The 60948-nt window shown below is 38.9% G+C and overlaps 2 protein-coding genes across 2 annotated transcripts; one reads left to right on the top strand and one right to left on the bottom strand.

Moving 5' to 3' along the window:
* Positions 1–363: 363 nt before the first annotated feature.
* Positions 364–37788, top strand: LOC149801647 (uncharacterized). Its single transcript, XM_089955919.1, has 3 exons — positions 364–1103; positions 34819–34965; positions 36906–37788. The coding sequence occupies exons 1-3, from the start codon at positions 893–895 to the stop codon at positions 37070–37072; spliced, it is 525 nt and encodes a 174-aa protein (XP_089812045.1). The 5' UTR covers positions 364–892; the 3' UTR covers positions 37073–37788.
* A 3408-nt stretch (positions 37789–41196) lies between these two features.
* On the bottom strand, positions 41197–43443 carry LOC149801646 (cysteinyl leukotriene receptor 2-like). The gene has a single exon (XM_089955918.1). The coding sequence runs from the start codon at positions 42409–42411 to the stop codon at positions 41293–41295; it is 1119 nt and encodes a 372-aa protein (XP_089812044.1). The 5' UTR covers positions 42412–43443; the 3' UTR covers positions 41197–41292.
* Positions 43444–60948: the final 17505 nt, after the last annotated feature.

Genomic DNA, 60948 nt, shown 5'->3' with positions numbered 1-60948 from the left:
TTGGTTGTTGAGTTTGGTTTTATTGTTTTTGTGTTTGTTCCTTTTTTTTCTACTTTTTTGTATTTGTTTCTTTGGTTCATTTGGAGGTGGAGTCGAGGGGTTCCTGCTTTTCACAGACCTACTCGCATATTTCATAAAGGTTGCAGTTGTAGATCTGAAGAGTGTGATTAAAGTCCATGAAATATGACGTATTCCGATATGTAATTTGACGGTAGATCTGCGAATGTCAAACTTACCGCTAACTTCGTATGCGTACATACAGTAGACCAGTTTTCCAGATGACTCATGTATGAGGCGTAACTAGTTAAAGGAAAAGAAATTTAATTTAGTGGTTAGAAATATATTGATCCCAATACTGTGGGTTAATATTACGATATGTGGTTCAAGTTCGACACACTGAAAGGGTTACTCTTCAACTTAATTTATGCAGCAACACAGTAACATTGACCGTATTCTTAAAGAACTCATAAAAGAGGGTTTATTATGTTATATGTTCAGTTATCCGTGACAAACAGTTTACAGTCTTATACAGACGATATTCCCAATCGTGAGCATTCCTGATTACTGGTTGGAAAAACTTATTAAGTCGGTTGTCAGGTTTCTTCGCAATTCAATGTAATTTGACCTGGGCGATTTAGCGTCTGGTAACGTATTAAAAAAGTGCTTGGAATGAAGAACCATTTATAGAGTACATAAATAAGGGTACAGTTATATAAAGTAGTTTGTACGTTCACAAAAAGTGAAACTTGAATGCAACTTTGAGAATCTCATTCTCTTTTGGTTTTAAGGTTTGTTTTAGCACACTCCAGGTCTAATGTAATAGAAATTTAGGGGAAGTTTGAAGATAATAGACTGGGCTTATTCAAAGGAACCTCGAGGGTTGCTTTGAAACATGGGCTGCTGTGGAGATGCTTCCAGCTGGGCGAAGTTTGCCCTTATTGTCGTGTCAATAGCCATGGTGCTGGACATAGTGGGTGTTGCTACGACTTCTTGGATGGTGTACAGGATTTCCAGTAGTTATATCAGGGTGGGACTGTGGAGAATGAGTGCCTGCACGGGAACAGCGTGCACGGAGAACGACGTCGCTGAAGCTCTAAAAAGCGGTTAGACCTTTTATATTTATGTTTTGAGAGAGAGAGAGAGAGAGAGAGAGAGAGAGAGAGAGAATCCCAACAAATCTTTGGAGTAATTTCAGTTCAAAATTCACTATACATTTATGTTTCCATCCTTTCTTTTTTTCATCTATACTTGCAGTTTTACATAATTACTCACTCAAGGTATGAGCAAGTGACACTCCTCTTCATGACTGGTTTTATGATCAGAATCTATCAAGCAACGTCGGTTAATATGACGGAAATATAATTTCCGCTGTTTTTATTGATTGATTCATTTCTCGCAACCATGGCCCTTTTAAGTTCTATGTTCGTTTAATGTTTACCCCAAGGAGGGGCATGTTATGACTTTGCCATATTTTCTAACCTTTTCTTTCTTTCTTGGCATCATGAATTAATTAAATTCGGCATTATCGTGTCAATCTTCATTTTTATATTTCAAACATCAATAGAAAGCCCGTGTTTTTTTTTTTCTTCTTTTTCTTTCTTCTTATTAATGAAGGACTAAAGTTAAATACATTCTAATCAGGACAAGCGCAATATCAGGCAGTTGCAGATTGTATTTATTTGAATAAAAGAATAATTTCGTATTCACCTACCATTAGGTATAAAAATTTGACTTATGGATTCATTTTGAATGGAAATTACAAAGTATTAGCGTCGAAGCAGTACTGGGTCTTCGATTTCAATTATAGGTGTAATCGAAAGCTTATTTAACTCTCATTATTTCAATTGAAATGTAATCTACCTCACATGGCGGTGCAGTTTACATTGAAGCAGGTATAATGAAGCCTTCTTATCTTAAGAGTTATCAAAAGGTTCCCTGTCCATATTAAAAACTGCATGGCTTCACATGAAGCTGTATTTTATATTAATACAATTGTGTTCAGATGTAGCAGCCCCGATGGTTCAGTGGATCTGTTTGACAACGTGTTGTTCGACATTTTCTTAGCGGTGAAATTAAACCAAGAATCTTTTGTATTTATCATCACTTTTATGTTATTGTCAACGCCTTTTTTTATGGAAAAGTAGGTGAAATAAAAGTATCGGAAGAAATAACGCCCATCACCTGTCTTCCTCTGTAAACCTGTACGATAATGAAACGAACAGATTTGGAAAGACTAAGTTTTCACTGTCAATATACTATTCGGCTTTTTCTATAAAAATTTGTAGGGAAATAATCAAATAATAAACAGCCGATTCAGGGATTGGGGTATAAGCTAAACAAGCTACAGCTTAGGACCTCACAGTCTGAGGGGACCTATCAAAATTTAAGATTTTGTAAAAAAAAATTGTTACAGTTTTATTATATTCTATATTTAAGTAATAATTCAACCCGTGATTTTTTGCATAATATGTTCACTATTATTATCTACGCAGTATATTTTACACTGTAATAATGAGCAAAAAATTGCCAAGTCCAGTTGTTACACAGTCTTATTCTCTGTTAACACATACCAGATAGGGCCTCTACAGCTTCCCATAGCTTATGGCCTCACCAATTGAGGCCCTGAGCCAACTGTTATTCATACAGAAATAACAAAAGAATAAAAAGCGAATTCCAGGAGAGAGGGGAGTCAGTCTTAGTTATGGTTGTCTATATGTAATGAGGCGTGTTAGATGGTTGGAATATCCATAACCTGACCTTGAATAAGAAGTGGATTTTAATCAGAGATATACTTTCTATTTTAATGACATACCGGAAGCTTTATGGCCACACATGTAAGGATTTGTTTACTGACTACACAAACTTTTTGCTTTTGCGACCTGAACATACCACATATTTTCCATCAGAACCACTGAATATAAATTATAACGTATACAATTAAATATATTTAAAACTATCAAATAGATTTTTCACAATATACAGAAACGGTACGAATATATGTATAAGCATTAAATGTAAAACGTTGATGGGTTCATCTTGAATGGAAAATGCCTTGTATTAGTTTCGAAGCGGTACTTCGATTCAGTATTAAATGTCAACGAAATCTAGTTTAGCTTCAATATTTAACTTACGATAAAAGTTATGTATTCTGACTGGGCAAGTTACTTTAACAAGCCTGCCAAAACTTTTTGATCAGAAATCCTGATATTTTTATTTAGCAACCGTATATATTTAGTAGGCCTCTAAGGTGGCGATTTTTAGCTTCGTATTTTGCAAGGGTTAGACTATTAAAGAGGAATAATTTCACCGTGGTTTCCTCGCTGGTTATACTGGCTATTTAAAAAAGACCTTGTATATCTTAGGTATTGTTCACAGAACTTTTAATTCCCTTTATTTTGGTGTATGATTCACGGGTGCAATATGGGTTATAGAGAATGCAGCTTGGCCTTACTCCAGATGTGCATCTTTCAAAAACTGCTAGCTCCGCTTGGTCATTTTCACTTCTTGAACTTCAGAGGTAAATTGTATTTTTTCAAAAAGAGCCGATAACATTTTTTTACATTTTATATATGTAGTAATTCATCCATTGCACTTTCAGAAGCTGGTATCGTCTAGTTTGACAAAATTCATTTTCCCTATTTTAATAGGTGCTAAAGATAGTGTACTTAAGACTAATTCAGGCTGATTTTTTTAGCATAAGGGAGAAGTCATTTTAGTTACCAGTGTGCTTAGATCATGTACGATTTCCATAAGTACAATATCCAAAGAAATGTTAGCCTCAACACATCAAAGTAACATAGAGGTATGCCAACATTCTCTCCGCTGTGCATGTTTCAAATGAAAACAACTACTTCTTCCATACGTCACTCTCTCAAAAGTACATAATAACTGGTGAGCGCCCCCTAAAGTTATTTGTAAGAAGGAATTGCCGATAAATCAATCATAATTTTTTGTTGTCTTGATTGTTAGTAATCAAATAATGGCCAATTGAGTCTACAGGAAATTCCAAATCGCCTCCCAACATATATCATGGGCATTAATTGGTTGATGAAAATACGTGATTCCAGTCAAATTTATTGTCATAAATACACGCTCTGTTTTGTTTCCCTATTTTCGGCTAAGCGATCACAAACTCGATAACCAGACTAATGTGTAAATTACACCAGAGTCATTATTCACAATTTGGGAACCTTAACTTCCGCGATTTTTATACAAATCCGAATATTCTGAGATGGTGCTAAAAAGCCTGAGAATCCGGCGTTTTTTTTTTCCGGAGATTTTGTAGGCCTGCTTTACGCAGGTATAATGGAGTATTCTGTCTCAGATTTACCAAAACGTAAGTCTTCCTCCTTTAATATATAGGTTACAGTCATTTGCATTACCTTCATATAATGGTGGATGGTATATTGATAACAGCCGTGTCCAAATGATCTGCAAAAAATATGTTCCACATTTTTGTGACAAATTTTTTTCTTCATAATCTTCAGATTTCTTCATGATAACTTTCAGAAACCGTATCAATTGGATAATCAAGAGTGTTGTTCAACTATTTCCTATTGATGAACTGTAACCAATCATAGCAAATTTTCTTTATCTTTTCTGATTTTATTTTCTGTCGAAAGGGTGCAGGTTTGAATCCTACCGTCGGATGAGCCCGGGCAGGGATACTTACAAGAAAGAACTCGCCAATGGTTCGAAAGTGATTGAAACAGTTTAGTGTAGACATGGTTTCCTCTTTCTTTTAATTTGGTTTGTATTGTTCCGATGGATGGATGGATAGATGTCTGGGTGGATGGACATAGTGACGGACGGACGGACAGCTGGATGGATGGATGGATGGATAACAAGTCAAAAATCAACTTTTGAATACCACCATGAGAAACCGTGTAGCACGTATCTGACTTAATCCCGACGACACAGCTCTGTTTTATAATGAACCATGCCTTAAAGCGGCACTACTGAGTAGAATTTTAGCAACATTTTGGGATGGGAAAAACAGCGGCGTCACTATGGAGGTACAGGGGGTGCGGACTGCACTGGGTGACACCATCAGAAAGGATGACACCAAAATGACTGTCTATAGCATTTTTGAATTTATGTGTAGGAAGGAAGTCCATGGTGGTGACACCATGAGTTACCGCACGTGACTGTCTATACAATATTTTTTTAATTTTGTGCAGGAAGCAGATCCATGGGGGTGACATCAGGAATTACCACACCGGGTGACACCAACCCTATGGACGCCACTGGGGCAAAAATATCTTTTTAATAAAGTTACACCCATTTAAAGCCAGAGTGTGTTGCGCACAATAAAAAGGAACCCAGTTAGTCAATCGGTCTTCTTCTTGATAATATTTAAACAAACAGCTGTTCTTCGCATACCCATCCTGGCTTTACCATATAAAGGTGTTCAATTTCAATTTCACGTGTTCCAAAATGTCTGTATAAAGCAAGTACTAAATGTAACGTACTTCTCTTTTTAAAACAATTAATAAAGCTGTTGGTACATATCATTCATCAGTTCATTTAGCTAAGCAACAATCTGATTCCTTGAGAGCGCATTAGCGAGAGCCTTTACGTAACTGATCACGGTCGCAAGTCTGATTAGGCTCTAGGGTAATTGTTTACGTTTCTCCATGTCTATATTTATGTAGCCTGTGAGCGAAACATTAGATTGTGAAATAAACAATGTGGTGATCAGACGTGATTATCTTGACAAGAAAACAAGAATAACAAAGACAGGACTAAATATTCTAACATCATGCAGGAAACACTTAAAGATATTATTTATAATGACTTAGAGTAGAAACCGTTTGCAAAGGGAAAAAAATACAGGAATTTTAATTTTTATTAAATTCTTAAATTTTATTATGAAACTCCAGTGTACTATTCTGACCTTTTGATAATTGACGTCACTTATTATAAGATTTTAACAAAAATATTGCTAATTTAACCAATCCGCCCCATCCGATCCCTTTTCAATGCAATAATCGGTTCTTTTTTACAGCCGCTTTATTAATGTGGTGCGCTTTGAGCGATAGTTTCACAAGCATACATCTTTAATAATAATAATAATAATAATAATAATAATAATAATAATAATAAAAATTAATAATAATACAAATGATAATTCGTTTACGCCTAATCTATATTTCACATCAGCTAATCGATTGAAAAATATAATACTGCAAACTGAGGCACCGAAAAATACATCGTACTGATCTGTATAACGATCTTTGTCAAAGTCCAGCTTGTGCATGACGTTTCCATAATGATTCTTGTAACGGTCTAAGTTGTGCCTGTGGTCTGCATAATGATCCTTGTCCTAGTGCACCTTGTACCTGTGGTGTGCATAATGATCCTTGTCCTAGTCCACCTTGTGTCTGCGGTCTGCATAATGATCCTTTTCCTAGTCCACCTTGTGCCTGCGGTCTGCATAATGATCCTTGTCAGTAGTGAATGGGGTCACCCTACGTACAATGGGAATTAGCATTACAGGGACCCCTGGGTCACTCTACGTACAATGGAAATTTAACATGGCGAAAAATCGTGGGTCACTCTACGTACAAGGGAAATTTAACATGGCGAAAAATCGTGGGTCACTCTACGTACAAGGGAAATTTAACATGGCGAAAAATCGTGGGTCACTCTACGTACAAGGGGAATTTAACATGGGATTTTTTTTTTAAATTTTAAAAAAAATTTTTTTTAAAAAAGGGGTAGGCAATTCAAAGACTATCTCTTTTCGAGAAATATGGGGGCCCTGAAAAGGGCCTTTGGGTTTTATGTTAATGTATTCATTAACATAAATGGCACCGCATTGGTCTTCTTCTTGTCCTTAGGCTGCGTCTTACTGTTGGTCCGTACATCAGCACTCTTTTCAGGCATCCTTGTCTTTCGACGTAGATCCTACGTATCCACAGGCTGGTGTTTGTCCTGTGGACAACGGTCCACTTCGATCGGACATACATGAGCAAGTCTGTCCGAAACATCATGGAAGACACAAGGGTGGATGACTCAACTGTAGTCCACATCTTGAAGCGACGAGAACAGGTGAATCAATGCATTGAACGGCGCTTATTTATAGGCGGAGGAAGGATTGAAACGGATTGAGTTCATTTACCAATCCGAACACGCGTTACAGAATTCAGTCAGCTCGCATCCAATCCGAAGAGAGCAGTCTGTGACGTCACGTAGTCAATATAGATTCGCTAGCGCTTGTGTGCAGTCAATCTATGCGACAGTGATTCAACATGACGGAAACTCAGAAAACGATCCAGTGGGGTGCACCAGCAGGGGAGACTGCCCAAGGGAACCCGGACTTACTTTCAGAAGAGGTGAATTGGGATTTTGTGGATTTTCTCTCCTCGCAAGAATTTGTTCCGGAACCTTCGTTACTTTCTTCATTACCGCAAGTGGAGAATTTTAGACAGAGACAGAAAGAAGAATTGGAGAAATTTATACAACGACAAAAGGAAGCGGAACAGACTTTTCTCCTACAGCAACAGCAACAAGAAGAAGAGGTAAGAAAAAAACAACAGCAACAACAGCAAGAAGAAGTAGCAGCAAAGAAACAAGAGGGTGAAAATCAAACGGTCACGGTACTGTTGGACATTTTAGCGGAGTTAAGAAGTCTGAAACAAATGTATCAGACTTCTTTATCACGACCGAAGAGAATACGACCTTCCCGAGCCAAACATGTCAACCCTGTGACTAAGCCTACCGTACCACCCTTAGTGATTTCAACCCAATCATCATCATCAACATTACGCAGTCCAGAAGTAGGCCTTGGCCGTGGCAAAGGCTTAAGGCAGTTAAAATTGATTGCTTAAACTCACCCCTACACCATGAAGAAAAAAGGCCCTTTTCAGGGCCACCCACATTTCTCGAAAAGAAATACAATTTCAATTTGCCAATAACTCAAAAAAAAAACTCACCCATGTTACCCTTTTAATACGTGTCTGTGTATGAGTGCGTGAGTGTAGCTTCTTATTTTAAAATCACAACTCAAAGACACTTACCTTATATCATTCATTTATTCTTTTCTCCATTTTTTACAATCCAATTCACAATTTATAACCCAACACTTTAATTAAAAGTTCATTAATTTCTTCTTTTCTCCTTGTTTAGTCTCTCCGTTTTTTGAATTTCTTCACCGTCACACTCTTTTCCTCTTCTTCCTCCTCGCTTTCTTCCCTTCTTCTTTTTTTCTCCTGTTTCTTTTTCTTCACCTGTCTTCTTTCTTCCTCAGAAGAATCCCTCTCTTCCTCAGAAGAATCCCTCTCTTCCTCTGAAGAATCCCTCTCTTCTTCTGAAGAATTCCTCTTTTCTTCTGACTCCTCTTGTTTCTTTTTTGGGCAATCTGGAGACCAATGTCCTTTTTCTTTACAATAATAACAGGTATCTTGACTTTTGTCTCTTTTATCCCCTGTTTTTTTTTTTTCTTTTTTGACGGTCTGGACACTCTGAAGACCAATGCCCTTTCTTCTGACAGATATAGCAAGTATCTTGACTTTTATCTCTAAAGGAAGGAGAGTAGTCCGTAGGCTGGTCTGAAGAGAATTTTCTAATGACCCCTCGCAAAGCTCTGACGAAACGTTCCATCTGGTCAGTCTCTTCCATCGTTGTGCTCGGCTCGAGAGTGAAATGAATAGTGAAAGGACAAGACACACACCCTTTTATATACGCTGGTCTGCTATGACTATAAAGTAGTTTATGGTGTTTGAACTTGAGTCATTTGACTTTTTGCTTTCAAGATGAAACGATCCCATTCATTCGAGAAGAAAGAAGAAGAAAGTAAGAGGCAGAAACGTGATCTATCGCCTCGTACCAGGGCTGAGATCTTGGCACAAATTCATGCCAGTGATTTTGAAGAGGACATGAGTGAACCAGAATTTGAAACCTCTAAACCAAGTTCACCACCCTTAGTCAACCCTGAAAAATACTATTCCATTCGAGAGACGGAAAAGCGCTCCTCTAGAAAATTTAGAACCACGGCTTACAAATACACGGTGAAGTTTAAAGATTTCAAGTCCGAAGTACCGTTAGAGAAAGCAGAAGGGTTCATCACCGGAGTGTGGGATTCTCTGCTCACTGCACTCAAGCGACAATGTCAACCCAAAGAAGACGACCGCTTGAGACTTTCCATACAACACGACGGTTTGAAATCCCCTGTTTGGATCGAGTTTAGCACCCCTGCAGAATTGACCGCTTCCAAAGTCATGGACAAGATTCAACACGTGCAACAATCTAATGACCAGTTTGACATCACCGATGGAAAAGCCACATTGGACATGACCCACGTCTCTCCTCCTCAAGGGACCGGACGCAAAAAGATGTTATTGGTGGACGACCTTCGCAACACCAAAACGAGTCTCGTCCGAATTAACAACCCTCATGACCAGATGTGTTTAGCCCGTGCCATCGTGGTGGGACGAACCTATGCCAACAAGAACGACACGGTAGAATGGAAAAGAACCTGGAACACTATTCAACGTTCCGACCGAGCCAAACAACGAAACGAAGCAGAACTCCTGTTACAACAAGCCGGACTGCCCAAAGACACACCCTGTGGCATTCCCGAGATGCAAAAATTGCAAGATGTCCTAGCTCCACGATACACCTTGAAAGTGCACCCTCAAGAAATGCGCGGGCCTCTATTGTTTCGAGGCCAAGATTTTAAGGACGGAAAATACATTCACCTTTATCATCACGATGACCATTTCGATACCATTACCAGTATCACTGGATTCCTGAGATATGTTTATTATTGTGAGAAATGTGACTATGGTTATAATAATCGAGAGCAACACAAACATTGTGGATGGAAATGCTCAGGATGTTTGGCCTCTCCACCCTGTCTGAGCGAAGAACCAGTGCCTTGTTCCACTTGTCTGCGCACGTTTGTCAGCCCTACCTGTTACCAACAACATTTGAAGACGCAAGGTTCACAGAAGAAATGCGCTTGTCAACTGCTGAGATTGTGCCCCGCGTGTGGACAAGGCATACGTACCAATAGTGTCAAGGCACACGTATGTTCAGGAAAGAAAAAATGTCACATTTGTCACCACATCGTGGACTTGGAACACCAATGTTACGTGCAAAAATACCAACCCCCACCAGAGAAAGAGGACGGTCACAAGAAGAAAGGCAATTTCATCTTTTTCGATTTCGAATGCATGCAAGAGACCGGCATTCACATTCCTAATTTTTGCGTGGCTCATCGAGCGTGCGAGAAGTGCATTCAAGAACCTATCTTCAGTCATTGCCCTCACTGCAGCAAGATTCCTGGAGGACGTGAAAAAATCTTTCGGGGACCGAACACGTTAGCCGATTTTGCACAATGGGTCTTAGACCCCATCGACAAGACGTGGAGCCAAGAGGACATCGAACGTTACGGAGATTGTCATCGTCATGCCACGGTGATGGCTCACAATTTCTCCGGATACGATGGACAGTTTCTTTTGAGGTACTATACGGAACAAGGCACCGAGCGTCCTAAAGTGACTTTGAACGGAGCCAAAATCATTTTCATGCAAGTGGGACAAGTACAGTTTAAAGATTCGATGAGCTATTTGGCCATGCCTTTGAGTCGAATGCCTAAAACGTTTGGAATGACAGAAATGGCTAAAGGGTACTTTCCACACTTTTTCAATACGGAAGCCAATCAACACGCCGTTCTACCCCATTTACCTGAGGCTCACTATTACGACCCCGACAACATGCGTACCGAACAACGAGAAGCTTTCTACGCTTGGTACCAGGCTCACGCTTCGGACCCTTTCGACTTTCAGGAAGAAATGCTAAAGTATTGTCGTTCCGACGTGGACATTTTACGGCGTTGCTGTGGAAAATTTCGAGAACTGTTCATGGAACACGGAGGGGTCGATCCTTTGAAAGAAGCTTGCACCATTGCCAAAGCGTGTTCCTTAGTGTATCGACAACGATTCATGCCTGAAAACACCGTGGCTGTCATCAGTCCTCAAACGACCCACTTTGTCAAACGTCAATACTCGGTCAAAGCCCTACGTTGGTTACATTACTTGTGCGACAAGGAAGACAAGTGGATTCAGCATGCCCGCAACGGAGGGGGCGAAAAGACCATCGGAACATATTCGGTCGATGGCTGGGACTTAGAAAACCCCAAGATCGTGTACGAGTTTAACGGTTGCTTATTTCACGGATGTCCCGTCTGCTACCCTGACCGTGGTACTAAAAATCAGTTTTTGCAACGAACCATGGAAGACTTGTACCAGGACACTTGTCAGCGACGCCTAAAGTTAGAACAGGAAGGATACCAAGTGGTGGAAATGTGGGAACACGAGTACGATCACCGTATGAAAACCGATCCCGAGTTTAAACGTCTCGTGGAAAGTTACCAGTTCATGGACCCGCTGAACCCGAGGGATAGTTTGTACGGAGGAAGGACCAATGCCACCTGTTTGCTGTACCAAGCCGACGAAGAGAAAGGAGAAGAAATCAAATACTTGGACGTGTGTTCGCTGTATCCCTACGTGTGCAAATATTGTCGCTTTCCTGTAGGGCACCCGCAATTGCTGACGAAACACATCGACCTGGTCAACATTCGACAATACGAAGGCTTGATCAAGTGCAAAGTTTTGCCTCCCACGAACCTATACCATCCCGTCTTACCTCACCATTGTCAAGGCAAACTGATGTTTCCCTTGTGCCGTACTTGTGCCGAAACGTGCAACCAAGACCAGCCTTGTCAGCACAGCCAGGAAGAACGGGCCTTGACGGGAACCTGGGTCAGCGTAGAATTGTTCAAAGCTCTGGACATGGGATACCAACTGTTAGAAGTGTACGAAATTTGCCACTTTCCCAAGACACAACAGTACCGCAAGGGTGACCCCACGCAGAAAGGCATTTTCGCAGACTACGTGGATGCCTTTTTGAAACTGAAGCAAGAAGCTAGCGGCTATCCTTCCTGGTGTCACACTCCCGAAGACCAAATACAATTCAAAGAGAAATATTACGCACAAGAAGGTATCACTTTAGACCACATCGAGAAAAACGAAGGCAGGCGATCGTTTGCCAAAGTGATGTTAAATTGCTTGTGGGGTAAAATGGCACAACGACCGTGTTTACCCAAGACGGAATATTTGACAGAACCTTCCCGCTACTTCCAGATGATTCACGACAAAACCAAATACATGAAACACGTGGACGTCGTTCGAGAGAATTTGATCTTGGTCAATTACGAAGAAGATCTGGACTTTGTACAAGACGACCCTTTTGGAAATGTCATCATTGCGGCTTACGTGACAGCTCATGCTCGCTTAAAATTGTACGAAGCTTTAGAACTGTTAGAAGAACGCGTCCTGTACTTTGACACGGACAGTTGCATTTACATCCATCACCCGATTCAACATCACCCTAACATCGAAGGAGACCGTTTAGGAGCCTGGACAGACGAGCATCCCGACGACAAGATTCTAAGTTTCGTCAGTGGCGGTCCCAAAAATTACGGCTACGAATACCGGGACAAACAAGGAGAAGTGCACACGACGTGCAAAGTGAAAGGACTGACTCTGAATTATCGTACCAGTCGAGTGGTCAATTTTGGGGTATTGAAAGAAGCCTTGCAATCGGGAGAGGATGGAAACTTTAAAGTGACCACCTATCAACCGAACAAGATTGTACGTTTACCCACTCACCACATCGTCAGTCGGCCCTTGGAAAAAGTCTATCAAATCGTGTACCAGAAGCGAGTTCGACTTCCCAATCATTTCACCTTACCGTATGGACACGTTGGTATAAAACATTGGTTGTAAGAGGATAGTTACCCCACCAGAAAGATGACTTCGTCACAGCAAGAATCGAGTGAGAAACCCGATGAGAACTCCAAGTTCAAACCCTACCATTTTCCAGTCTTCTTACCTGACTATTGTGATTGTGCCCGTCGATTGGACACGTTTCAGAAATGGCCTACGGATAAGGAAGGATTACCTTTTTCGCATGTTTTAGCTAGAACAGGATTTGTCTACTTGGGACCTGAGTCAGGATTGGGATACGAGGTACAGTGTTTCGCTTGCGGACTGAAGTTACGAATGGATCTATGTATCTATAAAGATTCAGCTATTCTGGAGCATACTCGATGGTCTCCGAATTGCCCTTACCTTTCTATGGCCTTTCCACCCATCACACTACGGTACAATGTTGACGGTACCTTAGAGACGGTACCTTCCAGAACAGGACATAAAAAACGTAAAAAAGGAAAGATGTACAAGTTGGAGACTGCATTGAGACTAGTATAAAAAAGGGGCTATGGTCAAGATCGATAGTTCATTGTGACTACCAAGACCGAGCGAACAAGATGAATACTTTGAAAAAGACATCGTTTCAGTTTGGGGATTGTAAAAAAGTTGTATCTTCCTCTAGTGTGACTAATACTGGATGGATAAGACCCATGCATTGCGACGGAAAATGTCCGGAAGGAAACTGCGATTGTCCATGTGGTTACCATTGTAATTGCGTAACGGAGTTTGCAGACGAGTGCGATTGTGAGCCTTGCGATGGGACCGATGCTGTACCTTGTGACCTGAGCGATGCCGTAAAGCATCATGGGAACTTTAGTACCCCTACCCCTATGATGGAAAGTGATGCTGTGCGTGTCAGACCTGTGGGATGCGAAAGTGATGCTGCTCGTCCTCTTGGACATTTTACTGGGTTTCGTTTTAAAGGGGAATGTCCACCTTCACGTCTACCCCCTTACGGATGTCATCCAGCCCTGAGTAAACTCCTACCCATGTCACTCAACCCTCATCGAAACGAACCTGTGAAAGACGAATATTCGTTTCCTGTGCGTTTGTCGGAATACTGCGACTTTGAAAATCGTCTTCAATCGTTCAAAGGAAAATGGCCAAAGTATCTGGGAGGACCGACCCCCGAAGAATTAGCCAGAGCCGGATTTTTCTACTTGGGCGAAGGAGATAAAGTCAAGTGCTTCAGTTGCGGTGTGTCACTTCACCACTGGGAACCGCAAGATTCGGCCTACGTAGAACATGCTCGATGGTCACCGAATTGTCATTACTTACCCTTAGTGGGACCGAGACATTGAAGTAACTTCTTACCATAATCATCTGTTCATGGATACTTTACAAGAGAACATTCGTGCTTTGCCTGTGGAGTTGAGAGAACGCATTTATCGAGAACTGGTCAAAATACAAGTGAAACGTAAAGAACAATTGCATCCGATACGTCACCGGTGTTTGAACCACTGGTACCTTCAGGCTATACAAGGACTGATTCAATTGAAAGTGTTCCATTGGACAGACATTGATCAACGACCTCCTGGTTATAAAAAGGAATGGTTTGGTATTGACGATTCTATCTACTACATTGTAAACGTACTGCATCGAATTCCAGAGGAAGAGTTAACGAATTACCAACATCTTTCACGCAATGTCAACTTGGTGAAAGAGGAAACTTCTGAACGAATTGTCATGTGTAGATTAGTGACTCAACGATTTAAATTCGACACTGAAGTGAAACCATGTTTGTGCAAAGAGTACATTTCTTGTGTCAGACCAAAGAGGATTTAGTATGACCTATTCATGGATACTTTGCTAGAGAACATTCGTGCTTTGCCTGTGGAGTTGAGAGAACGCATTTACCGAGAGCTGGTGAAAATACAAGTGAAACGTAAAGAACAATTGCATCCGTTACGTCACCAGATCTTTAACCACTGGTACCTGAATGGTATAAGAGAACTGATTCGTCAGAAATTCTTTCAATGGTCAGACATTGTTCAACACTTTGAGGTCGCTAATGATCGACATGTTCATAATTATGGTTACTTCGAGATTCACCTAGTGCAACGCATTGAGGAAGACAAGTTAAAGGATTACAAACATATTTTACGTGGAATCTACTTAGAGGAAGAGGAAACACCTAAACGAACTCTGACGTTTCGGTTACAGTATGCAAGATTTAGATTCCCTACTGGAGAACGAAGATCTCTGGCTAGAAAGTACGTCTATTGCATCCGAAAAAAAGAGAATATAAAAACAGGCTGCCATGCCACGGTTTATGTCACATGTCATCCAACAGATTCCGTGGAAGGAACTCAATGACCATATTCAAACCGTGGATCATTACCATCAATTATTACAACAACTATATCCATTCAATTTTGGACGACAAGTGGTGTGTGTCTTAGTGACTTGTTTTTTGGGATTTCGTTTACCAGCCGATTCTTTGTGGACTCTTTACGATCAGTACTTACCACCTCCATGGCCTTAAATGGTCACGAAAAACTCCTTTTGTTCAAAGCCTTGCGTTTTCATCTGGATACTTCTCGACCTCAACAGGAAAAAAAGATTCGTCAACTTTTAGCAACCCAAGACGTGTATGACGATGTGTGTGTAGCTTGTGACTTACACCCTCATTGGACAGATGTTCGTGATTGGAAAAAGGGGGGTTTTGAGGCTTGGACCCAAGAAGTGGCCCAGTATGCACAAGAGTTGTTCAAGGAAAAAAGTTACTTTTCAACCCGTGTTAGTGACGGTGCCAGAAGAACCCGTCACCGAGAACAACCACTCGCTTCAGGACAGGACTGTCATGGACATGCCTGAAAGGTCATTCCGGGAGGACACTTGTGTGACAATACCTCATGTAGAGACTGTAAGAACATTACACACTGTCCCTAGGACATCTTGGTTAACCAAAACATGTTGTACAGACACTTGTTTATATTCCACTTTGATCGCTTTGCTGTGTTTTATATTCCTGTACATCACTATTTGGGTTGTATGTATTTTTGTCTTTCGTGTTCATATTTGAAACATTCAATAAACGTGTTCTGAAAAAGTATATAAACTCTTGTCTTGTTTGTTTTTTCGTGTCACAAGTGACATTTCTCACACCATGGCTACCTCTGCTGTCTCTGCTCCCTCTTCCTCTACTGTCAAAGTCATCGACGAACACTTAGATCGTGCCAGTTGGGAGGCTTTGTATCTTCGCCATCCCTTTAACATGCTCATTGCTGGACCTAGCGGTTCAGGCAAAACCGAATTCGTCAAACGTTTGATCGAACATAAACATCATTTGATCGATCGGCCCCCTCAACGGATCGTGTGGTGTTACAAAGAGTGGCAATCGGCGTACAACCTCTTGCGAGAAAGTCAAGGCGATTCCATCGTGTTTGTGGAAGGCATTCCTAAAGAAGACGATGGCATCGTCTCTGACTCCCGTCTAACCCATTTGGTCATTTTCGACGACATGTTAGGAGAAGAGAAAGAAGAAATTAAACTGTGGTTCACGCGCAAAGGACATCACCGTAATGCCAGTGTCATTTACATCACCCAAAATTTGTTTCAACAAAGTAAAGCCCATCGCACCATCAGTCTCAATGCGCATTACGTGGTCTTGTTTAAAAGCCCTCGAGATAAATCGCAAGTGCAAGTTTTAGCCAAACAGTTAGGAACGCCTTGGCTGACTCAGGCGTACGACGATGCCACTCAAACGCCACACGCCTATTTACTCGTCGATTTGAAACCTACGAATCCCGAGGATTTGCGATTTCGTACCCACTTGTTTCACCACTGGTGCCAAGACGGAGGGCCTGTCCTGTACACGTCTCCGTCCTCGACTTCATTTCACTCCCCATAAAAAAATCTATAAAAACCTCAGACCCTTTTTCGTCTGTCTCACACAGTGTGAACATGACGTCCCTTCAGTCACATCTTCCCGTCAAATTGATTCGTGCCTTGTATGGCATCAGTCGAGAAAAAGATCCACAAACACGAGCTCGTGTCTTAGAAGCTAGTCTCAAAGAAGTCTTACGATGGTTCACGGTGACGGCACGTCAATTACTCCAAGGAATCATTCAGATTCCTCATCAAACCCAACGCTTTTTCGATCGAAACAAAGTCGCTTTGGTCCAACTGGCCGATCCCCGCATCGACACTCAAACCAAAAAACAAATCATTTTGAAACCTGGAGGGAGCGGTACTCTAGGAGGGGTCATCATTCGCTCACTCTTAAGATGGGATCCTAATGCCCCCAAAGTTATCCCCAAGACAAAAGTCCAACGAAGCCCCAAGAAGAAAAAGAAAAAGACCAGGTCCCCAAGAAGAATAACTTCTCCAGTGGCAGGACCCTCCTCTTACCAGACACCACCACCATCACCCCGGAAAAAGAAAAGAAGCCCCCAGAAAAAGAAACAGAGAAAAAGTCCCCAGAAAAAGAAAAGTCCACAGAAGAAGAAGAAAACTAGTCGCAAGAGAGGCACTTCGGCCAGGACGCAACCTTACACTCGCAAGCCACGACCTGCCACAGCGTCTCCGGCAGCCTCACGTTTGTCCACTTCTCCGTTGATGTCACCAGGAACTGAAGAGTACTTGGAGACGTTGATCACACCAAGAACTTCTCCGTTGATGACCCCCAAAAGAACTTCCCCAGTGGCAGGACCTTCCAATTTAGCGGCAGTGGCTGCTGCTCACAAAGTACCTTCTCCCAAAATCAAAGTCCATGAAAGATCGGGCATGTTACAAAGTTTACTGGATTTGTCCAAGCAAGAACTGGCTCGATTTAGTCCGTTACGTACCCCTGCACGACGTGTCATGCCTGTCCTCAAACTGATAAAACGTAAAGACAATCAGTGGCGACGAGTTCCAGTATAAAAAGACCTGTGACCAAGTCGGGGGTATCAGTGAACTTGTAAAAGATGTCACCTCCAAGAAGCCACAAAAGAAAGAGACAAAGGCAGACGCGTCATCCGACAAAGCGCTTAGCCAAGCATCGACGTTACCCTAAAAAAAGACACAGTCGTTCCAAGAAAAAGAGGCGTCAACAAAGGGGAGGATTCCTTGGCGATTTTCGGAAAAACATTGTCACCTTTATGACAAAGCGATAGTCCCAGAAAAAAAAGATAAAAGGGTGTGCGTTAAGTCATCGACGTTAGTGTCTGTTCGGTGAATGTCCCGGAACCCACAAGCAAAAATGTCACCCTCCAGAAAACCCCAAGGAAAAAAAAGGAAAGGACTGCCACCACGTTTAGCCAAACATGGGGACCTGTTATCTGTCCTGTCCAAAGCTTCTCCACCCCTACGAAAAAAACTCATTCAAACGGCCTCCAAAGAGGTCATCGATACCGTGTGCGAATGTTGTTTGAACGTTTTGAAAGGCACGATCCCTTTGTCCAAACACCAGAAACAATGCTTAGGCAAACATCGTCACGTTCTTCGGAAAATGGTTCAAAAGAAAATTCCCATTCGTCAAAAAAAGAAGATGTTGGTCCAACGTGGAGGCATTTTACCTCTCTTGTTAGGCCCCATACTAAAAGGAGTCTTGGGAACCATGTTGGGAGGACTGATGGGAGCAAGATAAAAAGGCCTTCGGAAGTCCCAAGATCTCAGAATTCATCCCTGACAACCCCATGGAAGGACGAAAACTAGCTTTAGTGCCTTACAAACGATGGATGGAATACCATCGGTGGCAAGAACAACGCACCCCGCATTTACCTCCCAATCCCAATTTGAGCGAAATGTCCCAGTTACAACACGAATTGCAGTCCTTGATGGATCGCCAAGATTTGTCCGAAACAGAAAAATCGCAAAAGTACGGTCAACTCTTGCAACGATTGCAACTCTTTCACCAGAAAGCTTTAGACGAAACAGCTCTACCCACTCTGAAAGATTTTAAGACCTTGATGAAAAGTCCAGCACCATCACCAGTACCAGTACCAGTACCAGTACCAGTGGTCAAGACAGAAAAAGGAGAAGAAGAAGAGGAAGGGTTTCTAACTCCACCAGAAAAAGTACGCAAGTTAACAACACCACCTACCTCCAGAATTGGATGGATTAAAAAGATGATGGCCACCCCTTCTTCATCACAAGAGAAAAAGAAAGTGAAGACAGAAGTGAAACAAGAACAGATATCCCCTGCACAGACATCCTCCTCCTCTTCGACACCTATTGCTGGTCGCACACGCAAAGCCTTGCAATCCAAGAAAATACCCCAAGAGAAAAAGAGTAGCCTCTTCCAAGAGTGGGTGCCTTATTAACACATCAACCAACACAAAAAATGGAAAAAGTCTTAGCCAGCATTTACTACGATCCCTCCCATCCTGCAGGTTACGCAGGAGTTCAAAAATTGTATCGTGCTGCCAAAACTCGACTGAAAAGTCTCCGTTTACCTCAAGTGCAACGATGGTTACAAGAACAAGCTACCTACACTTTACACAAACCCATTCGACGCAAGTTTGCCAGAAGTCGCACCCGAGTGGAAGGCATCGATCATCAATGGCAAGCCGATTTAGCCGATGTCTCTCATTTGGCCAGCTACAATCGCGGCTACAAATATTTGTTTTGTGTCATCGACGTCTTTTCCAAATTTGCCTGGGTCGTGCCCTTGACTTCCAAATCGAGCAGCGAGTTAGTGCGAGCCCTGCAACGGGTGTTGAAACAAAGCGGTCGTCGCCCTCTTCGATGGCAAACGGACAAAGGCACCGAATTTCTGAACCAAGCTTTCCAAAAAGAATTAAAGAAACGTGACATTCATTTTTTTACCACCGAGAATCCCGAAACCAAAGCCAGTATCGTGGAACGTTTTCAACGTACTTTGAAAGAACGCATGTGGAAATATTTTACGCATCACCACACTCTGAAGTACATCGATATCTTACCGCACCTGGTGCAAGCGTACAACCAATCTTACCATCGAAGCATCGGACGTGCCCCGCAAGACGTGACTCCCGACAACGAAGTGCTGGTGTTCGAGCGCCTGTTCGGTACGTCCCCGACGAGGGCTGTCCCCAAGAAAAGTGGAGAGTTGACCGTGGGAGATTGGGTGCGCATTGGCAAAACCAAACGCACTTTCGACAAAGGTTACTTACCTAACTGGACGACCGAACTGTTTCGCGTCACTGGACGAGTACATGGCCGTCATCCTGCCGTCTATAAATTGGAAGACATGAACGGAGAAGTACTCAAAGGAACGTTTTATTTGCCCGAGTTACAACGTGTCACCAAAAAAGAAGACGACGTGTACGACATCGAAAGCATTCTCGAACGCAGAACCCGTAAAGTGGGCAAAAGACGTGTCAAAGAAGTCAAAGTACGTTGGAAAGGATATCCACCCAGTTTCGATTCTTGGATCGACGCTTCGCAAGTCATCGACTATAAAAAGAAGAAGTGACCATCATGCCCTTTCACACAGCAGCAGACGCAGCTACGTCGACCAGTCCTTCTTCCCCTAGTTCTTCTGTGCAAGATTTACAAAAACAACCCTTGTGGGTGTGGTGTGGAGAACGTGTGCCTAAAACGCAAATCGTCTTTTTCTGCCAAATCTTCGTGGTGTATTGTGTCATCGGGGCAGCCATCGCCAATTTGAGTTTGCAACAAGGAGACAAACAATTGTGGACCATTTTATTGAGCAGTTGCATCGGTTACCTGCTTCCCAATCCCTCCCTGAAATTCTCCTCGAACGGGAACGTTGTGTCCAGTGCCAGTGCCAGTCACCACTCCAACAACCACAACCAGAACCCCATTTTGGGCGGAGACACGCCTCTGACGTCCAGTAATATCCCCTCGGACAGCCACAGAACTCTAGAATTATGAGTCACCAAAACCAATTTTACTTAACCTTACCCAGTGACAGTTCCATGGAGGTGTTTCCCAACAACACGTTGTGCTGTTACACGGCCAAATTACCTCAAGCCATCCCCTTAGATCACGAAGCCCATTGGGAAGTGGCTTTAGTAGAAATGATTCACCCGACCCAAGTCCTCAATGTCCTTCCCAATCAAAATAAATTTGATGTGGAAGTTCTTGACGAGCAATTGCAACAGGAGTTGGATAAGAGAGTTACCATATCTGACATTAAAACCTATAATGAGAAAACTCAAAAGTCGACCTACCACTTGTCCATTCTCCCAGGCTATTATTTTAGTGGTCAACATTTGGTCAACACCATAGCTACCAAGTTTAATGGCGTGTTTGGGAAAGCTTTTGACATTGTCAAGAACAAAAGTGTCACCATGGAGTACCACAAAGTAGCTCGTCGCTTCTTGATGAAATTTGAACGGACTAAAACCCTGTCCATTTTATTTTGTCCTGAATTGTTTGACATGTTGGGCGGAGACATGAACCTGAGAATGACCATACTCAAGAACAACGAATTACCCAGCGTTTACGACAACGAGTCTTTTAGCAAGTTATTTCGTACCCCGGTAGAACTGAACCAAGGACTGAATTTGATGTTTGTGTACTCCGATGTGGTGGAGTACAACGTGGTGGGACACACCTCCGTGCCGTTACTGCGTGTCATTCCTTTCAAAGTGGATTCTGCCGCAAACGCTGACGAGGAAGGTGGAAACACTTACCACGTCCACCGCGAATTTGTCCATCCTCACTATTTGCCTGTCAGCAAGTCGTATTTGGACACGGTCAACATTACTATAAAAGGAGATTTGGGACAAAATATTCCATTCACCAAAGGAAAAGTCACGGTGAAACTCCATTTTCGAAAACGGTTTTCTCACGATTCGTAAGTAAGTCATGTATCCAGTGTACCGAGGGGTTGCACGACAGCGAGGACACGGTTTAGGAGACATGTTAAAATCAGCCTTTCGTTCGGTGGCCCCGGTGTTGAAACCGATGGTGACACGCGGATTGCACGCCTTGAAAGATGCGGCACTGACGCAAGGCAAAGAATTTCTCCAAAATGTCATCATCGACAAACAAAACCCTAAAGAAGCCTTGATGAGGGCAGGCAAAAATGTCTTGCTGCAAACGGGTAAAGACATTTTGGGCCGACGAGACACACCTATAAATGCCCTGCACGCTACCGAATCAGGCATTCAGCAAGGACAAGGTAGAAAGAGACGAAGAAGAAAACACCCTTTCACCAGACTTCAAGCGAGAAAGGCCAAGAAAAGAAGAACCGTTCGAGACTTAGACGTTTTCGATTATTGAGACACAGAACAAAAAAAATGATGCACCGAGAGTCTTGCGCTTGTTCCAAGACGGAACTGGATCTGTTTGCCATGCCCCCCACCATGATGACCATGCAAGAATCTCAGTGGGTGGAATTTCACCCCGTCTCCTCATTGACCGATTCCGCTCCCATCGAGTTTGAAATCAAAGGACAACCCGAAGATTACATCGATTTGAATAGCAGTTACTTGTACTTGAAAGTCAAAGTTCTAGATAAGGATGATGGTGGAATAGATGACACTGAGAATATAGCTCCCGTCAACAATTTCATGCATTCCTTGTTCAGCTCAGTGGACTTGTACTTGAATAACAAACTGGTCAGCAGCAGCATGGATACTTACCCTTACCGTGCCTACCTGGAAAATCTCTTGACGTACGGAATAGATGCCAAGGATACCCATCTCAATGCCTGTGTGCTGTGGGAACCTGACGAAGCGGGCAAGTTCGACCTTGTAGATGGAACCAATAGTGGTTTTGAGCAAAGAGAAATCAAAATCTTAGAGAAGAGGAGTTTAGAACTGATGGATCGTTTGCATTTGGACATGTGGTTGCAAGAGAAGTATTTGCTGAACGGGGTCAATGTCCGCCTCAGACTGAATCGAAGCAGTACCGCTTTCCATTTGTTGGCTGATGCTACTAAGGCTCCTAAAAGCAAAATCGAAGAGGCCAAACTCTACGTACGACGCGTGGAAGTGTTACCCAAAGTAGGTAACGACATCAGTCAAACGTTGAGCAGAACAACCGCCAAGTATCCCATACGACGTGTGGAAGTGAAAACGTTCACCATTCCCGCTAACCATCATTCCATGATCGAAGATCATCTGTTTCAAGGACAGTTACCCAAACGTTTAATCCTTGGCATGGTCGAGAATTCAACCTTCAACGGACACTTCGCTAAAAATCCTTTCAACTTTCAGCACTTCAACGTGAAGAAAATCGAAGTCAGTCGTGATGGCAAGACCTTGTGTACCCGACCTTTCGAACCTGACTTTACCAAGAACAATTACTTGAGATCGTACTTGTCCTTGTACGAAGCCACGGGCCAGTTAGGAACCAACACCAGTCACGGCATTACGTACGACGATTATGCAGGAGGCTATGCTTTGTGGGCTTTCGATTTCACTCCAGACCAAGGCAGCGACGAAGGACATTTCCACCCTATAAAATCCGGCCAGATTCGTGTGGAACTTCAGTTTGCAAAGCCACTGGACGATACAGTGAACGTCATCCTGTATGCAGAATTTGATAATACCATAGAAATCAACAGTTTGAGAGAAGTCATTCTAGATTACTAGAAGCCATGGAAGACTGTTATCCCTCTTTGCCTAGTGGAGAAACTTTGGACATGAAATGTGAGGAGACCGTGGAAGGAGAATCCCAAGACAAAGACGAAGAAATTGTCATGATGAAGTCGAGATGGCCAGAACAAGAAGCTCATTTAGTCTCCTGTTTTGCCAAACACTTGGTCGACAAAATGACGGAATTGATCAAGAAAAATTGTTATGGATGTCAAAACGATCATCCCAGTCAAATTCAACACGATAAATGCCTGATGTTGAGTCAAGAAGAAAAATTGGACGAGTATCTGGACGAAGCTTGGAGTCTCATCTCAAACAAAGACGTGTTGCACCAGTGGTATAAAGACTTGCGTGAACATTCTTGTCCACCATTAACCACTCAAGAGATCCATCGTATCGAAGCTCTCCTGAATCAGAGTGAGGAAACAGAACGAATAACCGTTTATTCGTCAGACATTTTCAAGCAAAAAGTCAGGATCGAATTGACGACTTATTATTACCTGTGAAGAAGAAAAAAAAACACAAATCAATGGATACCTGGGAACTTTATTACCTTTTGAACCATAGTTCGTATACGGCTTCTTGGAATCCTGTCGTCTGTGCTAAAGATGAACTCCCTCATCGCAAACCTAAAGACCATCAAGCTTACGTGATCAACACGGACGAAAGTCATCTCCCAGGAACCCACTGGGTAGCCGTCTACTTTCCTCAAGAAGGATGTGTGGAATATTTCGATTCGTACGGATTGCCCCCTTTGGAAGACGATATCATCGACTTTATGAGAAGAAATGCTCAAACCACCCGATTCAATAACGTGAAATTACAAGGCACAGATTCCTTGGTGTGTGGACAGTACTGTGTGTATTTTCTGCATCATCGCAGCCTGGGCTATTCCTTAGAACATTTAGTGACTCATTTTGATCCTCGTTCTTCTGCTAGAAACGATGTGAAAGTAGATCGATGGTTTTGTGACCATTATGCTTATCTTTTGTCTCAAGCTAGGAAACGTAGTGTCCATCAATGGCCTAATGATTTCCAACAGTGGAAATCACAGTTTCATTCACAACGTTGTCAGCCCTGTTTAAAGTAGATCGTATTTGAAGAAAAAAATGTTTGTGATTTGAAAAAAATTGTTAGATGTTATAGTGTTGGATTGATGTTAAAAAATGTTAGAGTTGTTGTTGTTTAGTGTTAAGTGATTTTTGAATAAAAATGTTGTGTTTTGAAAAAAATGCCTTTGTGGTTTGTTTAGCTATAAGAATATTGGATTGATGCTCTTTCATTTCTTACTATCCCTCTCATGAACGTTGCAGCTCGAAAACCGTGTGGGGGATGTTTTCCTTCACGTCCGCGCTTTAACTTTAAGAACCGGGTTGTTCCCAGTCTAGCCATCCATTGTCGACTCGTCCTCCTAAGAAGATGTGCTCCAAACTAGCTAAGCTCAACGAAGCCTACGTGAATTTGCATAGGGTCAGACACAGTCTGATACCGAAGCCAGAAGAAATAGAGAATGTGAGAATGTTAAAAATCACTGAAGACCTGATAGAAGAGCTCTTCAGAGAAGAAATGAACAAGGAGAAAGAAGAATGGACAGAGAAGTACAGACTTCAGAGACAGCAGCAACAACAGCAACAGCAGCAGCAACAGCAGCAACCTGAAGCTGAGAGAGGCTTTGTCGATTGTCGTATCGACACCAAAGAATTCTTCTTCTCTTTCCGAAGAAGCAGACCTATTGCCAGAAAGTCTATCCTCAGAGGACATCGCATTCTTAGAAACTAAAAAAGAATGCCATAGCAAAACAAAAAAAAACAGCCCTTTTCAGGGCTAACCAATACTCTAGAAAAGAAGTAACGATCCATTTGCCAATGTGTGAAGGTAGAGTAGTGTGAAAATAAACACTAACTCTTTGTTAAAAATTTTGAGGGTATGTGTTGGTGTGTTTGTGTTAGTAAGTGATAAAGTAGGTTGGTGTGGATAGTAGATTAAAATGATGTTTGTTTTTTGGGCTGTTTGAGGTGTATATTTAGGGTTATATCGGATTGCTTTGCGTATGTGGATAGTCTATTGAAGTGATGGGTAGCATAAAAAAGTGAGCGAGTGTTTCTTTTAGGTCCGCGCGTTGTTGTTAATTTGGTCATGATTTAGGTAAGATGAATTTTATGTTTTTAGGGGATGTTTTCCTTCACGTACGCGCTTTCAGTATAAATTGAAACTCGTTCGGCAGTCCAGCTACCCTTGTTGATTGATCAACACAGCCAGAAGAATGACTAGCAGAATAGTGAAACTGTTAGAACTCCAGATGCACCTGGAATATGCCAGGCGGATAGTAAACGAACTATCAGCGGAGGCTATAGTAGAAGAAGCAAGAATAAAGAAGGAAGAAGAGGAGAGAAGACGGAGGGAAGAGGAGGAAAAGAAAAGAGAAGAGATGATGTCGTTTAATATTCCTGAAACAGAGGATTGGGGTGCTGAAGCGAATCATCCTCCCTCTGCGCTCCCCAGAAGAAAGGTGAAAGAAGACTGGGGAAGAAGATGCGTGTGCGGCGCCAGGCCAGGAAGGTGCAACCATTAGATAGGTGCATCTGGAGTTTAAAAAAACAGCCCTTTTCAGGGCTACTCAATAGTCTAGAAAAGAAATAACTATTAATTTGCCAATGTGAGTAGGTAGAGTAGTGTGAAAATAAACACTAACTCTTTTTTAAGATAGTGTGAGGGTATGAGTTTGTGCGTTTGTGTGTTTGTGTTTGTAAGAGCTCAGGTAAGTTTGTGTGAATAGTAGATTATGGGTTTCTTAGCGTATGTGAAGAGTAAAGTTAGGGTTTTATTATATGAAATGAGAAAGTAGGGGGATGTTTTCCTTCACGTACGCGCTTTGTTAGGTCATGATCTAGGTAATATCAATTTTATGTTTTTAGGGGGATGTTTTCCTTCACGTTCGCACTTTAAGTATAAAACTAACAGTGTTTGCCATTGGAGCCCATTCTACGGAATAAGCAAACAAGAAGATGCCAGCAGCTTCAGCTTTGTACAACAACCTTATGGGAAGTTGGTATTGGATGGTGGATGGATTGAATGTAGCAGAAAGGCTTGAACAGGAATGGAGGCATGCAGTGACAAAAGACTTCGTCTCAAGACAAGTAACCAGCCTCCACTTAGCCATCGATATAGTAAAAGAAATGATAGAGGATGAGGAGAAGAGAATCAGAGGTTTAATTAACCCACCGTATGTGAAAGTGGGTAAGTTGAAAGAAGCAATAGTTTATGTGACAAGTGTAAGGTGCTTTTTAGAAGACATTGTGGAATGGACAGATTGGTCTTTTGTGAAGTGGGGCTTAGACAAGCTTAAGAAAGCGGAAGAAGTAATGAGGAATGTGCTGACCGAAGAGGTCAAGAAGATCAAAGAAAAGTGGTCAAAGGAAAGAAAAGAAGAAGAAAATAGAAAGAAAAAGGAAGAACTAGAGAAACTAAATGCAAACTGGATGAAAATCCAAGAGAAGTTCCGAGCCATGGGTCACCCGGACTGGTTGCCGGAAACAGAAAAGAAAAAGAAGAAAGGAATGATGGACAAAATAAGAGGATGGTGGAAGAAGTTAAGAAGTTAAAAGAAGAAGAAGAAAAAACCCAAAGGCCCTTTTCAGGGCCCCCATATTTCTCGAAAAGAGATAGTCTTTGAATTGCCTACCCCTTTTTTAAAAAAAATTTTTTTTAAAATTTAAAAAAAAAATCCCATGTTAAATTCCCCTTGTACGTAGAGTGACCCACGATTTTTCGCCATGTTAAATTTCCCTTGTACGTAGAGTGACCCACGATTTTTCGCCATGTTAAATTTCCCTTGTACGTAGAGTGACCCACGATTTTTCGCCATGTTAAATTTCCATTGTACGTAGAGTGACCCAGGGGTCCCTGTAATGCTAATTCCCATTGTACGTAGGGTGACCCCATTCACTACTCTTGTCCTAGTCCACCTTGTGTCTGCGGTCTGCATAATGATCCTTGTCCTAGTTCACCTTGTGCCTGCGGTCTGCATAATGATCCTTGTCCTAGTCCACCTTGTGTCTGCGGTCTACATAATGATCCTTTTCCTAGTCCACCTTGTGCCTGCAGTCTGCATAATGATCCTTGTCCTAGTGCACCTTGTACCTGCGGTCTGCATAATGATCATTGTCCTAGTCCACCTTGTGCCTGCAGTCTGCATAATGATCCTTGTCCTAGTGCACCTTGTGCCTGCGGTCTGCATAATGATCCTTGTCCTAGTGCACCTTGTGCTTGTGGTCTGCATAATGATCCTTGCCTTAGTCCACCTTGTGCCTACGGTCTGCGTAATGATCCTTGTCCTAGTCCACCTTGTGCCTGCAGTCTGCATAACGATACTTGTCAAAGCTGGTGGATGTGGTCTGTATAACGATCTTTGTCCGAGTCTGACTTGTGCCTGGGGTCTACATGTCGAATTTTCTCCAGGGTGTACCCTTTTTCATGCATAACGATACCTCCTTGAGTCTAACCTGTGTCTATGGCCAGTATACTGAGTGATACTTGTTCCTGCAGTTTGCAAAATGATCCTTGTCTGAGCTTGTGCCCTTGGTCTGCATAACGATCCTTGTCCGAGTCCAGCTTGTGCCTGTGTCATGTGTAATGTTTCTTGTCCGAATCCAGGTTGTTGTCTGTAGCCTGCATAACGATTCTTATACGAGTCCGGCTCGTGCATGTGGTTTTCAAAAAGAAGACTCTTTATGTTATTTTGCGGCCTGTTTCTAAATATACTTCACAAAGAAAACATGTGCAGAGAGCACAAGAAAATCATCCACAACATACTGACATTTATCTAAAACATACCAATTAGATGTTAGTAATATAATATTCTTAACTCTCTCTCTCTCCACATGCATGCGTATGCATGCATGCATGCATCCATCCATACACACACACACACACACACACACACACACACACACACACACACATACATACATACATACATACATACATACATACATACATACATACATACATACATACATACATACATACATACATTGGTGATAAGTCATGGCAAAGCTACGGTGCTTATCACGTTATTTTTTCTTTTCAAATAGCTAAAAGTTTGTATGTAATAAAATTATGTTATCTCCAAACCACTATGGAAAACTATCTCTGAATTTGCTTGACTTGTTTACTGTTTAAAACAGACGTTATTCCTGCTTTCAAAACATTGCGCTGAGAAAACACACAGACTAATTGAAGATGGCGGACTGTTCAGATGGACGTTGCAGTGCTTATGTGCAAATCATGGATAATTCTGTTTATGAGACTCGCTCCAGGAAGAAATATACTGAACTGGAAACAGAAAATGAAGGTGATTGTACTGTACATGGGAATTGTGGTTTAAATGCTTTTTATGACGCAGATTTGGTGAGTGATGAGCCTGACAATGCAAACAAGGCGGATCTATGCTCGCAACCTCAGTACACGAGTACACAGAATGTTGATAATACATGTTTTGACAGAGATGCCCAAGATTCGAGTCACCGTTGTAACAGCCCAACATATCAAGATGTCATATCTCAGGTTCCCAATCAGGACTATATTAGAAGACTTGATCAGGAACTAGATAATCTACCCAGAGACATGTATATTGAGAAATTGCTAGAGGTTTCACACGACAGTGAAGATATTGTAACCTGGTACAGGTCAGTTTTATTTAGTAGAGCACGAGGTTTTCCTGGCTGTCCATCTGGATATTTGGTTGTTAGAAAAAACAGAAATGGTGTAAGTAGTTTAATAAAATATGCAAGGGATTGTTATTCTTTAGCTATATTTATAAAAGGGGATCCTTGCGAGATCGATTCTATTTTTAGCAAGAAGAAATCAAACCCTAATGTACAAGCTGAACATTGTGAACATGACGATGAACATAGCTCAGGGCAAGCAGAACAAGTGATTAATTCAGCAAGACTCTCGCTAGCGGAAATCAAGAGTGATTGCGGTCATCTACAACAAACTGTCGTTTCACTCAGAGAAGAGATTATATCTCTGAAGGCAACCCAAATCACATTGGTGAATATGAATGACCTTAATGCATTCCGTGCTGATGTAAACAATAAGGTACAGACACAATCTCAAACAATAGAACTGCTCCGTAATGAGATTACGTCACTGAAAACTACTCAAAGCGTGTTGATGAAAGAAAATGAAACTCTCCACACCATCACCGAGCAACTTAGAGTTAAGCTGATGAAATCTTTGAGTAAACCCATGTCTTATGCGGATGTCGTTCGCACGAATAGTCCAGCTGTAAGTAACCTATCATGTAGTCCCAATGGATGTGGTGATAGCTCTCCATCAGTTGCTGCTCAGAACAAGATTCATGTGTCTAACTGTTCATCTTCCGTCTTGATTGACTCTAACAAAACTGGTTGCGATACACACTGCCGCCTATCAAGTGAATCTCAGAACAGAACTGCAGTGTCCAACTGTTTGTCTCCCATGTTGGTTGAGGCTGACGACTCTACACCAGGTACAACGGCAGTGGAGTCACGAACCGGTGTAACGGCCCAAACAACTATGGAAAAGAGTGGGGTCAGTGCTCTGCAAACTCTGGTTTCAAAAAGTTCGGATATAATTTCACAGACTTTCGTTAGAAGACATATCGCCCCCTTCGATGGAAATATCCCACAGATTTATAAAGCCAGTGTTCATCCTGATGTGACAAATGTTGTGCGCACACCCATTCAGAATCAAAATAAACTGTTAACTTCGACTTCGACCAGGATAGAGAACGCTAGGCATCCGATTACTAGCAACAGTAATGTGAAAGGTATAGACTTGAAAACCCCTCCTAGCAAGATACCTACCGTTATTGGGGGTCAGGTAGAAAGACCTAGATCATTTGGTAAATCAGGTTTAGAAATAGGTTCAGAGAGTATTGTTGGACATGAGGATGTTGATGACAAAAATGAGAATGTTGTATTTGAAGGTGTAGTTAGACGTAGAACAAGGCGCTTTTATGTGGGTGGCATTGGCGTCAAATCTACTGCTGAAGGCCTCGGTAAATTCTTGAAAGAATACGATATAGATCCGTTATCCATAAAGTTTATCCACAGTAGACGTAATTGTCTATCGGCCAAGCTGACTGTATATAATTCAGACTGCGACACTGTTGAAAATGATGTAACATGGCCAAAAGGTGTTTATGTAAGAAGGTGGTATGGGAATCAATCTTGGCGAGACAGGTTTAGCAATCGCGATCAGGAGGCAAATGAAGGTGCAGGATGCGATATTCTGTGACTAGGGTGACAGTTAATTGTTCATAAATTTGCCATTATGTTCTGTCGTAAGTTAATGTGTTTTGTCATCTTTGTCATTTTAGTCCTGCTTTCACGATGCATAAGTATTAATATGCCTATATTGCAAGTTAATATGAATCTTAATATACTGACCTGGAATGTTAGAGGAATTATGTCCTCTGCTCTTAGCTTTAGTGCAATGCTGGATAAATATAATGTTGACGTAGCTTGCGTAACTGAACATAAACTATTACAGCACATACTTCCATTTTGCGATACTATTCGTTCTGATTATAAATGCACTGCTAAGGCAGAGGATATTTCCTCTAATTGTATGTTAATAAAATGTGGTAAAGGAGGAGTTGCAATCTTCTGCAAAACTTCTCTCATGAGATATGCTAACTTTATAGATGAAGTTAATAGTGACAGAGTTGTTGGCATAGAATTCAAATTTCCTGATATGCAAAATGTATATATTTTTTGTGTATATATGCCGACCCTATTATATGGCATAGATTGTTACAAAGCGCAAATTGAGTTGATTCAAAATCTCTATGATCAGTACTCACAGCTGGGGGACGTGTATTTTACTGGTGATTTCAATGCAGCAGCTGAACCAGCCACTTTCAGAGATTACAAAGATAGAGTATTTCATGAGTTCTTGCGATATAATAATCTAGTGAGTGCTGGACATTTAATAATATGCACTGGTTCCCGCTATACGTTCACCCCAGCAAGAACGATGATTGATCATTTTGTACTGTCGGATCAATGCATAGGTAGATTACGAAGTGTGCACATTGTTTCAGATCACGAAGAGCACGCGATATCTGACCACCTCCCTATCCTTACTTCCCTTCGTACAGTGACCTGTGGGAGAGACTTCAGACAGTCTATGAAGAGAAACAACATAGCCTGGAATAAATTAAACGCTGATATCTTGAAAAACTATCAATCTGAGCTGGACCTTCGCCTGAAAACTTTAGATATAGATACTATTTCGGACAATGTTGATAGCTTTTACCAGCACATTGTTAATGCAATACAGCAGTCAAGCGACATCGCGCTTCCAAAGTCTAAATTCAATTATCATGCCAAACCATATTGGTCAAATGAACTCAAAGAAGCACATAAACTTCAAAGACAAGCTAGGTATACTTGGATAAATGAGGGAAGACCGAGGGGTAGTCAATTTAATTCTTACAGAGAATATAAAGATAAGAAGAGAGACTTTAGAAACGTTCAAAAACTGGCTGTGGAAAAATATATGGGGGAGGTGTATGAAGAAATTGAAAAAGCACATGAATGCGATGTAAGACACTTTTGGAAAATGATCAACATTAAGAGAGGGAACAATACAAATTTTTGTCAGGAACTATCAACTGATGGAGTTTGTGTCCGTGATGAGGATTCCATCGCAAATGGCTTTGCTAGATACTATGAGGACATTCACACGCCGAATTTAAACCATAGTTTTGACGGAAACTTTTATGAATTTATAGAGAGAGAATTAAATCGGGGTCTACAGGACGAAGTAAGCCATATCGAGGCCTTACAGACCAGTATCAGTTTAAATGAAGTAAGAGAAATCATTAAAGGTCTAAAGAAATCAAAAGCATCGGGCCATGATCAAATTTGCAATGAACATTTGATCTATGGCAGCGACTACCTCATCGAGTGTATGACAATTTTATTTACTCGGATGATTGATCAATCTTACATACCTGTAGATTGCAAAAAAGGGTTAGTAATACCACTGTACAAAGGTAACAGAAAATCAAAGAACTCCCTCGAAAGTTACAGGCCTGTTACTTTACTGCCTGTTATCTACAAAACCTTTGAGAAAATTATTCATGAACGTTTGGTAACTTGGCTCAAAGATACTAATTCTAGTATACCCAGTTCACAACAACATGGTTACCAAAAAGGTTTAGGCTGCACAACAGCGAGTTTTGTGCTGTTGCAATCAGTACAATATAATGTAAACATGGGTTCACGGGTTTTTGCTGCTTTTCTTGATACAAAAAAGGCATTTGATACCGTGTGGCACGAAGGACTGCTTTTTAAATTATTCACGTTGGGAATTACGGGTAAATCCCTTTTGATATTTTTTAACATGTATACAAATTTACAGAGTAAAGTTCTTGTAAATGGGCAATTTTCAGATTGGTTCTCAATTGGCCAAGGAGTGAGACAAGGGGGTGTTTTGTCAACCTTGATGTACACAATATTTATAAATGACTTGCTGCTACAGTTAGAAAATAGTGGATTTGGAGCAAAGATTGGATCCTTAGCTGTGGGAAATCCAACCCTAGCTGATGATATTTCACTTTTGGCTATATATCCTAGCAATCTACAAAAGCTGTTAGATATAGCATACGACTACAGTAATAAGTGGCGATTCGAGCTTAGTGTTACAAAGTCATACATTATCATTTTCGGACCCCAATACAAGAATTTTATCAATATGAAATGGTATCCTGGCCCGTCATGTTTGCCGGTCACCGATTCGGCAACACACCTGGGTCACCGGATTAACTCAAAGCTGACGTCGCATGACTCAATACTCGATGCATGCAAGAAAGGGAAAAAATCTTTTCACGGTCTGTTTGGTATTGGCATTAAACCGAATGGTTTAAATCCTTTGGTTGCTGCAAATGTAATTAAAAAGGTAATTTTCCCTTCAATGTTTTATGGAAGTGAATTATGGTGTAACATTTCAAAAAGTGACCTCGCTTTATTGGATAAAACTCTGAGGTATTTTGCCAAACATTTACAAGGTTTTCCAATACATACAAGATCAGACATTGCCCTGGGAATGCTAGGATGGACATCAGCGCAGTCCGAAATTGATAGAAGAAAATTGATGTTTTTACACAGATTGTGTTTGATGCCTAACAATGTACATACTAAACGTGTGTTTAACGTTGCGTTATTTCACTTCATTCTGAGCGGATGCATGTCAAGCTGCGGGTTAATTTCAAATTTATATTATACCTCAAAGAAGTTTGACTTGCTCGGGTATCTAACTGATTATTTACATCATTCTGAAATTCCAGATAAACATAATTGGAAAGAAATTGTAAGGTCAAAAATTGTTGGTCTTGAAAATAGCCTCTGGAGAGTTCGTATGTCTAATCAAGCAGATTTTGATAGATTCTCTTCGATACACGAATACTTACGACCTGCCTCAGTGTGGCAGTCGGCTAAAACTAGACAACACACTAAGGTATTTACATATGTAGCTAAACTATGGGCTGCTGTTCCACAAACACAGCTTGATATGTGTATTAGATGTGGGAATGTTTATACAGACTTGATACTTCATTGTTGTGTTAGTTGTCCTTATATGTCGAACTTTCGAAATTCTTTCTGGGATTTCCTTACTGATAAATTTCCCCTGAGCCTGCACATTACGTTATTTAATGCAGAAGATGAGCTGCAACTACATTATCTTTTAGGTAAAAGGTTACCATCAGGAGTAATCGACAAAGAAAACTCCAAGCTATTCGTCCTGTATGCAGCATACTTTGTCATGCAGTGTGCAGCTATCTTCTGTAAATAAGGTACTGAAACTTGCAACTTATGAGTTGACGAACACTTTGTTGATTGATATTGTGTAAGAATTTGTATTCCAATATAGAATATTTTTTTTTTTTTTTTTTTTTTTTTTTTTTTTTATATTTATTGATTGTATTCAGATGATTTATTCTTATATCATGTAATCTTCCATGGAAGGAAATAAAGATGATGATGATGATGATGCATGCATGCATCCATCCATACACACACACACACACACACACACACACACACACACACACACACACACATACATACATACATACATACATACATACATACATACATACATTGGTGATAAGTCATGGCAAAGCTACGGTGCTTATCACGTTATTTTTTCTTTTCAAATAGCTAAAAGTTTGTATGTAATAAAATTATGTTATCTCCAAACCACACATGCAACATACATGCTACAAGCCTATCATGAGCTATACTTTACAAACTCACGTTAATAACTATATGAAATAATATTGTGATATGCGTTGTTGTGTATTAAAGATTATAAAATGTACGTCGCGTACTAAGTCAATATAGTTAATGTATTCAAGGAAGACAAGCTAGATTATCGTAAGCTGTCTAATTTCATTGGACATTTTTGTCTGTTTTTTCTTAAATTTATTTATTTTAAATAGTGTGACGATGATACAATGATGTTGTACTGTGTTAGGTCTTATTAACCTTTTTTTTTATTGACAGACAAGTTCACTGCGACACAAACACTAGAGATCTTCGCCATTATCCTATTTGTCGTGCTTCCAGGTGTTATCGGAGTTTACGTTCACGCAAGTTCTGCAAGAGGCAAACAGCTAAATATTGTGGCCATGGTCATGTGTTTTGCAACAAGTATGTACTTCACAGCAAGAAAGACATACATAACAATACAAAATCCACCATTTGTCTTATGTTCATATAAATATTTAATCAGAAAAGAAATAGTTGGTTTTAAACAACATGGTAAATGCTTTTCGTTCTTTGTTTTTGTTTTAAGGTTCCACTTTGATGTTGTAGATTTTGTTCTTTTTTTCTTATTGTTGTATTTTGTTTGATGTTTATGGACAACTGGAGTTCAAACCAGCAAGACGGATATTAATTTTGTCTTTTTAATGTAGTATTTTACTTTAAAGTGGGAAGGAAATTTGTGTTACTGTGTATATTTTCCGTGCGAACATTACTCATCAGTCTAACATGAACAATAGCTACTGACATTGCGCGAGATCAGTAAGAAATCTGTCACAAAAATATGTTGTACATTATGCAAGCCAAAATGTATGAGAATAAAATACAATTAGATTGCTATGGGAGAATGACGTATATATTCCATCTCGCGGGTGAAATATTGAGGATTTACACTTGTGGTTTTGACTTCCTTGACAGTATTGAGTTTCTCACCAACTCGATGAAAGATATCTAGTATTGACATGTTTAGAAGCAAGTATTCTCTCTCTCTCTCTCTCTCTCTCTCTCACACACACACACACACACACACACATACACACACACACACACACACTATTCAACAGTAGAAACTCTGTGATCAACAATTTTCATCAATCCTACAGATAAAACAGCCTCACCTCTCTCTCTCTCACACACACACACACACACACACACCCATATGCACAAGCACGCAAACACAGATAAAATATACAGTAATACATTGAAAATGCGTATTATATGACTCCAAAATGAAAGTAAATTCCAACAGCTGATGCATGAATCATCAAAATATTGTAATTTTAATTAAATCTTGACAGCATTAATGTCTAGTTTCTACGGATATTTTGTATGCGTTAACTCCTCATATAGAATACGCTTAAGAACTGGAAATTGAACTGGTGAAAAGAGGACACGTTGTTAACTGTTAGCACCAACTAACGTAACAAGCGGAAATTAAAAGGCATGTTCAGAGTCTCTGTGACCGAGCAACAACCGGAAAACTGTAGACAAATCAATGTTAAAACGATTCTAACATTTTAAATTTTATGTGTACGATTTCACCATTGCAAGTATATATTCTTTCATTTTTTCAAAGTTCGCTTTCACCCCCAACATAATTTCTGCTCACGAGGTAGGGTCCTTTTCGAAAATATTCGTGTACTTGTGAAGAAATTGAGACTTGTGTCCTTTTTCTTTACAAATCTATACCGGGCAGTCGTAATTTGGAGTTTGCCAATCAGTTAGGGACTGAACTTTTCTTATGTTAAGTTCATTGAAGAATGGACACAAAACTGCAGTGCAAACTGTGAATCCGTCTATATTTAAAAACACGCTGCTGGTTATTTCGCACAACATTTCGAATTCCAGCTTAATTCAGACGGGATGAAACATATACTTCTTGTATTAAACAATGCCAGTGAGTCTAGGGTAGACTTAAGTACTATTCAATTCCATTACAAATGTTTCCTGTTTTTTCTTCTTTCTGTTTTGCAGTTTACTTTGAAATGCACCGTAATATATAATAGTGTTGTACACCGTATGTTGATACATGTGTTTAAATATGAAATGCAAAGCGAATAGATTTATCCATGCGTTTCCAGAATCGTATCTCTATGCTTTGTTGCCATTCTCAGACTATTGTATCCTTACCAATTTTTGTCTTCAATTTATTCATGTAAATGGTGCAATGCGGACGTAGGAGTGTAATATTCACCATTTCTTCTTAACGTCTTTGTTGCAGTTTTAGGGTTATTAGTGAGACATCTGTTTTCTAAGTTATAATCACAGTTTCTAAATGTTTAATTAAGAAAGACTGAATTATATTTGTCTCTCTCCCTGTATTTCAGCTTCAGTTACCGTGGTGGGGACGATTGTGTGGCTGCTCTACATCCCAGGTCCCTACGTTTGTTCGTACTCCATGGGCCTGACAGTCTTGGCGGCCATATTGGCAAGTATTGGCGGCCTACTGCTCGTGCCTGACCTTATCGATAATACCTATTGTCACACGGAATGATCATGATGATGGAGACCATCTTGTCCAGCAGATTCATCGCTGATCCCAATATATTCATACCTGTTAAATATTATCTTAGGTAGCAGCAATTTCAGCATAAGTGTTTGAAAAATGGTGACAAGTGAATTTATTTATAATAAAAACACAACAACTATATACTTTACGCAGTTTTATGAAACCCTTAATGTTGCTAATTTAAAAAACCTTGTTGGTTAATTTTTTTTCATCAACTCAGTTATTTTCTGTATGTATGTATGTATGTATTTATGTATGTATGTATGTTTTACACCGCTTACACGATTGGATGCATACCTACCAGTCCAGTGTTAAGGTAGACCTCAGAAGGTTTACACCGCTTACACAAATGTATGTGTACGTACCAGTCTGTTGTTACGGTATAACTCACAAGGTTTACACCTCTAACACGACTGGATGTGTACTTACCAGGCTAGTGTTAAGGTAGACCACACAAGGCTTACACCTCTTACACGACTGGATGTGTACTTACCAGGCGAGTGTTAAGGTAGACCTCACAAAGTTTACACCTCTGACACAATTGGATGGATGTATGTTTACCTGACTAATGTTAATGCAATTTCGCTCTCCTTCTTTCAAGCAGACAAACCAGACCTGATTGCTGACTATTATAAATCGGAACGAATTCATTCATATTCAGCTTCATCAAAAGCAATCATCAACACGATTTAATGATTTGTATATATATATATATATATATATATATATATATATATATATATATATATATATATATATATATATATAAAGATATACCTTCCAGAACCCAATAGCAACATGTACAAATGTTGTATCTATAGTAAACCAGAACCATAGTTATAACAAGTTCAATATTTATGTCACTTTTTTGTGATTGAATCATGTTAGAGAAAATGTAACATTCAATCTCGAATCATTTGCTAATGACACATATTGTGCATTGCCTCAACTGTCATCTATTTTGTTTGTAATTTGAAAAATAAACAAGTGGTTTCATATTGCACAAATATATTAATTGTTTTCGATATACTATTGAAAGTCTAGGAGTGAATTATAATAAGAATTCTAAATATGTCTAAACTGGGTCACATTAAAATAGTGTACTTTATTATCAAGGACGTCATTATTTATGGACATGACTCTGTAATTTGAACGGGTCCAATTAAAATATTTAAAAGTATTAAAATAACCTTTCTCTCTTTTCATAGCTTTAGTTTTTAATGAAAGGTACGCCTGGATAGTGAAGGGGCAAGCGTTCGTTGTGCGCCTCTCTAGTCCAAAGCACGATCCCCTGGCTTGCATGTGCAAGGGTTTATAGTCGGCCATGCGAAGTCATTCCTTTCCTTCGCTTCAAAGTTCTCATTAACCAAACATTTGAACGTTCGAATTTGCTTTGTATAAGTTCACGGAATCTCATGTTACAAACTCAACGTCTGCAATGTTAGGTTTTAATTTGAACCTATTTTTACTTTTGTCTTCTTGCTGGAGACAACGAACACCGGTACATATCCGTACATAAAACTTTACTGATGAGAGGAACAATGCATTAGCCCTGTTTAATCAAATTCAGATAGTTTTTCACTGATATAAACATATCCAACTGTCAAAAGTTATATAATTTTATTTCGTTCTTAAGCCATTTGAATTGCAATATCTGTCTGCATGATCTAAATTTATAAAACCTATGGAGTCTAACATAGAAATTGCATTTTGATTTATTTTCGCATGTATGATTTGCGTTCGGAGTACAATCATAATGAAAAATATTTTCTTTGATCTAATTGTTGTAACCATATTTGTTGCGAAGGTCCATAGTACTCAGTAGTTCAAAATCTCAGGAAGAAAAAAAAATGTTGCTTACGAATGTTTTCCATCCGTTAGAACCAAGCTGATCACTGTTATATTTTGTTTTTAATTTTTTTTAAAAAAGACGGCGATAGATTCTGCGATAGAATCAGTTTTTGGTCTAGCGCGTATGCCAGTCACTATACTCGGATTACAGGAACCGTCATCCCCATGTTGCATGGCCGTGGACAGGGTAGGATAACTAGGACAAAATTCCGGTGGCACACAACAGTCAGGGGGCCAACCGCCGTTACAATTTGTAATTCATAGGGGCCTACTGAAGAATTTGTCCTGTGGCACACAAATCCTGTCCGCGACTCTGCCATGATGACAGTATGCATAATAATATATTGATCGGTGTGTAAGGCAAGACAAAATATAAGCATACAATGACTTCAGGATATAATAAATGTAGCAAATATAAGGAACATAGCAATCTGTTGCCATCGATATTCTGAACGGGTATCGGTATTTAATATATTATAAGGATTATGAAGAAAAAACTTATATGGAATCTATATATTGTTCTCGACAATTTAGAAGAAAAATGCAAGATAGAGTGATCATAGAGTAGTAAGTCCTCGTCGTTCACGTCCATAGCGCCATCATCACAGCACATCGAAATATGTGTTAAAAGATGTATGTATGTATGTATGTATGTATGTATGTATGTATGTATGTATGTAGTATGTACATACGTACGTACGTATGTATGTATGTAATATGTACGTACGTACGTATGTATGTATGCATGTACGTACGTACGTACGTATGTATGTATGTATGTATGTATGTAGTATGTACGTGCGTACGTACGTACGTATGCATGTATGTATGTGCGTACGTACGTACGTATGTATGTATGTAGTATGTACGTACGTATGTATGTATGTATGTATGTATGTATGTAGAAAACTGCTGACGTCCCCAACGAAGCATCCAATGTCCGTTTACAGAAAATAGAAAACGATATTTTTAAGCGTGAAAAGCTAACGTGTAACTTTGCTGATAGCATGTAAATCATCCTTTTGACAGAGAAATATTTCAAGAACGTCAACATCATCAGTGAAAAGTTAGGTTAAAAAAGTAAAGAGACGTTATTATTTAAAAAATACGATTTTCAATAATTATTTTGAGCACAAATTTCTCATTTACTTCTACACCTTTTTCGCTGCAAAATTTATGATAGAATAGGATTTTATATCATACAATATATCAAGGATTAAGAAATATAATTTTGTCTTGAAATGTTTGTCTCTTTAATATTTTAATTAATGTGACAAGTAGATTAATCTCTGTATATAGTTAAATTTTTTAATTTAAAAAAAAAAATAAATCATTGCAAATTTTTGCTTGGGAAAATATTCACATATAAATTCCATGTAACCCGTGTATCGTGAACAGTAGTCTAATACACTCGGACATAACAAGAAAGGGAGAAATAGTTTTGTTAATAAATAGCTTAAAAATTTAACGGTTCTAATTACTATATTTTAAAAATCCATCACTCGTCTGGAATAGAAATATAAGTTTCATAAGCATTTACAGAATAGAAGTACATAGAGAGTTTGTATTTCTTTTATTCATTGATTTGTCTTCCATCTTTATGAACATTCAGAGATTCACAGTTCGATAAATCTTTTGAGTCAGTTATAGAGAGAACAAAAGGGTGCAACTCACGTCCGCAAAATTGAAAAATTAATGTATGTTATGGGTAGGGTTCAGTAAAAGGGATGTAACGAATGTAAATATAAAACGAACACAAAAATGCTTGCAGCTCTGTGATTTGAAAACAATATAAACACAGACAAAGTTATCAATTACTGGATGAAAAATGTGACCGGTAAGATTTAAAAAAATTGATGGGAAATTCACTAAATTTTGTTGCGCACCAAACAGAAAGAAAGCAGCTAAAGATTATATTCTGAGGATGTATTGAACAATACACTGAAATTCTGTATGTTAGCAGTCTACTCAATAAAATATGATAAACATTATATAGTTGTTTTATTAATTACTTAGGTATTAACATTATCGCAAACGATATCCCAGTATAACATTTTTTTAAATATAAATAAAGCACAATAAATAGCCATAGGCAAATGTTCAATAATAATTTATCTTAACTTATTTACACATTTTAATCATATATATATATATATATATATATATATATATATATATATATATATATATATATATATATATATATATATATATATATATATATATATATATATATATATTAGGAGTTTGTACAAGAATATTAGTGTAAAATATTTATACAGTATCAACCACTTACACGTATATTTCCAAAAACTGTGCAATCATGCCTTTCTTAGTCCGCACAAAAACAGTTTTCATAGATGGCACGCACCTGTTAATGGCTCTAGTTTTGTTACATTCTGAACTTTGCACTCTTTTGTGTTATATATATGAGATAACTGACTGCGATGAGTTTTCGTGGGGCTTATGTTTGCCTGCCCCTTCCAGCAAAATAAGTTTTTGACTTCTTGTCTGAAGCGAGATCCACTAACACAGTACAGAAGAAAGTTAAGTGAGTTGTTGACATACATGAGAAGAGAACAGATAGCCCACCAAAGATTTAAGACGGCGTAGTCGTGCATAGCTGCACCTTGTTCCCATTGGGAGTAACCAATGTTGTAAACACTTATAGGCGATGTACACAAAAGAAAAACAACGTTCAGCGTGAATAACATGGCAGTCAGGGAGGACTGTTTATTGGACGTTCTGTGCTGCTGGAATCCACCCATGGGTGCCACTTGTCTGGTTCGCTTTGCACTTTGTATCACCTTGATCAAGATACATACGTTGCCTGTAAATAGGATGACGAAAGGAATGAGGCAAAAAATGCACAGATCTATCCAAGGCCAGACATAGCTAAAGAAATCTTTGTACGCGTTACTATTTACTTTGCATTTCTTGACGGAAGTCTGATTTTTCTCTGTTGAAACGACGTCGCCAAAGCCAAAAAGCAAATGTCCGTTTAGAATCAGGAGGAACATAAAGATAGTAATCATGAATGAGGTTGCTCGTTTCCTTGAGCACAAACTTTTTGCGTTGTGCGGAAACCACGAGGATATCACTCGCTCTAGGGTTACTGCAATGAGGATCCAGGCTGAAAAATCCAGAGATATATAGACAGACCACAAATGTATCTTGCAGCTTAACTCGCTGATGAGGCGTACATCTTCGTGCCATAAAAAGTTGAGCCACTGTCGAAGCAAACCTGTGTAAAGTACCACAAGATCTGAGAAAGCAAGCACTGTCAGGTACAGTGCTGTGGTGGACGACCGAATGCTCCGCCGAGTCAGGACAATGATGGACAAAATGTTTCCCACGGTTCCAAAGAAGATAAGAATGGGAGGAATCACGGACCAAAGCATATTAGCCACCTTTTGTTCTGGGTAATTACTTATATCATTATAATAGTTATCTGTAGTAGAATTGGCAGTCATTTTCAAGATATTTATTCCAAAGACAAGGCACAGATAAACGTAAAACTTGATGATGGTTTCAAACACTATATACGCAAGTTAAGATTTGCCTTTCTCCAAAAGACAATCGCGAACTGTTGCTCTCTATAAAAAATACCTATTGCATTTTTATCTTAATAATCATCAGCAACAGAAAGTTTCCTTGTGCGGGAATCACATGAATGAATCGGTTAATATTCTTTACCACATTTTCAACAACCAATGATGCAACAGAGGCAAGTCATCACCTATCCAGAATTTATCTACTCGATTATCGGTCATGTTCGTTTTGTTGAGATTCCAAGTTGGTTTACAGGATACATCGATTAAAATGCATGACTCTCTACAAGCAATCTAAATACCTTCATCAGTGGAAAGCTAACCAATGAATAGCAGCATCTTATCTGCGTCAGGTGTCCATGGTTACAGTCCATTCATTAGAAATGAGACATGCACAAAGCAGTTGAGCTAATTAACGATATAATTCCGTGATGTTAGATGATTTCGCAAATGTCATCATGCTCACCGAGTATTCACTTGGAGAATATTTGTACTAGAACGTAATGAACTGTTCCCCTTTTGTCTTTTTAAACTGTTCTTTTTTTGTTTATTCGATATTAAGATTGTTTTCCACCATTACATCCAAAAAGAACCAACTTTCTTTCGAAACGATTACTGAAGCCTCGAGTCTGAGAAAAAAGAATCCTACATACGAGTTGGAAAATGTTGACATTTTGGAAAATGAAACAGAATAATTTCCCTAATTTATTTACAAAACACTCATAATAAAATGGGCGATTTTTTGTGATACCAAGAGAGTGTTCTACATACCAACAAACTGTTCAGTACATGTATCCTATGCGGTGAATTTTCATTCCAAAACACGTACAATTAAATTATACCACCGACAAGATTACTGTATTTTCAAATCACTGCGATGTATGGTGACATTAAGATTGTTATACGGACTTTACTTAAAAATGGATCCATCTTTTCCCAAACATAATGTTTCAATATCCTTTTACATTCGTCTTTTGCGATTAAATTCAAATTTCAAACGAAATGGTTGTCACAGATTCGTGGTGTGCGTCTCTTTGTGAGATTCTGTTGTTATTACTACTACTACTTGATGATGATGATGATGATGATGATAATGATGATGATCGTGATCATGATAATGACGATGATAATGATGGATTTCTCAACGCATCTACATAATTCCTATTTAAAACATTTATAGATAAATAACACATATAACGAAATGTAATTTTTCATATAAACTTCACAGATGCGCTCGCCTCTACATGTCCTTCACACATAGTACCTCCGTCAGCATGGGTTCAAGTCTTTCGTTAAATTTTAGTTAAATATACGTTAGTAAAATCTATATTAAAAATCACATATGTAGTACACGTCACAATCAATTGTTTCCAAGGTACAGCTGGCATATACATACATACATACATACATACATACATACTAAACCCCTCAATAAATACATAGGTATGTTGGTCGATGGGGATGTTTGCGGTATGTAGATCACTGGGGATGTTTACGGTATGTAGATCAATGACTCTGTCTGTATCTGTGATTTGGATTTTTAACGTAGCTTTAACAATTTTCCAGTAATATCGCTACGATGTCCGCAGTGTGGTAGTTTATAGTGATGTATAGCACTGGGACGTTATGCCGCAGACATGTAGCATGATGTCCCACCCAGTCACATTATCCTGACACCAGGCCAACTAGTCCTAACGCTAACCTCTTAATGCTGAGCGCCAAGCAAGGCAGATGTTAGTAACATTTTTGTAAGTCTTTGGTATGACTCGGCCGAGGATCGAACCCACGACCTCCCGCATCTTAGGCGGACGCTCTTACCACTAAGCCATCGGAACGATGTGTAGATCAATGAGGATGTTTAGATAAAAGTAAGAAATTGTCACAGTTTCAAAACGACACGTACGTTATTATACATCGCGGTCAACTGGAGACAACTTTAATCTAAGATCCTCTAATAAGTGTTACAGTTTTCATACTGAACTTCTTCTCAAACCACAATAATTGTGCTGTTGAAAGAAATTCGTATCCTGGTTATTATCTAATATTACTCACATTTCGAAAGAAGAAATAAAAAAGGCGGATAGCTCAAATTTGTCATTGATAATATTCCACGATGTTAATGCTTTCTCCCCAAAAATGACTTTCATATATATACAATATTCCCCTCTCTACCTCTATTTTTATATGAATTTCATGAAATTGAATGTTTATATTATACTAGTTATATACTAGTTAAAAATATTACGGTCTTTGCAACTATATGATAATGCATTAGGGTACTGCACTACAATATTTTGAAAGCAAGTCACTTTGACCTACATATTAAGTTTAGTGAAAATTGATCATATCTGGGCGTAGAACATAATAATGCTTACACTGTCAAAAACGTTTTGAAATTATGAATCTTGGCGATCGTAACACTGACCTTGCAAAATAGGCCACTGTAACCTGTACTCATACCTACTTGCAAGTGAGCATCGCTTTACCTTTTAAGCCCTTGTATTCTTATGGTTGCTTTAAGAGTTTGCCCATGCCATTTACTGTCTAATTTCTAGGAAGAACTAAAAGCTTACTCGCTTGTTTTAGATTTAGAAATTCCCGCCACAATTTCTCAAACAATAAAGAATTGTCAAGGTTTTAGTAAAATTACTTTTTTGGAATACGCACCAAACTGTATCCCCTAATGGGAGAAATGAAACCGGTTGATGACCCTATTCTAGTCAATAATGTATTTGCGCACTATTAGATGAAATAATCACTTAGATGGTATCTGTGTCAATTAATTCTAAATGGAGAGAAGGATTCGATAAAAAGGATAATTCATTTTCATTAAAGAGCTAGAGTGTATGGCATCAAGGATGTAAACATGAAATTTGATGTTTTCCGCTCCCTGGTCCTGGTTAATCTTTATGATCACTTATTTGCTGTTATCTTCAGATTCATTACAAGTTTAGCTGGTTAATCGATTAGCATTTTGTACTCAGACGATGTGTATCAGTGCGACAGGATACAATAAAACATAGAAGATACAGTTGGCAGCGATGATAGGTCTAGGCGATTAATAATTTTGCAAATAGAGAAACGTTTGGCGCGAAAAAAATTATTAAAGCTGAGCAAGAAAAATTATAATTTTAGCTAATCCCATAAACGCCAATGATTGAAATAGTTACATATAATGTTTGCCACGGAGTTACAATTCAATATAACTTTTTACCATGTTTCTCGCTTCAGATATACTTTTTGGGATTCAAAGACGAAGGAAACCTTACGATTTCTTACGCGTTCTTCCCTTTTTCACACTGGTGCCAATTTTTCACCTGCTTCTCCGTGTGGTCAGATGTAACTTGACACAATTGAGAAACTATTAAGAAATTAGTTTTCTGGTTTTAGTTTTCTGGTTAGTTTAATTAGATTGCCACGCGGTATGATGGTCTCGGTATGATGGTCGAGCAGGTTGTTGGATGTTTCAATGCGAGAATGGCCCGGACGTAAACAATTATTTGGACCAAAAAGTGCACCCGTTACATTACTGATCTGGCGATAATATGACGCGTCAGATCGTCTTGGAGAATGAAGAATTAAGCATGGAATTAATAAAAGTTCCAAGTCAAAGACTCTGACATTCAACTCGATTACTTTAAATCATTATTCCATCCATTCAAATGTTTACGAAAGTTACGTTAGTACTGAATGGGATTCACTGGCTGAAAATTTCATTCACTTATTTTCAATAGCTTTGGATACAAGAGAGACATTTTTGTCAACGTTCAAGTTAAGTCTCCCTCTCCGTCTTGAAAGTTTGAATGATTTCGGGACACGTATTCTCTGTACGAAATTACTACAATGAGTGGAAGGGTATTCGTTTTCTTTTTAAAAGACGATTCCTTCATTCATACAAGATTTATATGGTTTAAATACAGCGAGTGAGATAACACATTCATCTGAAATTATATTACCATCTTAAAACGCATCTTCTTGTAGAATGTGCGTAGTTAAATATAAATTTGATGAATGTTATTGTTAAGGGTTTAACGCCATTTTGTCAGTAAATGATAGGCTATACATGACGGCCAGTATATTTGATGGAGACAGAACACAAGAAAAACCTGGGAAGGACCACAGACTCATGGGAAGCTAGTTGCAAGCTTTCTCACATAACCACGTTTGCCGAGCCTGAGACCCGAACCCACGCGGATAAAGTTGAGATGTCAGTGATCTTTAAAGGTGATCTCCTTCGACCACCCAGCCATACGGGTCCCCAAAATGGCAGAATGATGTAACATAGTACGCATAAACTTTCCAAAACAGAGCTGAAAACAGCCAAAATGAATCAGTTAAAACGCTGTGGGGACAATATCTTTGTCGTATGGGCATTTTTCTGTTACCTTTTTTTATTCCCTGTGTTAAATAAGGACTCTGTGTCGACTGTACTTGAGTGTTGTCTTTTATTTTAACACATTTCCAACTTAGAATGAAAGCAACTCGCCCAACTTCGATCATACATTCAGTGGTCGGCAAATGGAACTCCAGATGGAAATCATTCTGCAGACGCCGTATAAAGTTTTGGTTTCCTGTTGTTCTGTAGAAAGGAGACTCGATGTTCCAATTTTCAAAGCTTCTGCAAGTGCCTTAATGAATTAACGCGAGAAATGCCATGCGTGAAACACATCGATGTAACTAATATTATTTAGCCACTAGATAAAAACCTTTTGGTTAATCAACTTTACTGGATATTAAATCACTCTCTAGGGAGTGTTTTATTTATTATTGTCTATTGACTATATGGAAGATGAAACAAACCATACTCAAGTCCAAAGAGAACGCGGTATTTATATAAATGAATCAATATAAGAGATAATAACGAAATAGGAGATGCTTTCTCAGTAATACACAAACTACTCGAGCTGGTTGATAATCGTGATAAACGTCTACTATCACCTGCACTTTTTTGTCAATATGGAAAATATAATTTACGAAGCATTTGGATCACTACTCAAATCTAGGATTTGAAAATGTTTAATTTAGGTAAATATTCTCAACTAATATCTCGTTTCTTCTATTATTTTGTTTTATAGAATCTCTTTGAACCTTGGAAATTTGGTTCCTGTTTACCTGCTAGCATGCTATTACAGAAACTTGGCACCTGTGTGCGTATTAACATATTACTACGGCATTTTGGCAGATGTGTACCCTGGGTGCCCGCAGAATTATTTACGGGGGAGGGGGGCAAACATATAGTGGGCAGCTATTAAATTTTACGGATATAGGCCAAAACATGTTTAGAAATGGAATCTAGGTGGGGGGGGGAAGAGGCAATTGCTCCCTCTATGTGCGGCGCCCACGTACAAATCCACTGACTGGTATAATTTTTCGTGGCAAGTGTATAATGTATAATTCAATTTTGTAAATGATCGTATTCCATATTATTTTTTTTTTGAATGTATGTGTAAACGGGTATACTATTTTAGAGTTCGACATCTGGCTTCTTGTAATTCTTAACTTTCGCAGCTTGATGCGAAGGATCAAACCGGTCATTAGGTACTGGATTAGTCAACTAGGACAAAAGGTCAATTATCGTGTAAACATTAGTCTAGTATAATGAATACGCTTTTATAGTACCGTATTGTGTCTCTGCAGACTTTTATATACATTTATATTGATTGTGATTGTGTGTGTGTGTGTGTGTGTGTGTGTGTGTGTGCTGGCGATTATAAATATAGTAGTATTTACGTACGAGTGGATTTATTTAGGCATAGTGTGCATGTATTTGAAGCAGTTGGACAAATATAAATAATACCATTTCTATGCATCTAATCTTCCAAAATCTGTAAACATCAACCCTCCAACAGTACACGCGTTCGTTCGCAACACACAATATACTGCAGTTATTGCTTAATTTTTGCATAAATAAAAAATTGTGGAATACTTGACATTTGTCTCATTTCCAAAGACAATGATCGTTAGATGACAATATTATTAGTGTATGTGCCCACAGAAAATGTTTCATAGGGTCGCAGTGCCACGGACTTTCATGTGCACTTTCTTGGTTAAATACAAAAAAACTTTGAATGTTGACGCCAGTTTTTAGTTTGTGATCCGAACTCCTGAACTGATATGTCTAAGTCTATCAGTGAGATATGAAAATACGTTAGTATTTAATACCTTCTATCCGTTTAGAAGAAAAAGAAGAGCAATTGTTGACTAAATGCTTTTACCTCCGGAATGTTTCTTCAATTGTGTCCACTTCCAGGTAAGTCAGTTAAGTTCCCCCTTGTCCACAGTAATGAATCACAGGATGTGTGTCTTCTTTGGAGACTGGTTCAAGATGGTTGACCATTACTCATGGAAACTTAAATTTCGTTTCAATTTAAAGGTATTTGATAAACAAAAGCTCAACATCAGAAAAGTTTCAAAGTAGCGAGAAACATTTTAGAGAGGAACCTGAGAAATACTGAACGTAATTATTGACGACGTTTATCCTTGGAAATTGCCTAAATGGAGAGTCTGAAAATATTTTTGAATAATTAAAAAAATAATTGGTCCAAAACGTAAAAATTGCATGTAAATGGACATACATACTCATAATATCAATATTGCAAAATTATTTAGACTTTGTATGTCAAGAGTGGACGAAGAAATTTCAGAACTTAAGTGTGTTCACGATGACACAGGTGTTGATACTGCATTTTATCATAGCATCATGCACAGCAAACCTTTTCATGAAGATGATATGTAGGATCCGCTTTTCATAGAAAGTCCTTCTTTGTATTACATAATCGCACGCCAAGACAATGAAAAGTATTGTATAACGCAAAAGGCTTTTAATTATTTTACAGGGATGCTCTGTTGTTCAAACTATTATCCGATAACATAGCTATTACATTTTACAACTCAAATAAGACCATGCATGTATGTAAAGATGAACTGGAACTACAAGTACATTAGGAATTAGTATCAAATCCCTCTTGATACATTTGACTCCGTATTCATATGCAAAGAAGGCCACTAGTCACTACATTATCACTTGTATTCAAAAGTACCATCAAACGAAAAACAGGGTTCATATTCCATTGGGTGATTGGCCTGGAAAAAAAAGAACAGCAGGGTATTGTTATGTATATTTGATTTAATTAATTCTGATTTAATATATATTTATTTCAGTTTAATTGTTTGTCAGTTTTTTTAAATATATGTTTCATTACATGCTTTGATACTATAAATTTATTCACTGGAGATGATACTTTTTCGAGAAAATAGTTTTACCTTGACTGTTTGTTTTGGAAACACCAGGTGTTGACCTAGATCCTGACCTTGATTCAGAATTTTTAGCAACCACGTAAATAAGTTCTATTTTTATTTTAAATATTGGTTGTTGTCGAGGTCATGATGGTACTACGTGTTTAAGATGTAAACATTTTTTTTATAAATTTTGTTTCTTAGAGTAAAACGATTGGTTTTCGTCAGGACCACACTGGGTGTACCTGTATTTTAACAAGTAAATAATTTCGATGAGCTTCTTGAACATGAGCACGTACCCACTTTTTGCATTTTAGAATACGATATAACCTTTGTTTTGGAGAGATATTCTCAGTAGTATTTGTGCTCTTACATTGGAAGTTGTATGTTTTGCTGTTTGGAGTTATTTCAAATTACTTGGATTCAAAAGGATTATTTCTTTTTTTCCTGGAAAATACGTGTGCTCATGTGAGATTATTGAACAAAGACAGCTCTTATAAAATTTATTTGGATTTCAAAAAAACCGGAGTGATATTTCTTGTTTCTACAAGTAACTGTAAACTTCAACACCTCAGGTTACAGCATACGACATTGTCTTCCATCTTGGATTCTTCGTCGGGACTTGAACTTGAAATCATTAGAACATTTTGTTATTAGGACTACTAACACTTTATTCGTGCATTATTCTTGGATTATTTTTGGATTTGATTCTTAAAATCGTAAGTTTGTATTTTTTCATGTTTACAGAATTTTTCCAGGAAAATAATTTTTTGCATTTTCAAAGCTTGTTGTTTTCACTCTTTCTTGTGTTACTGTTTATTCGAGCCTAAACGCGTAACATAAGATTATATATATTCCATTGGGCAAATTATCTGGCTCCTCAAAGGGACCGCAGGATATATATTCGATGGGGCATTTTACCTGGCTCTTCAACGAGACAGCAGGATACATCTTCCATTTGGGCAAATGACCTGGTTACTCAAAAGAACAGCAGGTATATATTCCATGGGGTAATTTAACTAACTCTGCAGAGGAATGGCAGGGTATATATTTCATGGGGTAATTTAACTAACTCTGCAGAAGAATGGCAGGGTATATATTCCATGGGGTAATTTATCTGGCTCCTTATTGCCAAAAGAAGACGTTTCTGAATCGAAATTGTTAAACTTACTTGAAATTGCAAAACTACAATGTCACACACCCTTTGTACGTCTTGGGATATTTGTTTACAATTTATATCTGATAACATATATAAATCACAAAGTCAAAAGTGGTATCAAAATTATACCAAGGCAGTGCCGTTTCTTCTTTTTACAATTAGAACCGATGGATGAAGTGAGAAAGTATTGCAAAAAGTAACACAATTATGTTTCTAAAAAAATGTAGACTAAACCAGTATAAGTTCCAATCAGCTATTACTGATACAAAATAACCAAATTTGTTTACGAAAATGTATAGCCAGCAAAGTAAAAATAAATGGAATCAGTTCATTTTCAATTTACAATGTAAGCATATTTGCATAATACTTGTAAACACATCAGTCAATACAGTTTAGTCTACAGTTTAAGTACTTAAGGTAACGTGTTAAGTGCTTGAAATCTCCGGTGGCACAAACGAACTATTGGGTGAGGAAATTTTGTTTTTCGATGTTTTGGGTATAGCGCCATTTTTCAGCGTATGATACGTGGAGGAAGAACCCGGGAAAACCACAATAAGAATCAACGGCATATATGAAAAGCTACTGACAATCCTTTTTACATACCCACATTCGCCGAACCCGAGACTCGAACCCACACAGACAGAGGTGAGATGGCAGTGATCAGTAAAGGTGAGCGTCTTAGATCACTTGGCCATTCGTGACCCCAAGAACAGAAGAGGTGTATCCCTGTATGATTTGGTTTTCACTTTTGGTGTTCACCACGATGATTGTATCTCACCGACAATGTTTGCATCCTTTGTCATGTTTTTCCAGACGGTCATAGTCACGTGAGAAAAGGTTCAGTGCTTGATAATGTTCATATTTATTACTTTTTGTATGCAGATGACGCCATGCTATTTGTCTGAAAACTACAAGGACCTAAAATGTTGAAACATTTGTATCGGAATAGTGCGGAAAATGGCGTTTGCGAATATAAGATGCAAAATCATCCGTGACACATTACATTTTAGAAAGAAGGGTAAAATTATTATTAATATGTATTCCTCTTTGGAGATCAGTCTATTGAGACTGTATATGTTTACATATATTAAGGTACTGACGTGCATGGACGTTCTATATTTTCTTCATGCGATAATCGTTGGTCTTTCTGATATTAATCATACACATTTTGCGAATTAATGTAAAACTATTTTGCAGTACCAAGTCACAACTAATTTTACAATTAAATATTTAACGGTTTTTTATCAATTAGACACCACAAATTTGATTCACTTGATTATTCAAAGAGGTCATTTAATTAGACGCTTGTCTCTTTACGTCCTCTGACTTAGGTAACGGACATTTTAATATAAATAATCACTCTCTACGTGATTTTTCTTTCCTGCTAATAGTTAAAACTACTTGGATTGACTATAAAAATCTTGCACATCTAAAAAATTAGGTCGCTTTCTTTGTTGATAACTTTGTTATCTGGACTTTTTTGTGAAGGAAATACTGCACATTTCCAGTAACTGAGAGTACTAGATGAAATGTATGCTCTTCAAAAGTGATATAAGAACTTTGCAAGTAAGGTACAGTGGACCGGAAATCGTTTTATGGCATTACACAATCAATTTTTTTCCATTTCTTGTATGGCTTTTGAAAGTATCAATTTACCGCAGCACAAACTAGTAAACATGTTCAACCAGCACATGAAATAAAATGCTCCCTGCTAATGTACTTCATCAATGTCAGTTAAATGAATTGCTGAGTGTTGTACACTTTCAAAGATAGGAAACATTAAATCATGCAAACGCGCCATTAACAGGTTCAAAACAGATTTTTGATACCACATCAAAATGTCAACATTTTCCAAGATGAATTGTGCGATGAGAAAGAAGAAATAATAAAGATTTCGATTTGAGAGAAAAGTGTGCATTATTCTCTCATTAATAGCATAGGACTTGTGGTTCCCTTGATGGTAACTTGTTATCAACAAACGGAAAGCGTTCAAGTTAGAATACACGTTTACTATTTCAGAGCACGCTAGGCACAATAATATATTTGCATACTACATTTTCGGTTGAGGTTACCTGCTGATTAAAAACTATTTTTAGACCAAATATGATTTCACATTGATTACACAATATTGTAGTATGAGTACCAATACTTCAAGGCCTAATTATGGAGGTGTAGCATTTAACATTTATTAGGACAGATTGTATTAGAGCTTAAAAAGTCTTAAAAATTAATATTTCATCAACAACTATGATATGTTTTGTGGTCACTTAATGATCTAATATTAGTGAACGTTATACATACATACATACATACATACATACATACATACATACATACATACATACATACATACAAACTTGTCGGTATATTTTCGAGCCAGAGTGCATTATGGACAATGTCTTATAGATTAACACATACAAATATGCACTTCGCCGTCAAGACTGAATGATAAGTCAGTGCTAATTAAACTCTAGGTTGTGCAATATAAGAAAGAAAAAAATATCCTTTAAATGCGTGTATATTTTGGTACCCGAAGTTCAGTCGTAGAAAACAGAATCTGAAGAGACCCTCTGCAACGAAACTGCATGTACCAAGTTGCCTTTGTATTGTATTTTAACATAAAATGACTGTATGGTCATTTTGCCGCATACAGTATTACCCATGGTGTATGTGTTAGTTTTGTAATTTAGTCGACCGACTTACTACGGCAGTTACAAAATGTCGATGGTAGGAGCTCACTCACCTCGTTCCGTCAGTGGTTTCCACTAACTGCATGTAGAGTACAGTTTGTTTTCTTCTTCTGTATCGTTACATTGCATTGTTACCTACTCTGAACCCTATCTTCACAATATCAGTATTTCAGCTCTGGTGGTGTGTAATAATTGTAGATTTTCTTCTTTTCGTTCTAAAATCTGTGTTGACAGATAGAGTAGTTCGTTACTTAAAATGTTTCTGAATGTTTCTGAATTCATCCTATTTGGTCAGACAATTTCACATAACGCAATGCAAAAGTAAACTACAAGAACCGGTCTAGCGTTTCATAATCCTGTGTCGTTATTCTTGTCATAGATAGACTCCTGTATATTGGTTTTTGTAATACAAGACAAATTAGTAATTTTTTCATTTATTACTCGTTTCAGTTTGTGTGAGTAGTATATGGGGCAATATACGGACAATGGAAAAGTACATTACAAAACAACCCGCGGCGATATACTGACCATGTTTTTCAGCACACCCTGGGGCGATATACGGACAATGGGAATTGAATATGGAGAATATTAGGCCTGAATACGGACAAGGGAAAGTGAAGTTGTTGTATAGGGACAATAGGAATGAAATAGGTGAGGTGACGTCACGAATACAGGAGATTGGTAACAATGTTTCGAGGGGCTTACCTCAATCGGATCAAACAACGGGCAAAAACCTAGAACGCTTGGCGGGGTGGGACTGACGGGACATATAGAATATATGTTGGGGTTTGGATCGAGACAAGGAAATCCCAGTCAAGGGTTTATATTATTTGTCTCCCCACGAGACATATAATATAAACCCGCGACTGGGATTTCCTTGTCTCGATCCAAACCCCAACGTAGATTATTTTTCTCCCTCAATATTTTCCTTTAAAGTAAAAAGAATTTTTCACTATTGTTCACGTTCAATGGTTACTTGCGGAGCATGAATATAAATATGTTAATGAGGGCTGTGGTGTGACCGTTGCGTCCGAAGTATACAGTTTATACGAGTGAGTAAAGAAAAATAACAACATAAAACGTCGCATAATAATGAGGTATTATCACATTTAATATATGAATGTTATATCAAATTGACAATAAATAATTAATATTTATTACAAGAAACTGTGTTATTTTCATCAGTTCCAATTTTGAAAAGTTATAGTGTAAATAATTTTAACGATATTGGCTACTCAGCTCTATTGTACTGTAGTTATACTTAGTACAAGCTGTAACGACGAGTAACATCTTTCTTTAGATTATTCATGGGTAATTAGAGTTCTGTGTCACTATCGTATATAACTATTCTTTTCTTTGGAGGAGGTGAAACTGTGTGTGACATACTTGTGTTGCCCTTAATGTTGATTGTAAAATTACCCCCGTGTATAATAGACCCTCCAAAAACGGACTCTAGCGGATAACCATGTGCTAAACTATCAAGTTCACGGATTCTTTGAACATTTATTTTTCTGTCCTGGAAATATGGCAAGTGCTACAGTGAAATTTGCTTATGGATTAATATGCTGACGGATAAATGATTCCTTCTGGCTGGTAAGTGTAATTTTTGTCATTAAATATTGTAGGTATATTTTTAATTCAACCGGGCCACAGTGGAGATGCTTAAGAAAAAAAAGCATGCTTTATATAACACTTTTCTGGCTGTTACTAAATTTTCCGTAGTTGTTAAGAGAGTTGGGAGGCTATGAAGTGTATAGGTCTATAGTCTATATGCATGGATCAGTGTTTTCTGTTATATTGTTCATTTCACACAGCATTGAGAATTTTATCCTATCTGTAGCACAGTCATTTTCAGGTCAGCGTCATTAAATGTAGCTAACAGTATATAATTTGTTTCACACGAAGTATTTAAAACTAGTTAGGTAACTTTAGCTACATTTACTGTCGCTGATTTAAAAATGTACTGAGCTAGGCCTGCATATAGGATAAAATTGACCATTAGTGTGTGGAACGAACAAGCATAATGCCAAAAAGCTCGACATCATATGCGTTTGTCTTTGTCTCACTCGAAATGTTTTTGTTTTCTCGAAGATGGATTTAACTTAAGTTACTATATTTTTGTTATATATTTGTTGCTGTTGTTGTTGTTGTTTGATTTTAGTACATCTACGTCAGGCACAGCAGAATACAACAAGGGATTCTTTTTTTAAAAAGTAGTTCTGAGCGCGTGGACACATTGACTGAGACGACTGGTCTGAGATGACTAGACTGAGACAAGAAAAGTAAGGTTAGCAATACAAGTAGATTTCTCTGTCGCATGGGTGAGAAATAGACATATATACCACACATAACACATATATGGCAAAGAGAATAAAGAGTGGCCCTGAAAAAGACATTTGGTTTTCTTCTTCTAACTTCTTCTTTTCCTCTACCAACGTTTTTGTTTTCTGTCCTACATTTTTCTTCTTTTCGTCTCCTCTTTCTCCTTCTCCTGTTTCTCCTCCTCCTCCTCTATTTGTTTTTCATTTTCTTCCTCTTTTTCAATTTTCTCATTCCAGGCTCTCATCCTAATTCTGTCTTTCTCCTCCTCTTTTCTTGTTTCTTCAGCTCCTATGGTCTTTCTTTCGTCTTTCTCAAATTGTTGATTTCAATTTTCACTCTATATGGGCTATAAGAACAGTGATCATCATTTAGTTAGGGGCCCCGAGTGGCCAAGTGGTCTAAAGCGCTCTCCGTTACGGATCACTGTCATCTCACCTCTGTCTGCGCTGGTTCGAGTCTAGGATTCAACCAATGCGGTATGTGAGAAAGCTTGCCAGTAGCTTCTCGTGGGTCGGTGTTTCTTTCCGGGGTTTTCCCAGGTTCTTCCTCCACCATTAATACTGGCCGCCATGTATAACCTATCGTGTGCTGAAAAATGGCGTTAAACCCCACAACAACAACATCATTTAGTTTGACGAGCACCTCCTCCACCATACCCAAATCGTCTACTGCTTCCTGCAACTTTTTTATTTTATCAATCGTGTTAGAAGCCTTCTTCTTAGATTTTTCAATGTTGAATGGCGCGAATGACGAGAGCTTGACTTTACACATGTCAAGGAAAATATCCCTTACACTCACTTCACATATTATCTACTAGCCCCACAAACGTACGCGAACGCATACAAACCCCAAATACACTATCCGCACATGGGAAAAAGAAGAAGAAAATAAAAACAATCTCAAATACACTATCCACACACGGGAAGAAGAAAATATTATTATATACTATCCACAAACCACAAAATCTACAATACACACGCGGGAAGAGGAAAAACCCGCAATATATACTATCCACATACGTTCGCGAACGCACAAAAACACACACTCTACTAACCACACACGGGAAGAAGAAAAAACAAACCCCAAATATACTATCAAACAAAGGTAAGCGAATGCATACGAACACAATATCTAATATCTACACAAGCGAACACATACAAACACACACTTTACTATCCACACAGAAGGGAAGGGAAAAAACTACACACTCTGCTATCACATAAACGTACGCGAATGCATACAAACACAATATCTACCATCCACACAAACGTACACTAACGCATACAAACCCCAAAATATACTATCCACACACGGAAAGAAGAAAATACAATCACAAATATACTATCCACATACACTGGAAGAAGAAACAATCACAACATCTACTATCCACACAAACGTACGCGAACGCATGGAAACCCTCAAATATATCATCCTCAAATATATTATCCTCACACGAGAAGAAGAAAAACAATCACAATATACTACCCACACAGAAGGGAAGGGAAAAACCACACAATCTACTATCCACACAACGTATCTAATGCATGCAAACACTCACTCTACTATCCACACACGGGAAAGGAGACAAAACATAAAACAATATCTACTATCCACACATGGGAAGGTGACCAAACACCCAAATATACTATCTGCACACAGGAAGAAGAAAAACCACACACTCTACTATCCACACAAATGTATGCTAAAGGATACAAACACACACACACGCACACACACACAGACACACACACACATAACAACACCAGGAAAGGGGTGAATGTTTATAGTCACACTACTCTACACTCATGCAAATTGGCAACTTGAATAGTTTCTTTTCTAGAGATCTGGGTAACCCTGAGAAGGACTGTTTTTTGAACTCCAAATACACCTGGTTACATCTCCCAGGCCTGGCATCACAGACACAACGATGGCTCCAGTCATTGTCCCAATTGACTATAGCTGCAGGGAGTGCGGAGGCAGCGAGAGTGGCCTCATCATCCCAAGCTTCAGTTGTGGGTCCCTGAAGACTCTTTCCCAAACAATTATTCGTCCTGCTTGTGGCTGCTGCTGCTGTTTTCTCCTTACTTGTGGGGACACTGCTGTCTTTCCAACTCCTATTCCCATGTTTTTATCGGGGAATCACGGCTCTTGGTAGTGGTTGTGGTAGTTGCTGTAGCTGACGTTTTTGTGGTGATGCTGATATTGTCTGTGGAGGCATCCTCATCTCAGTCTTCACCTCACACATGAGATGAGGCAGGATCCCCCTCTTCTTTTTCTCTTCTTCTTTTTTCTTTTTCTACTATTCCTCCTTCTATCTCTTGCCTTGTTTGGCTATGGTCTCCATAGCCAGCTCGCCTAAAATGCGCCTAGTATACTCCAGGTGCATTTGGAGTTCAAGCAATTTTGCAATTTTGTTACTCATCCTTCGTAGTTCACGAATCAAGGACGGGTAGCCAGACTCTATATATGTTAAATTAAAGAGGTTTGCGCTCTTCCCAGCATGTACCTCTGCTTTATGCCTACACAGTAGACTATTTAATTGCTCCTAGGGGAAGGAATTGGAGCCACTTCCCCATGGCATCTATGTGCTCAGATAGCACTTTTTAATTAAAGCCGCCAGTCAGTGGACCTTACAAGAGGTCCTAACTATCTGAATGGAAGGCTTGAAGGAGAGTGGGAATAGACCCAGCACATACTCAACTTATTCAGTTGTCATTACTTTAGCTGCATTCAGGTATGTATGAGTCGGAATGGACCCATCACGCTCTCATATGTTTGGTACTGGATTTCCAGCATTAAGGGCGTGCACTGCACGCTATTGTTTTTTTTTATGTCTGGCTGTGGCATGGGAGGCGAGGGTGGAAGGTCGGCTCCAAGGTCACAGGTAGTTGCTCCTAGACTTCAGGGTATCTGGTCTAAATTGTCGTCTTACACAATTTTGAAAAAACTCTTTGCTGTTTTGAGTTTAGATTTAGCCTAGGAGAGTTATCTTAGGTGACAGTTTAAGAAAGTTTGCCACCTTATATGGCTGGTCCTGATGGTCTTGGACTTTTGAGACCACCTTTTATGAAGGATTCTTTTTTTAGGGTCATACTTGTCTAATTTTACCTTGTTTTGTTTGCAGCCTTGTGCTGCTGGGCTTGATGGTCGTTGGTGTTTAGATCACCTTATATGTGCTAATTTGGGGTCTTTTTTTCCGTAGAGTTGTTTAAAGTTTGCTACTTTGTGTAGCGGGCCCTGATGGTCCTGGGTGTTAGACCACCTTAGCCAGAGTGACGAATGTTTCCTGTATATTTGTGAAGCGCGGACGTGAAGGAAAACATCCCATGTTACAAAAACTTACAAGACCCATATTATCACAAAAAAAAAACATGGAACGCGCGAAACTAAAAGAAACACTTATTCACATTTTACTTAAAAACACTAACTACAAACATATAGAGACTATTTTTTGACAAGCTACGGAAACGAAATGCTTATAGACACACTTGTATTTTTTATACATAAAACAAAGAAATGAATTGCTTATATATACACTTCTATTTTAAAAAAACTTACTAACATACAATTGATAATTTAACTAGTATGTCTTTTCTAGAGTATTGGGTTAGCCCTGAAAAGGGCCGTTGTTGTGGACGGGGAGTTATGGCCATCTTTTATCGTCTAAGATTGCCTCCCCGTCTGACGGCAGGCTTTCCCACATGATTGAGTCTGGTTCTTCAGAAAGAGAAAAAGAACTCTTTCGTGTCTACACGACAGTCAACAAACCATCTGTCTCGTTCCTGCTGTTGCTGCTGCTGCTGTTGCTGCTGTTGTCTCTGCTTCTGAAGTCTGTACTTCTCTTTCCATTCTTCTTTCTCTTTACTGATTTCCTATCTGAAGAGCTCTCTTATCAGGTCTTCGGTCACTGTCAACAGTTGTACATTATCTGTCTCTTCAGCTTTGGATATCAGGCTTTGCCTGACACGATGTAAATTCACGTCAGTTTTGTTCAGCTTGGCTAGTCTTGAACACATCTTCATAGAAGGATGAGTCAACAATGGATGTTCAGACTGGAGACTGTCTCGCTTTATATGGTTCAACCGTGTACGCGATAGAAAACATCCCTACGATTTTTTATTGGGTCGGAACGATATGATAGTTGATTTTAGGATGAGAGATAGAGACAAGTCAAAGAGCATGTATAATGATAACAATTTGAAAACAAAAGACAGACACATTTTTTCAAAACACAACATTTTTATTTAAATAACTAACAACCAACAGATGACAATAAAACAAACAGATTTTGCCAAATGCAAACTAATTTTTACAAGGTTAACAACGTTGTGAAGTCAAGCTAGACTTCCATTGATGGAAGTCATTAGGCCATTGATGAACATTATGTTTCCTAGCTAAAGACACAAAATAGCCATAATGGTCACAAAACCATCTATCTACTTTGTCATCGCTTCTAGATGAGTGACAATCAAAATAAGCCACTAAATGCAATGTTCTAACAAATATCCAAGACTTCGTTGGTGAAAAAAATACACCCAATATTGGCCACCATGGAATATGTGCCTTGTAATTTAACATTATTGAATCTTCTCATAAAGTCGATGATCTCGTCTTCCAATGGTGGCAATCCATACGAATCAAAATATTACACACAACCATCACATGAAAAGCAGATAGCTACCCAGTGGGTTCCAGGGAGATGACTGTCGTCCGTGTTGATGACATAAGCTTGATTGCCTTGAGGTTTGCTATGATGATGTTCATCTTTACCATACACAACAGGATTCCAAGAAGCAGAGTACGAACTGTGGTTCAAAGGTTATAAAATTCCCAAGTATCCATCAAGTTTATTTCATCAACACGGACGACAGTCATCTCCCTGGAACTGGTTCTTCATTAAAATGAGCATTTCAATAGCTCTTAGAAGATACGGATTATTAACAAATAAAACTATATCCTGTGAGAATGGAATATTGTATACCTCGAAATTAAGTGCTCTCAACTTATTTGACACATTTTGTCAGTCTTTTTGTCCACGTAGTAAACGAGCTT

Source organism: Sinohyriopsis cumingii, chromosome 4, assembly GCF_028554795.1.
Source record: "Sinohyriopsis cumingii isolate HCF-2022 chromosome 4, ASM2855479v2, whole genome shotgun sequence".
Lineage (NCBI taxonomy): Eukaryota > Metazoa > Mollusca > Bivalvia > Unionida > Unionidae > Sinohyriopsis > Sinohyriopsis cumingii.
Note: the sequence above shows the minus strand (reverse complement) of the source record. Positions and strands in the feature narration are given on the sequence as shown.

Coding starts and splice junctions, on each gene's coding strand:
- LOC149801646 (XM_089955918.1), bottom strand. CDS start 42,411: ATGACTGCCAATTCTACTACAGATAACTATTATAATGATATAAGTAAT.
- LOC149801647 (XM_089955919.1), top strand. CDS start 893: ATGGGCTGCTGTGGAGATGCTTCCAGCTGGGCGAAGTTTGCCCTTATT. Junction 1,104..34,818: donor CGCTGAAGCTCTAAAAAGCG/GTTAGACCTTTT, acceptor TTTTATTGACAG/ACAAGTTCACTGCGACACAA. Junction 34,966..36,905: donor GGTCATGTGTTTTGCAACAA/GTATGTACTTCA, acceptor CCTGTATTTCAG/CTTCAGTTACCGTGGTGGGG.